At 38.3% G+C, this 72,089-nt stretch overlaps 3 protein-coding genes across 4 annotated transcripts; 1 reads left to right on the top strand and 2 right to left on the bottom strand.

Annotated features, from left to right (window-relative positions):
• The first annotated feature begins 3,565 nt into the window (after positions 1 to 3,565).
• Positions 3,566 to 11,587, top strand: mafk (MAF bZIP transcription factor K). 2 transcript variants are annotated; one of them, XM_085404383.1, is made up of 3 exons: positions 3,566 to 3,785; positions 9,662 to 9,738; positions 9,818 to 11,587. In XM_085404383.1, exons 2-3 carry the CDS (start codon positions 9,694 to 9,696, stop codon positions 10,253 to 10,255), a joined length of 483 nt encoding a protein of 160 aa, XP_085260509.1. In that variant the 5' UTR covers positions 3,566 to 3,785; positions 9,662 to 9,693; the 3' UTR covers positions 10,256 to 11,587. The 2 variants fall into 2 exon arrangements, with proteins under 2 accessions (XP_085260509.1, XP_085260508.1); XM_085404382.1 differs by having other exon boundaries at positions 3,567 to 3,780.
• A 2,485-nt stretch (positions 11,588 to 14,072) lies between these two features.
• Positions 14,073 to 33,426, bottom strand: tmem184a (transmembrane protein 184a). Its single transcript, XM_085404381.1, has 9 exons — positions 32,983 to 33,426; positions 32,574 to 32,780; positions 24,612 to 24,777; positions 23,620 to 23,710; positions 21,966 to 22,041; positions 18,926 to 19,017; positions 17,533 to 17,702; positions 17,245 to 17,442; positions 14,073 to 15,780 (listed from the first exon to the last, which is right to left on the bottom strand). The coding sequence occupies exons 2-9, from the start codon at positions 32,778 to 32,780 to the stop codon at positions 15,551 to 15,553; spliced, it is 1,230 nt and encodes a 409-aa protein (XP_085260507.1). The 5' UTR covers positions 32,983 to 33,426; the 3' UTR covers positions 14,073 to 15,550.
• A 3,204-nt stretch (positions 33,427 to 36,630) lies between these two features.
• psmg3 (proteasome (prosome, macropain) assembly chaperone 3) lies at positions 36,631 to 39,212 on the bottom strand. Its single transcript, XM_085404384.1, has 3 exons — positions 39,047 to 39,212; positions 37,961 to 38,183; positions 36,631 to 37,339 (listed from the first exon to the last, which is right to left on the bottom strand). Exons 2-3 carry the CDS (start codon positions 38,171 to 38,173, stop codon positions 37,187 to 37,189), a joined length of 366 nt encoding a protein of 121 aa, XP_085260510.1. The 5' UTR covers positions 38,174 to 38,183; positions 39,047 to 39,212; the 3' UTR covers positions 36,631 to 37,186.
• Between the last annotated feature and the right edge of the window lie 32,877 nt (positions 39,213 to 72,089).

Below are 72,089 nucleotides of genomic sequence, written 5' to 3' on the forward strand. Positions count from 1 at the left end.
TGCAGAATTTATAGTTCAATAAATGATCGCCCAGTCCCCCAAGAGAAGGGAGGCGACCCCAGACCTTCCCATTTCTGTCAGTTCTTCTTCTACTAAGCTCCCGGTATGACAAACATGTCTACTGTTACTTTAACCAAAAAGCTCTGCCTCTGATTTGTCTAGACAGAACAAATTATTCTAGAACTCCCAGCCTCAGCCTGTTGGCAAAATGTATTTTACTCTTAAATTTTTTGCTTCGAACATCAAAGTATTTTCCCTGCCACATCTTCAATACAGGGAACCATCTCTTTCTGATTGTCTAAACCTTTGCCTTGACAGTAACACTTGCATGAGCTACCAGCAGCTCCTCTAGTTAAAACTAGGGGTTTTGTCACTCTTGGGTTGGATTTGCTTTGGCAGCCGGTTCAGTAAAAACTGGCAGCCATCTAAAATCTACAGTTTTTACTGAGAGTGGAATCGTGGCTGCAAAAAATAATTTAAAAAAAATCTCTTGCTATATTCTTCTGGAGGTCTTAGAGAAAACTTAAGATTGTGGCATGATGATTTCAAAGAGAAGCAGCAAACTCTAGATCGGTTTAATTAAGACAGGCTCCACTTGTCACTTTGCAAGCGGAGGCTTATTTTATGCTAACAGTGACTAAACTTTTCTGAATATAAAGAATTAACAGTGTTCATTTTAAATGTGTTAATCTTCACTTCTTTTTTTTTTTTTCAAATTTACAGCTATCAGTAGCTTTAGGGGAAAAAAATGAGAGCATCAAAGTGTTACACTTTATAATGCCCATATTTAGTCCCGCCCATAGTCAGCAGCAGTGAACTGTTCATTCCTTAAGCATTGCTCAGCTGTGACAGGACTAAAAAAGAGAAATAACTCTGTCCTTCTCTCTGCTCTCTTGCTGTCTGCAAATCCCCAAACTCACTTTTTTGCCATTTAAAGCGTAAAAGAGAATCTTGGTATTAGACTTTAAACAGTCCACCAGTGTTTGCTCCAGCTAGTACTGCCATCACTACCACTGTAACCTCACCATGTTCATTTCCATGCTGCTCTAAGCTGCCAGCTGGTTACGTAAAGTGTTTTCATATGAAACACATTTTGGTGAAGTCAGTGGAATGTTCAGTAAATGCTCCAAATTAAATCTTGTGTCACATGTGAAGTCTACAAATGTACAAAAAAAAAAGCTGTTTTTTAGCTTTCGAAATTACGTACAGCTCAGACTGTGCCAGAGCTGGCTGTCTAATATGTCAGGTATTTTCAGCAAATGCCTGGACATTGTGGAAGGATCTAGTTGGGAGGAAAACAGGATTATTATAATTTTTAATGCAGTGTGAGTTAATTGGCTGTGAGTTTAAAGTATCCTATAAATATCTTAAAACCATTCTTCTGCTAACAAATCATTTGGAGTATTTGGAAGAAAAGGAATGATCCCCTTACAACAGTGGGCCTCTTTGTACCAGATCAGATTTCTTAGGAGTTCAGAAGTCTGAGTCAGAAAGAACCCAGATTAGTGAGTCAATGTTACTTCCTGTAATTCAAAACTGCCCGCAAGAACCCAGACCCCACAGCACGTCGATCTGACAAAAACCCCGGCAAGTCTGCCGCACATGGTTTTGCTGTTTTTGTTTTGTTTCACACGTCGGGTGTATTTCAGGTCATCCGCATACACTGCTGCCAGATGGACAGTAACAGAGGGTTATGCCATTGACTGAGCAGCTGGATGTCTGACTGGTGCAGAATATTCGCGGTGGTCCTGCAGAGACTCTCCAGTTTGATCTCTTTCTTTTCTCTGTCTGCACATTCTCTAGAAAACAAGCAATGCACCACACTTTTGTATTTACATTTTCTGCATTGTATCCCATCATCTTATTTCACTTAATATGTGATCCTGATTTACTCAAGCTCATCTTTAATACAGTCCAATAACAGTTATTCTAATAACTCATTTGTGTCTCATCTCATCTATAATCTGTGATGTGATGCAAGTAACCTGTACACAAAGAAGGTTACTCATTTGGTTTATTTGCTTTTTACTCGAAGCAGGTTCCAGCATAGATGAAAGTACGGAGCCAACCATCCTTAGTAAACAATTGATTCCATATGTGATTCGGGGGAAAAGGTTGAACTGTTGAGTCATTTGCCATAAATGATGACATTCATTTTAAATCTATCCCAGTCTGCTTGTCTGGCATAAAGCCAGAGTACCAAAAAAAAAAAAATGTTCTAAGGAATTAGTCAGTTTTTCTGTAAGCAAGCTTTTGTGAATCGTATAAAGGACTACTCCTCTCTGACTCAGAATTGTCAGTGTCCAATGTTTTTGTCAAGTGCTTTGGAAAAACTGTAAATGTTAAACCATCCACCCACCAGAGAGAAGTCTGCACAGAAAGATCTCAGCGCACTGAATCGCCCAGCCAGAAGCCAACTCAGCATTTCTTCTTTATTTACTAATAAACTACAACTCATTCTTTATCTAAAGGTCACGCTTTTGTCATGGATCGGACATTGTGTCTGTGTGCCGCTCTGTTTCCTCATTCGCCTCACCACTTGCTAAAGATAGCACCATTAAACATCATGGAACAAAAAATGATTCAATAATGAAGCTGCTTTTGGCCTAAAATGGTCAAAGAAAAAAAAAAGCTTCCCTGACGTCCTGACAGCATGTCCATGCTCAGATTTTGAAGAGATGTATGGTAAATGCACAATAACAGCTCAAGAGAGTATTTAACTGTTTGATATTCGTCATAGGTAGCCATAAACCAATAAATAACCACAAATGGCTGAGTATGCACTTTAATAAAACCAACCAAAATCGACATATTTGGATGGCTTTGGATCCAGATGTTCACTTCCCCATGGTTTTACTGCATTGTACAGCAAAAAAAAAAAAGAAAAAAAGAAAAGAAAAGTTTTCAGCAATTTCAGCTGCCCAGCTCAAAGTGTTTTCTAGTGTCAGCACACTGCATCTGACTATAACAGGCACCATAGTTCAAGTCAAAGCTGAGATCTTCTAATACCATATAGCTGCAGAGGAAAAGCCATACAAGTAGAGGCCATAAAAGGCTACTGACTTAACATATTTACATTCAGTACTTAATTACCCAGAATAACCTGTGACGCTATTGGCAGTAGTGCAGTCAAAATAAGAGAAATCCTGGGACTGCTGAGCTACTACACCACATACTTTCCTCAGGAATGGAATGCTGCTGCTGCTCCTCAAGTCTGAGGGAGGAGGTCGCTGTTTTCCCTCACTCAAAGGTATTTTTTGAATACCTTGTAGTGGAGAGCTGACTCAAAAATATAGGAGTAGGAGGAGAAGAAGGAGGAGGGGGTGGTGAACATACTTAGAGAGCAACAGGTTTATGACTTCCTTTAGAAATCTGAAGTTTTTCTTGGCTAATGCTGGCAACGTGAGCTGACTTTGTGCAGATTAGTTTTGTAAAGTAAGCAAAAGCAGTCGCCAGCAGTATCTGTCTTCTATTTATGGCCTCCCCCAGGCCTCCCCCCCCTCCCCACCCCACCTCCCCAGACTGACGTCAGCACAAAGTTATTTTCATGAATGGAGGGGGCGGTCACGAGGAATCGGTGACGTGAGTGCTTGCGGAAGCAGAGCGTGGAATGTTGGTACATTGTTGTTGTTTTGTAGTTAATTTAGTACGAGGATACGCCGCTGCCCGTCTGTGCTGGACGCTTTTTACCAAGTTTGTCAACTTGCTTCACCGGTTGTCGAGGAAACATACTTTGACAGTTTTACACACTCCGGTCCACAGATATCTGAGTCCACAGAGGTGAGGTTGTATTTTTTTTAATTATTTATTTTTTTCGGGAAGATGTTTTGACATTCCTTTCTAAATTACTCGAGTTCTCACGGTGACATAGTGGCGCACGCAAACAGGCTTGTGTTGTGCATCCTCTTCGTAGGATAAGTTTTGATCCCAGTTATGAAAGCTCATGTTGATTTCGTAGATTTGTTTCTTTCGGGCGGACACGTGTTGTGCTGGAGATACATAATACAGTGCTTCAAAAGTGGCGCAGACCTCCGAGCAGTCGCATATAGGAAGTTAGAAATTGTATGAAAATATGTAAAAGGGGGAAACAAACGTGTGTTTTGTCGCTTTCCTGCGATTTGAAATAGTTCTTTGAAAATAACAGCGGTGATTATGACACTGACTGAATGCGGTCCCTTTAAAAAAAATTATAGCTAATAATTTTTATAAACTGTATAACGAGCGAGGAGACGTTTTCGACCAGCATTGTGGGAGGGAAGAAAAATAAGACGATAAAAATCACACTATTTCTTCGCACTTCTCATTAAAAGTAAAGCTAAAGTTACAGAATGTGTTACAAAATATGTTTATATACTATTACTAAGCATGCCTGAACCTCTAAGGTTTTAGATTATAACTTTTTCTAGAACGAAAAAAACCCAAACCCCAAAATTGCATTCCCCCCCCCCCACATGTGTGTTTATTTATAGCATTTCTGTGACTTAAATGAGATTTTCGGAAAATGGAAGTGAAATAAACTTTCTCACTTTCCTATTGAAACAAATCCATGTACAACATTTTTCACATCCTCCTTAATTTTCGCGCTCTTCCCCAGCTCATGGCAGCGAGGTTGATAGCGGGTGCTATAATGCAGAATACCAGCCTGCTTTTGACATTGGAATCGACACGTGGTCTGCATTTTTAGACATGTGGGACAAAGGGCACGATGTGGAGTGGAGGTAGACCACCGGGGTTGACTAGCCTACAAGAAACAGCAGAAGGAACCCATATTTCCACAAACGATGAATCACTTTAGAGACTTTATCTCATCGCTGTGTTTAGCTATAATTCCTGCTCTGCATAACTCTTAATGAATTGGGTAAAGATAAGAAAACCTTGAATTACAATGACTAATTGAATTTTTGACCATGGCTCTAAAATAGCTCATAATGATCTTCTTTGCAGTCTTGTATGTCCACCTTTCAGTTTGCCCTTTGCCATTTACTTAAAAACTTGTGATTAATATATGGAAAATATTTGTCTGAGTAACTTGTTCCGCTTAGATGGTCACAGGTTGATGTCTTGAGGGGGGGCTTTATGATTCACTGTTGTTTCTGGTGGGTGCACACTGACTTTCAGTCTGAAGCAGTAGGAGCAGGGTGTGCTCCTGTCATGAGGTTAACATGTGGTTCAATCACCAAAGTGATGATATCTTTTTTGGATGGAGAAGTTACAGCAGCTGACTCATCATACCAGTATGGGACAGTGGGAGGGGGGGGGGGGGGGAGAGAGAGAGAGAAATTCCCCTGAAGATGCAGCATATGGTCAATTTGTCTTCCCTTTGTTTCTCATTTTGCCGGACAGTGGTGATGGATGAAAGCAGTGCAGAATGCGAGACCGTTTTTGTGGTGGAGTATTGTGAAAGTGAAATGTTTGTGGTTAGCAATGCTATGACTCACACAGAACACGTTGGCTGTGATGTGTTTTGCTCCTCTTACTGGAAAAAAGATGTCAAGTTTTGATTACTGACTGTGGAAGCCAGTGATTTTTATTTGCAGCCGAACATGCCAACCAGAGTGGACACAGGCAATAAGAGGTGACTGTTTGAACAGGTCTGCCTTGCATCTGTCAAACGTGACTCCCTGGCAGTTATATAGCATTTGAGATTGTTCCCTCTGCCACTGGCAGCGACTTGTATCAAGTCATTTCTGTCAGAAAGACTGGCTCTCAAACCACTGCTTTCACCTCATTATGGTCAGAGGTGTGGCAAGTGTCAGAGGTACTCCTGTAATTATATTGCCGGATTGTGTTGCTGGGAATTCTCTGTTGATTCCTGATGGAGCTGGATGCAACTCTTGATTCTGTTGTGATTCAAACTCAAATCAAATAATTCGAAACGTTTGCTCAACCTATCTGTCCTGAAAGAACATTATCGAAATCTTTAGGACTATTATTAGCAGTGACTGAATATTAATATGTCTTCTTTTATTCACTAATTATTAGTTATAATTAAAAAAAGGACCGATGTGTCCACTTTTCATTCTTTACATCGTTCTGAAAACCAGTGTCGATGACTGGGAGAATATCTTCTCACAGATATTCGGTGAGATCTCCTCCCTTTCCGCAAGAAAGTTCCGCTGGTCATGCCAACCCTTTCTGAGGTTCTCTGTACTTTTCCTTCCTCTCCCTGAAACAACGGGATTTTCCAGGAAATGTCAGATCAGGAGGGTGTGATTCCCTGCTGCTGGTTGTCGCTTTTACCAGTAAACAGCATGACTCACTGCTCAGCTATGCTCTCCATTTCCTTCACATAATATCCCACCAAATGTGCTGCGCTGGAGAAAGAGCAGAGTGCTGCGTGCCTCAGTCTGTGAAGAAATCTCTCCACCCCCCTCCCCTTAGAAAAGTGCAAGAAATGCAAGCGCTTTCTCATGAAGACTAAAGTTGAATGTCAAGGGCAGCATTAAGTCTGCTTTGCGCTGAACCCCCTCCCCAACCTGCACAAAAAGAGAAGAAAAACAAAGAATCCAGACAAGCCAGCTCTGCATTTATTAGTGAAGTGTGAGCGCATAAGTCTTTGATACGCTGTTTATTTTAGGGGAAGGCTGGGCCCCACAGTTACCTGCTGTAACTGAACAGCAGCCATGAACTTGACCCGATCCCTGACTTCAAAAACAGTAAGCTATACTTTAACCACGAGGTATCAGTGAAGGAAAGGTACATACATTTATTTAACTGGCTTGGTCTCAGATGTGGAGCAAGGTTATAATGGATTTCTTGTCCCACAATTGTTTGCCTAGAGATGATTCTTTTTAAAATCACTGTTTTCTTGCTTCTGCTCTGGTTTACTTGCTTTTGAACTAGTTAAAAATATTCATAACATGCATCTGTACATCTTCAAAGAACACAGCAGGCAACATTGTGCTTTTTGCTCAAATCCCCCAGCAAACAAGCAGAGCCGTGAAATGTTTGTGCTTATAGTGGATAGACAGTGGAGCATTTACTCCAGTGAGTACTTATTTGGTTATCAGTCGTCAGAGGGGTGTCGTTAGGAATAAAACAGTATTGCTTGTTGTATATCAAAATGAGGGAAAGTGAATTTTTTAAAAAAATGAAGCACTTTGTTTACAATTTGTCCCTCAAAGGAACACAACAATAAGAAAGAAAGACTCCTGACTTCCACACGTAAGCATGCGCAGGCTGTTTTCCATTTATTTGGCCAAGTGACAGATGTGCGATACTTCAAAATTCCAGACATTTTGTGAAATTTGCAGCCATTGTTTTACAAGTGGGTTTGTCTCCACTCCACCCCCGTAGCTGAGCGCATTGCAGGATATATTCAGACTGCATGTTCCCTCTTCAGCGAAGGTTCGCCTGTGTGCATGTGAGGGTTTGCACATGTGTGTTCGCTCAGGAATGTGGTTTTGTTCTTTACCCGCCAACTGTGGCTTTTCTTTGAGGTAGCCTATTTTCCCAGACTCCTTTCCTTACTGTTATGAAGAAAAAAAAAAAGCCTAACGTAAGTTGTTTTCTTGACTATAGTGAGAGGACGTGTTTTGTCTGTCTTCTCTGTGTGGTTGCTGGGGTTTGTTTTGTTCTCTGAGGAAACTTTGGTGTCTTAATCAAGAAAGCCGTGTCCCTGTGCAAGTTGCAAAAACATAAGCACATGCCTTAAGAATTTCAGGCAAACAATCTGGCATACTGGTTCAGACTGGGGACCTCTTGTATAAAGATCAGAGAGGCCCCAGTCCGCTTTTCCATGATTTTTTCAAGGAACATACCCAGGGACCCCCCTCTGACGCAATACCACTTAAATTAGACCGTTTAGGGCCAGCTTGCTTTTGAGGAATGTTTTATTTTAGTTCATCATCTTTATTTGATGCCTCTAAAATCTCAGTTATGTAATTCTTTGCAGCATGTTTTGCAGATAAATAAAGGACATCAGCGAGCACACCAGATGTTCCTTAAATCTCTAAACCGAAGTTTGTGTGGATTCTGTTTGTAGCTGTTCGCTCATTACACACATTTGCCATGTGTTTATTTTCCAAGTTAGGATTCTGACTTGATTTTCTATTTCAGGACAATGACTTAGTAATGTTTAAAAAACAAGAAGAAGAAAAAAGCATTTGTTTTTCTAAGTTTTCACTGCACTACTGGTCTGAGTTAGAATCCCCTAGAGGCCCTGTATTAACAGAAATATATATATCACACAATGAACAGTCACACCCACAGTATTTTCTTCCACGAATGCTTCAGCTAATAGGTCTGAAGAGAATATTTCCCCTCTTACTGAGGGTATCACTTATCGCATTGCTCCCTTTAAATTGTTTAGTTGGCAGAAATTTGTGTCAGCACTGCGGGCTAAATATATCCACGGGCGTTAAATAAGGGCATAGGGCAGCTCAGGAAAGCCCAATGTAAGAGGATCCAACCACAGAGAGACGGCACTAAATCGATAGACTACATTGTCTCCCAGCAAAAATACATCAGTGACTATAAAGGAAACTATTTCTCTGTGACACTCTATCTTTAGGAATTTTCCACATGCTGCCCTGTAAAGTTCAGCAGAACTATAAATGTTATACTGATGTGATGATTTGCTTTGATGAGGAGGCAGAATCCTGTAGACTGCTGCTCTGTAAATCCAGAGAGGTCAGATCAGAAGATAAATGATGGATTTAAGAGGAGAATTGAGGATTTTTGTACACAGGTTGCCTTGAAGTTAGCAGCACAAGTTAGTGCTGTTCTTTTTTTTTCTTTTGGTCTGTACTATGTATGGGCTGTGTTGCGGTTATGAAGGAGACTTGTTTACCCTTTTGGTGACCATGTGACTCACACTCCCACGCCCATTTGCAGGGCGTTTCCATGGTATCTGTTGAGCATGGAACAGTGCACTCGTAGTCAAGCTGGTCTGTAGGTCTTGAAATGGAGCCTTTGGGGGATGTGTGCCTCTCACAGGATCGCAGCTCAGCGCTCTTGCTTTTTTTGGCCATGGCAGCAGTCTGGAAAGCATGTGGCTCACTGTAATGAGTACAGAGAGGCTTTTCTAAATACTGCCCTGGCAAAATCACTGAGGCAGAGAGCTTAAATGCAAAGTTCTGTGACGAGCAGGAGAGAGGTTGCCTGTTTCTAATTTTGCCTGGTCTAGTGAACTACATTGTCACGGCCCTCTTTTTAATATGTAAAGACAGACAAGCAACAGTGCTGACAATTAATAGAATCATGCTGCCATCTGCTGGTATTTATGTCACTAACAAACAAACATGAGCACTGACATATGATGTAACCCTGGGATGTGACGTCTGTGCAGTAAACTTCTCGAGTATCACCACTGGGGGTGTCATTTCTGCTTATCTGTCATATCTGAAATGTCAAATAACATTAAGTAAAAACTATCAGTATCTCATTTTTAAAATATAGTGCTTGAACTAAAATGCACTGTTTAAAATTCCTGTATGTTAACGCACTCTGCAGCAGAAGTAACCCGAGTAGTATAAACTAATGATATGTGCAAAGTAACACATGCTGTCCAGTCATTCTAGTAGAATAACTTCACTACCTCAATTGCTTCTAAATTGCCAACATAAGTAGCTGAGTAAATCTGCTTAATTGTAATTACTTTCGTCCATCAATAATATGTTCTGTTTCACTTACTTGAGGTCGTATGTTTTTTACTTTTCAGTGTCTTCTGTGAGATTCTGGTCATTTGTCTTCATGCAGGGAATGACGACTACTTTTAAGACGAGCAAAGCTTTAAAGGTAAGCATGAGAAGTTTGAAAAATGTTTTAGCGATTCACGCCTGCACACAGTTCTTCATGCACTGCTCGTGTCTTGCAGGTCAAGAAGGAGGTGGGTGAGAATGCCCCTGTGCTCAGCGATGATGAGTTGGTTGCCATGTCTGTGCGGGAGCTCAATCAGCACCTGCGTGGGCTCACCAAGGAGGATGTTGTGCGATTGAAGCAGCGACGGCGGACCCTGAAAAACCGCGGCTATGCCGCGAGCTGCCGCATCAAACGTGTTACCCAAAAGGAGGAGCTGGAGAGACAAAAGACCGAGCTGCAGCAGGAGGTGGACAAGCTGGCCCGTGAGAATGCCAGCATGAGATTGGAGTTGGATGCACTGCGAGCCAAGTATGAGGCTTTGCAGTGTTTCGCACGGACTGTGACCAGAGGGCCTCTCTCACCAGGCAAAGTTGCACCTACCAGCGTCATCACCATCGTCAAATCTACCAGCCAAAACAACTCCAGCCCATCCGCTTTCTCAACACCTTCCTAGTGTTGACAGGACTGGGCTCTCCTTTGCCTGCCTGGTCCTTCCTATTTCTGACCTGGTCTAAACCTACTCATCCCACACTGAGACGAGGCTCGGTAGTTAGACTGAGGGGTGGCCGGGGTGGCAAGCTCTATGTGATGTTATGCTGCATTCACAATTCTGTCTCCCTCTTTTTGTCTCTTTTACACAATCTACATTGTCTGTGCACTGTGCAAACCCCCTTCCTGACAACCAGCACCGGCAGGTTATCGGGCCTCTGTGACCCTACCTCCATGACTAATAGCAGAGATTTGCTTTTACTCAAATTTCAAGTATTTGACACGCCTTAATGTGGCAGCACATGGTCTGGGACACCTCTCATACTTTATGATGTAAAGAATAAAATACAAGAGGTTTAAAGTAACGCATATGAGACAGTATGGATACTTTTAAAGTCTTTGCCAAATCACATTTTCTTTGTATAAATATTAATGAGCCTGTGTCTGTTGCCTTGAACAGTTCTACATGTGATCTATGCAATATCTCACATGTATTTTAACACAGAGGTGATATCTTTCCACTGTGAGGTCAAATGGACACTTCTTCAAGGCCACAGTTATCAGATGCCTTTGAAAGCTAGCCAAACGCGGCACCGGAAACCTATATGCTTAGCACTTTTAGGAGGTGCTAAGCAGTAAAGTCACTTGACTAAGTGTTTGAGTAACATGAAAACTTATGTAGAAATGGTTCTGAGGGATCTTTGCATTATACTGTTGACAACTGACCAATGTTTAGCTAAAAAGCTATACTAGTCTTTTAACCATGATACCTATATAAGTAACTTATTTAGAAAGCAATACCAGTACAGTTCAGAGAAGTTTGAATGATGCAGCTAAAAGTGATCTAATCTGGCAGTTTTGAAGAAACACCTTAAATTAATATTTGGAAAGAGTTAAAATCACCCATTACGATAGAATTTGTCTTTGTCGGACTGGACTGTGTTTCCTTGTACAATATTCTGAAAAGTGCCATTTGTGCCTTCATTCCTCCTACTGGCAACTGAGAAAAGACATGTCTGAGTACCGTCAGATTTCAGAAGGGGTTCCGATCTCTCTTGTCAACTACATTCTAGTTGACAGATAGCTGAAAAGTACTGTTATGTTATGTTGTCAAAGACAGTGTAGGCAGTTGGAGCTGTTGCATGTGATTGCATTTGTGTGTGGCCCCTTGACTCAGAAGTTTCTTGATATATATTGTAGAAAATTTTTTAAATTCTGTTTAAATGGTAAACTTGGTCAGACTAAATTGCAAAACTGGAAAGTGATTAAGGAACATGCGTTTGACAATGGTGTCTTTCATCAAATAGCACTTAGAGAAGACTGTTAAGATACAGTGAGCAGAAAAAAAAAATCACAGGGCCACTTGTTTAAAGAAGGAAGTTACGCTTGCATTTCTGCAGTTACTGGAGCTTAACTAGGTGAAAACACAATGTGGTCGGACCACTTACAGGAAAGTTGTGCCGAATGTAACTAATGATAGTGAACTACTACTATCTGCTGAGGCACTTACTGAGTGGTGTTTAATCTCTTTTCTTTGTATGCAACTCTTGGTAGGTAATCCATATTGGATATAATAATAAGAGCAGACCTTTTAAGTATGATGCAATTCAAGTTGCTTACTGTATATTACAGACTAGAGACGGCAAAGCTCCCACCGCTTCTGTTGTCCCTTAGATTGAGAACTCCGTCCAAATAGAAATCATTCCTAATACTGGGTCACAAGAAGTGCTGCTGCCGGTGTTGGTATTTCCGAAACAGTAACCAGCTACTTTTCTTTTGACACGCTCTTCTACAAGAGAACTCCTGACGCCCGTCTCTAGAAACTGTGGTGTCAAGATAACTAAATGCAGTAAAGGCCTTGCTCTCATTGTACATTTTGTAATACCGTATTTAAATATGAAATTCACTTGAAATCGAGCTGTTCTTACCGAGAATCCATTCCCAATTTGGAGTGAAGTCAATAGATTGTTCATGTCAGGATTTTCTCTTGGCTAAGAGGACATGACTGTTCTTCCCCTGTTCCATAGCTGCAAAGAACAGTATGGGGAACTTTACTGCTGTACAACCTGCTGTGATTTATAAGCAGGGGCATTGCTGTGTTCTTACTCTCATTTTGTATTTTTCATTTGGTTTGTGTCAATACAGCCCATGTTCTTTTTTTCCTGATACTTAGTTTTATAAGCATATACATTATATAAATATACATTATATAGTACATATTTTTCTATATTTATGTCTTTTACTATGCTGGGAGTGGTGTGATTATGTAATCGGTCTTTGAAGTCTAATTATATGAATGCTGAACTTTTCTCTTAAAAAGAAAAAAAAAGGAAAAAAAATAGTATTCAAATTTACAACGAGAGAACTGTTTTCGTAACTTAAGTTTTGTGAGTATTTATGGCCCAAGAATAGTTCTTCTCAGCATATTCACATGTATCTAATGCACGACAGTAACTAGGGTTACATGCAGGCTGCAGATGACCTTCTGTAGAAGCTATCATATTTTGTCATGTCAAATTTGATCATTTCGAGTGTAACACGAAACACTGCCTAATATCAAAAGTGCCTAATTTCAACCAAGTGTTTAGTTTGCAAAATAGGCTTTTGGGCAGCGTTAACTGAGGAATTATTAAGAATATTGCAAATAGAATATGAGGAAAATTTGCTCTTAAAACAGATCAACCTGCATGCAAACCTAGTCCGCCCCTGCAGCCACTAAACCTGGTATACTTTTCTAAATATGTCAAGCCAGAAATTTCAGTGACTGCAATGCTTTTGTAACTGCTTAACAAAAAACAAAACAAAAAGAACCCCAAAGCTCTTTTACGACTGTTCACCCAGGCCTCTTACAGATAAGGAATGTGTCAAGCCTTGGACAAATGAGTACATATTACCTGTTTACATAACTTATTTCTTGAGCACATTCACCTAAAAGGCTTTGTGGCTAAAAGCATTTTCTGCATAGCATTACAGTGACCTCTTGTGGTTTAGTTTCCAAGCAAAACTAAGCTACATCAGGGTTTCTTTAATTTTAGCACTTATTACTGTATTTGAGTCTGAGGTGAATACTTTTTTATGAGCACACCTAAATAATAATTACCTGAAAAAAAAAAAAACAGTTTCAAATTTTAAAGTATATATTTATGTACAGTGCCTAAATAAGGACAAACCTTCCTCTGGGTGAATTAAGTTCTACATTTCAGTATGACCTAGCAGAGAGTTTATTCATGCTCTTTTCTTAAGCTACCCAAAAAAGTCTAGTAGACACACAAGTTTAAAGAAGGTTAAAGATGTAGATACATTAATGTAGACATGTTTATAGGGGAAAATAAAAAAAACCCTCCTGCCATGGGTGAATACAAACCTTGGTTTGATCAGCTTTCTTTCTACATCGAAGTAAACCGCAGTTAATACCAAGGAGCAGTAATAGAACAGATCTTTTTTTAAATCTTTCATACAATAATTATAGCAAATGCATGTACAGAAATGTGCATGCTTGTATATCTTGAGTAAGTGTTCGAGGTGATCAGCCGTCTTTGATTAAATAAGCTTCAACACACAAGCTTTGCCAGTCCTACAAGCTATAGTATTTAACTTTAGCCATGTAGAAAGTCAGTTTTAATATTGTAAGAGTGGAGCATGTGTACAGATTAGGTGTGGCTAAAATTATGGATGAAATACATTGAATGTTAGTTTAACAGCAGCAACTTCTGCGTTTGTGAGTTTGAGATAAATGTCTCGAGGCTTAGAGTGACTGTCAAATAGCAGTAAAAAGGCAGCATAAATTGAGTATGTACCATTCATGACTTGTCATTACTCTGCTCATATATTTTATATTTATTTCAATGATTTGTGTAATTTTATTAAAAAGAAAAAACACCTAAATTATTTTTTACATTCATTTACATGTTTTCTTAATGAACTACCCTCATGTACAAATAAAATCTATGTTGTTTCTGCTCTTATTTAATGTGTGGTAAATTTATTCCTATAAATAAGGGTCACTGAGTCTTTTTTCTCATTAAAACAAAAAACATGTGAGTTAGAGAAGGAAACCTCTTATTTTATTTGGCTGATTAAGAAACAAGAATAAAACAATTTTGAATGTTTTTATACCCAAATGTAAATTAATTTCTGCTTTCCCAGAAAGACAGGCATTATTGGCACAAGAGGGTATAAAAATTCACAAGCATTTGTTAGCCTCTGTTTTAAAACAACTCTCATGTTTGCTGAAGGGGGAAAAAAAAGAAATGAGCAAAAGTCTTTTTCTCCTAGCACAGGTTTTGGTTTTATCTAGGCCTGAGATACACACAATAAATATTATTAGGATCTTTAAAATTATACTCCAAACAGAACATATCATATCGAACTAATCAAATTCTGTACAGATTTCACAATCCCTGGAACATGGAATCATAATGTAAATAGTGATGTCCACATGTCAGCCTAAAAAAACAAAATAAAGCGCCACTAAAAGTACAACGCTGCAGGAACTGTGAAAAACGAATCTAGTAAACTGCTGTCTAGTTGCACTGAGTTTCACTCTTTAGCACACTGAGGAAATTAATGAGAATAATGTAACTCCCACACTGTAGGAGGCAGGTTTATCCAGTTTATCCCTGCTACGGTAGACACAAAGCATTGTGAAGTGCCTGCTCCAAAACTAATGTGTCTTTGAACAAATCCTTCCATTTGTCAGGAAACCGTGCTGAGGAATGCTCAGCAAATACTTCAAACAAGCAGATGCGGGAAACGGTCCATGAAGTGCCACTCCCAGCCATCGCTGGCTTCCCTGCTTCCCACCTGGAGTCACACATTAATCATCTCCTCTTTGAAGCTGACACGAATCAGAGGGAGCACACTTCAGACGGCCAGAGCGCGAGCAGTGACATAATGACAGAATCAGCATCGGTGACACAGCTGAAAATCCAGCAGCTTGATTTAAATAAAACACAGCGCTCCAGTCTTCTCTGATAGAGTGAAGGCGACATGTCGTTTTCATGCAATTATTACTGCTGATATGAACTCAGATCAGATATCTGGCTATTAAGCTATTCATTTTAATACGTAATCCATCATGTGGTCAAATTAGCATTGAAACAGGACAGAAGTAGGAAGCTCATCTGAAATACTGGGAAACTCAAAATTAAACACCTGGGTTCAATCCAGCTTTATGCACTATAAGATAAAGCTGTTCCTCCAGGGGGTCAGCAACAGGGGTGGGAAGGGCACAAACACCTGGATCTTGCTGGAAAAATGCCTAGTACTCATCATCAGATGTAATCAGCATGATTTTGTCAGACTTGCGGGAGCTCTTGTTGCCTGTGGCCACTTTTCCATTTGTGGTGGGCAGGGTCACCTCCTGTGTGGATTGCTGGGTGTACTGCTGATAGGCTGGAGAGAAGTTGTGGATGGCATCCTGCACCATGTCTCCCGGGTTTATCGTTTCCTTCAGACCACTGGAAATGCTCTGCATTGGTGGGAGAATTTCTGTAGAAAAGCAGGAACGAGGACAGGGGCACATTAACGATCAGACAAAATGAGACTGCAATATAATTGCTTTAAAAATTTCACAAAAGTGATCAATTTGGCCATCTGAATGCAAATAAATGTGAAGGAAGTGAACATTTATTTTTTTTTAAATAACGGCATAATACTTTATTAAATCACTGAAAATTTAAAAAGGAGTAGAGTTTTCATGTACTGACAATAATGTCTATCAAAACGTCCCAATTGCAATGCTAGCAATTGGTCACAAAAAGTAATTTCATGTCTTAAAAAACAACAACAAACTAATAAACCCTTAATAATGAATTCCAGTTATTGGTGGGATCCAGTTTTAATAATTTGTTAGTACTTCTAAATGTTCAAAACATCCAAAAATCCACTAATCTGTGCAATCAACATTGTGTGATCATTGTATTGATTTCATTGTAGAGACAAAATGGTTTTTGATCTGGTTAAGTGACCAAAAATAGGGCTTGTCGCCATCAAGTGACTAAATATTTAATTTGTACTGTCTGTTTATTGTAAGACAACAATAAAAAATAAAAAAGGGGGTGGGGGGCTGGTAAAAAAAAACAGATTTTGGTTTCAGGGTCACTGGCTCAGGCTTACGAAGGTGTGCAACGAGAAGCGTAAGGTGTGGTAGTTAGGCATGGCTGACCAAGGTTTGGAGAAACTGTAAACCAGGGGGTGTGGCAACTTCTGAAATAACATATATCAACACCCGAGGAAATATGAATGTTATTGTCCCAAAGTTCAGCTGTATTCTTGAACGGGGTGACTTAAAACTAATCTAATAATGAGGTACTCTATAGAGAAACACTGTTCTATCCAAGTGGACCACATTTCAATTCTGAATTCAAAGAAGTTTAAATGAAACTATGCCTTTTCATCAGCATTTCTAGAAATTGTGTATAGTACGGATTTTAAGGAATGTAGGATTTCCTATATCAGGAAACATTGCAAAATGGCAGAAGACACATCTTTTAGCTTCTATTTGCAATTTTCTTGCAAGCAGCATCGCTCACTTCATCCTTTTTAAAGTACAGTGCCTTTCCCCTCATTTTCCTCTGGTTTGCTCAAAGGCAAATTTTCTCTAACTTATTAGTCAAATTATATGCTCAGCAACTCCAACAGTCACATAGTTCATGTTTGCACTAGATTTAACTCAAGTGCAAATGTGTAAATCTATAGCTACACATTTCAGTTTCTATATCGCTTAAATCAGAGGTATTGTGACTCCTCCAAGTTGCTGGTCTAAAGAGGTACAGGGCAATTCAATTACTTTTACTTCCCAGGCTTTCAGGCCAGTGTCACTCCTTATTCTCTAGGGAAGAAGGGCAATTAGCCTGGGAAGACGTCAACAGATTTTCAAGGCGAGGACAAGAGGTAACAATCAATTGTTTGTTGTTTGTTTCCTCTGTTCTCTGTAAAAACGACATCCCTCACCTGGCACTTCATTTTTTTTCTCCTGGTAGACAGTGCAGGTGAAGGCGTATCTGAGGGCAATGGCAGCAAAGAACATCTCAATGCAGATGATAAAGTTCTGCCAGCCCGCCGCCACAGTACCGGCGCCAACCTCGTGTCCGTCGATGAAAAGTGCATTGGGAATGACGCCACAGCGCTCCAGGATGGCGAGGACCATTCCTTCAAAAAGACAACATTTTTAAATCAATTTATATAATTCTATAGGCTGGCAAAGAAAAGAAAAAAAGGGGACACGCACACTGAGCTTACCTTGCCAGAAGGATAAGAAGATGACGGATTTAATTGTGAGAAACTTGAGCACCGGTTCGTACGGTCTGAGCAGGTCACTTGTTGCGAAGAAGAAAAGGAATAGAGCGTAGAGGGCCAGGCTGACTGAAATATTGTAGATGATTGTGATATACAGGTATCCTCCATTCACACTGCATGAAAAGAAAGTTGGAAGAACGGCATAGTAAATTTGCAAACATATATAGGATTTCTTTTGATAGTGTCTACTTATTTGGGTTTTGACTTCTTCAGCTCTTCAAGCTGACTGAGAAGAAGTGGCTTAAATTTGAGGACATTTCAGCCATATCGCATCTTTTTGTCCTCTTCTTTGAACAAGAGGTTAAGACTTTTATATATACACAGCCTTCTTATTTTTAGGATGCATCCAGTAAACAGACATTTTTGATTGTCAGCCTGCCTTTTTACCCTTTTTGCATTCTAGAGAGCCTCTCTGAGGATTCAGCTGTGACTACACTAATTACTCCCATGCAGTATACCGTGCACGGTTGGCTGAAAGCGTATAAGTAAACAATCTGTGAATCATTATAGCCTTACTGCAGAGCCTAAAGAAAGATGTGAAGAAAGACACTTATTTCTGACTGCCATTTTTCCTGTTGAAGTATATGAAGAAATAATAACTTTAAACTTCTAAAAAGTGGGCGATGATATAAAGCTGATTGGATACTTCTATAAAAAGCCCTCATTGAACTCTGTGCTTCGTTGTGAAACAAGTGTTGTCACAGCTGAATCTTCAGAGAGAGACGGTGAATCAAGAGGCACAGAAGAGCACCTGAAAATAAGTCGGGCAGAATTTACGGCCTGCAGATTTTATAGCTTTTGATTATATGCTAAAGCTAATTTTATTGAATATATCACACTCTCCTTGTTCTGTTAAAAACCTTATTGGCACATGTGAAGCACTAAAGTATGCTGTAATTAAATCTTTCTGTCTGCAATTTATCCCCAGCTTTTGACAGACAAAGTAAAAATGTGAAATGAAGCAATGCTTCTCCTCCAAGCATAACAGAAAAAGAATGAAGGGCTTTCATTTCAAAACACTACATTTCAGGGAAAGTTGCAAAAAGCAATAACTTCACATTATCAACAATGCCAATGAAGCTGTGAGTGTGGCTACACATGTGACACAACTGGGACAAACGCAGCAGGGCACATGTGAAGTTTCTATCCATCAGTTTCAGCTTAAAATAAATACTTTTAATTCAACTATTTTCATCATGCCAGCTGTGAAGAGGTGATATAATTATCTCTATTTGCAAATTGTTCCCATGCACATAAACAGCAAACAAGCCTTCTGGCTATCATGAGGAAGCATATGATACATGGAGAAGGAAATGCAAAGAGAGGTGGTGCTCACTTAAAATCTCCATCGTGATATTTGCCAAAGGCCTGCAGGATGATGGTGATGACTGCCATGATGGGTTTGACAACACAGAACTGGAGAGTCGCCTGAAGAAGAAATTGTAATTCAGAATGAGACATCAAGAAACTATGAAGGAGGATGTGAGAATCTGTTTGCACATCTGACAGACAAAAACAGTCTGTTATATCCCCAATCCCTTTAATGTCGTCACCAGCCATTTTCCCACCTCACAAGGTATGATTTTTTTACATTATATGTCGTATACACCAATTCAGTTATTGTTTGTATTTAGTACAGCTAATAAATGTATGAGCTTACACAATTGAAGAAAAAAAGAAAGGAAAAAAACAAACAAAACACAATTCCATCTCCTGACATGGTAATAAACAGGTTAAAAGACAAATAACCGTTTTATGGTTTTATGAGGGGTTATGCACTGAACCATTTTTTGGCTATGAGAAACAACTTCCTGGGATCTCTTCTGGTTGCTGGGCAATTGCTCAAAGGTAAGAAACTGTCCTGCAGCATCGTCCCATAAAACAACAAATTGTTTTTAAACATCAGTTTCTGTGCAGAGTTATCATATCCAGTCTTTGAACTACGCTAACTGCTCTTAAATCAAGCTGACAGATGCTCTCAGCAACAAAACAAGCAGGCATATTTCATACAACAAATCATTGCTGTAATTATTAAAAGACTTAAAACACCTTATCATTGTAAAATATTATTTATTTAACCTACAGGATACATGTTTTAATGCTGATCTGGATGGAAGGTGGATGAAACAACAAAGTAGGCAGCGAATTGAGACCTGCATGCATGCATGCATCCCAAGAGTGACAGGTGCTCTCTGTGTTGTGTATTGAAGCCAGAACTAACCAATTTGAAAGAGGTTGCTCTAAACTCCCATCACTGCTGCTACACTTGAAAGCAACAGACCAGGTCTTTTCAACTTGAGGGATTTCCAGTGACGATGGTCAGCTTGGCAAAACGGCATCGATAATCGTTTAGAACACCGATTTACTTTGAAGCTCAAGTACCAGCAGTTTTCACTTACCGTACGCCTATTCAAGTGCAAGCTTGTCACCCCGAATATCCCCAAAGCAAGTAATTTGCATGATACTTCCTGCCATGCTTAAAATTGAAAACAAAATACACGGCCATAGTTTGCAGTGGATTAACAGTCAACCATGGTTTCTGGTTCAAATTAATTCAGTCCAAGCAATCCACAGTCTTCATACACTTAAATACTAATCTCAGATACATGTGAGAGTGCACTGCATGATACATATGTAAGAGGACACTGTAATTCTGCATGTTTTTTCATCTTGACTAACAACTAGTCAGTGAGTCTCTTTGCTGTTTGGTGTTAACCATGTAGATTTCACACTACACACTAGAAGTGCGATAAGAAACAATCAAAACAGTGAAGCTGAGGACACAAAAATATTGTGAAGCTCTTCAAAGCCCTGGAAAGCTGAAGATGTATGTTATTCCTCTGCCAAGGAGCTGAGATGGAGGTATGTTTTCAGAGCTTTTCGTTTGTCTGTCAGCAGGATTACACAAAAAACTACTAAACTGAGTTTCATGAAACTTGGTTGAGAAGAGGACAGTGGGCAAAAGAAGAATCTTTCATTTTACAAACAGATCCAGACATTTCAAATTCTAAAACAAGGCATAAGCTTTGGTGAAGGATTCGCTCACAGAGGGCGACTTCATGTCAGCCTAATTCAACTTGTGATTACAAATTTGCACATTTGATAGAATATTAAGTACAGCAACCTATTAAAATGATCAAACTACAACACTTTGCGGTCATACCATGTTTTACTGCACCTTATTTGTTTATTTGGAAGCAAAACAGCCACAATTCACATCCACGGGATTTCACTTGTGCTCAGTTTCAAGAAAAATGATTCCCCAAAGCATCCGACAATGAGATAAATGACTTAAAACTGAAATGTCATCGAACAGTTTAGGATGTAAGAGCAGCTTATCCTCTAACCTTATCTTCAAGAAACACCATGACTCCAGGCTGCTTTTTCATATCACTATTTCATTTGTTAAGCCCCCTTATAATCACAAACTGACGCGTTCTCAAAATGTGCGAAGAATTTTAATGCTCGTTACACCTGTGAATGTAGATCGAGGCCTATCAGATGTCACGTTCTTCCAGTTTAAGTACTTTCTTGTAAAGAAACTCACAGAGAACAGTGTTTTCTTATTCTGAACCACAGCTTTGTGTGATCGATATGAAGTGCTTCAGTGATTTAGTTCAAATATATTAATATGTATGGCAGCCACTTAAGCTTGTTTGGAGCAACTGTCAATGACTTTGCTTTGGTTTACATAAGCAAAACAGAATTTAATCAGTTGTAAGGTGCTAGATTTATAGAAAGCTTAGTATTAAGCCCTTTCTCTAGGCCTACGTTTCACTGATACACAACAAATTACAAAAAAAATACTGGAGTATCTGGATCTATCTTCTTCTTGTCTTGTCTTAATTACCCCCTCGTAGAGAATTATCTTGTTTATAGCTTTACCTCAAAGAAATTGCAAGATTTTCCTTTTAAAACATTTCATGGAGGACTTCTGCCAGGGCACAATGAGTGTTTATCACTTGCTTCTTATTAAAAAATGTTCATTTTATGCATTTTCTTTTGAAGACAGTTCTAATATCCATCAGTGTTAGACTGGAAGCTTGTGCAGCATCCCAAGACACTGGGATGAAGCACTGCGCTGACAGCTCATATCATCGCTCTGTGTTTATTATCAAACTGCTTTCACCTGGCCTCGATTGCTTTTGTTTTCCTTTTTGTAACCAATGGATGTTATCCTCTGAAAAAACACAGAGCCAATTATAACAGCTGTCATTTTTAAGCAGTCTGAAGACTTGAAGTGAATAATAACTCGCAGTGAAGGGTTTTCGTTTTCTTTTTTTTGGATGTATTCTTGTATTCACTTCGTGCGAGTTTATTTCAGAGGCCCGAAGGAGAGTGTTTAGAGCAGAGATAAAAGCATGATTGAAGCTTACCTGTTTGCAGAATCTCAAAAAGCCAATGGAGTAGCTCATTCCAACGAGGCAGCAGGTACCATACAGACAACTTGATCTGTCAAGTCAACAGAACATGAGTTTTTAAGTTGTGTCAATACTGAAATGTCTGATAACAAAATCAAGCAAAGTACACAAAAGATATTTTTCAAACAAAAACTTAAGACATCAATTTGTTCAAGCTTTTGTGGAGATTTTACATTTTATCTGGCTATATTTTAGATTACTGTGAACTGAGTATATTTGGGCTTTGGATCATTGGTTTGACAGAAAAACACATTAGAAGGTATCACCTGGCTCATGAGGATCTATACATATCTATATCTACCTATATAGGTATATATCTTTTTTATTTTTAATATTTTTATTTTTAATTTTTCAACTGTTTAACTCAAATATCTAAATCAACCAATGGCGTTGCAGCAATCCAATGCATTTAGGCATGTAGACAAGCACAGGATAACCTGTTTAAATTCATCTTCTCTTCTCCATTCAATCATTAGAATGTAAAGAGTAGTGCTTTAAGAGAATTTGAGCTTGGCATGGTTGTTGGTAACAGCAGCTGGACTGAATATTTCAAAAATCGCCCATCTCCTGAGATTTTCCTGCATCTCTACGATTTACAGAGACTGGTCCAAAAACGAAAATATCCAATAAATGTCAATTCTCTGGGTGAAAATGTCTTGTTGATGCCAGGTGAAATGGCCCAACTGCCTGAAGTTGAAAAAGGCAACAACAACTCAAACAGCCACTTGTTAAAACCAAGATATGCATAAGGCTATCTCTGAACGCACAGCACATGTAACCTTGAGGAAGATGGGCTACTGCTGGAAAAGAACACACCGGGTGCCACTGCTGTCAGAGGAGAGCATGAAACAAAGATGCAATTTCACCAGAATTGGAAGATGAGAACTGGTCTGATGAATCTTAGTTCCTACCTTTCGGACGGTAGGGGTGTTGTCGAAAACAACATGAAAGCACCGATTCAACCTGCTTGTATCAATGTTTCAAACTGGTGGTGGTGGTGTAATGGTATTGGGGATTTTTTCCTCGGCAGACTTTGGGCCCATTGGAACCAAACTAAAGATCGTTTAAATGTCATACCTTATCTGAGTATTGTTGCTGACAATGTTTTCCTTTTATAGCATGGTCAGCAACCATTTATAGCTTTATATGCAGTGTGTCCATATTCTGATGGCTGCTTCTGATAATGTCACAAAGCTCAAATCAGAGTTTCCATTGAATTCCTAAAGGGTGAATGATCCTTAAGAAATACCATCATTTAACAGAGATCAGATTAGAGTCTGAACACACTCGAGAAACTGGCCCAGACTAGCTGCCCTATGGCTGAGTCAGCCATAAACACAGCTTATGAAGACTGGGTAAAAGCAGAGAGATAAAGAGAAGCCTCACCTATGAACAACACAGCAGTTTATTGGTAGCACTTTCACTGTGCTGTTCAAACAAAATGCTAATTCAAGAGTAGAAAACGCACTTTGGACCTTTTGGGATCATAAAAAACAACTATAGTTGGTTCCAGTTGAACTAATGTATTTATTACTCCTAGGTCAACGTAATCATTAACACTAAAAAGCTTTCCATCATGTACATGTAACATAGAACTGAGTGCACTCACTGTATAGGCTTCCCTCGGATCTCTGACATGATTGCACTCTCTCCTCTCAAATACTCAAAGGACAGGCTCAGGAAATTGTAAATGACAAAAGCTGTAACAAAAAAGGAAGAGTTATTTGTCTTTTTACCAAATTTCAAACACATTTCACTGAATAATTTAAACTGTAGGATAATTTTCCATCACCTTTAAGTTTAACTTCACCAAAAAGGTCAAATCATTTTAGAGGAAAAAACTTTCACATGATAAAAAATAATTAGTCCTACATTTTATAACAATAAATGTTTTAGTCCTTACATTAAGAAGCTTCTAAGGGTTCTGTGTCTCGGAAATCCCTTCCTAATCCTTTGTTGCTATTTAAAGAGGGATTAATGAAGCTAATGCAGATGGTGTCCAGTCAAGAGAAGGTTCATTATGTTTTAGCCGTAGCCGCTGGTGGTATTCCAGTCTTCCTGCTTCCTGATGCATCGCACTATCAATCAGCCACAAAATTGGCCTGCAAACTGGAAACTAATCGCTTGAATAATGCATTTCCTATTTTTCTTCTTTCTCCATTTTGCATATGATTCACCTTTGCCACCAGTGAAGTGCTTTAGTCTCAAAACTTCAATTCATAATTATAGGTACACTGTAGAAAGCGGCTACTCTACCTAACTGCCACCTAGAGAACAGGGTTTAAATTAGATTTGCATATTGAAAGTTGCTGCAGGATTTTCAATATCAAACCAAAATAAATTACCTTTCCTGAAAGACAGAAACACTGCAAACCAGGGAACAAAACAAATTCACCAAAAAAAATTCAACTCACCCTAAAAATGTAACACCTGAAATAATGAGGTCTACGCACATGAGAACAACGACTGCTGTGAAAAACTAGTCTGGCTACTTCCTTGTGTTTCTACTCCTGGCAGCCATATAAAACAAAGGCATGGAAGTAACAATGACTGCCCATGAAGAACACCATCACCCACAGTACTGGTTCTTGTGATACTTACCTTCATAGCAGTCTCGGACAGAATCAAAGTAGACATAGTACTGGTTGTTGCTGATGAAAAGAAGGCTGAGCCAAGAATCAAAGGCATAAACTGGCACAATAAACAGGATGCGGATGATGTAGCGCTGCTCATTTGGGACGGTGTAGGATCTAAGGTGTGTATAGATCTGCAATAAAAACATAGTTAAAGCATAGGAGAACAATTAGGAAACAAATAGCCCTTTTATTGCCAAGCATTAATACAGAACCACAAAAAAGGGTTATGAATACAATAACTTCTATAACTATAGAAGTGATGTCTGCCTACATGTGAAAATTGGTTCAGACCTGCCTTTATTGTTCAACGAAAAACTGGTTATAAGGAGTATTACAACCTCAACTTGAAAATAATTGTTTTTTTTTTTAATTCATTATTTATGAAGTGTCAAAATGACTTGTTACCTGGCCAAAGAAAACACATATTTACATTCATATGAATCAAATACAAAGTAGAAAACCATCTATCTTTCTATGTAAATCAAGAACAGAATATGCAGTTTGACATTTATTCCTTTTCACCTTTTGAATTGACTGATAAATTCTTTAACAATTTGTTAACTCTAAATTTAACTTTAAGTTAAAAATATATCAATTGTAATGAAGATGCTGGCCAAAAAGAGCTTTTGTATATACTGAATCCATCATTTAAATACTAATAGAACACTAGAAAGTGTGCAGACAACTACGCTAATGACATCCACATAAGGAGTGAGGAGTTGGCAAACCTAGAGTACAAAATAGAGACGAACAAACCACTTGCTACTCACAAACATCTGTTGATATTTATTAGAATAGTCACTAGACTTAGCATAAACATGAAAAGGGTTAAGGATTTACAACAGGGTTGTTATTAAGTGGAGATGATTTATTGGTATGATTTAGATCATTCAAAACACCAAGTTTTATATGTTAAATGTCAGTATGTTATTAGCTTAAAATCAATATGTTTATGTATATCAGTAGCAGAGATGAAGATCATATCACATTTTATGACCAGGTATTTCAAGAGTCAATTCAGCCTCCATAAGGCTTAGATTTTTTTAATCACTGCATACTGATAATAAACTTAATAAAACTGTAACTCACCATTGTTTAATGTCTTTGGACTTTGAAGTTTTTACTTTATGGTTACTTATCAAGCTTTTCAGCTTATCAGACATCTGTAGTGGAGAATGGTAACATAGGGGTGATAACTAATTCATTTTTTTTCTGTAATATACTTACATATCTATATTATTGCTAATATATATTGTAATATATGTATATCATGGCTAAAGCACTTCTGGATGGATGCAAACTGCATTTTGTTGCCCTGTACCTGTGACATGTGCAATGACAATAAAGTTGAATTCTATTCTATTCTAATTCTATTTTTCTACAGAGAAGAAACAATATAAACCACAAGAGTGTAAACACTAAAATGCCAGGCTCCCAGGAGCAACCATGTCACCATTTTCTTTTTAATCTGGATGGTATTCCTCGCCACATTGTATCTTGCCCTGACTGTTCTGTCTGCCACAATGAAATACTAGAAGCATGTTGTGTAAAATAAAGAGAAATTACCCAACACCCATTTTAATGACCTCCCCAAACAAAGTTACTGACCACACCTTACATTGTACAGCTCTTAACACTATGATCGGTAACTGGACTTGGTTTCAATTGAATTATATTTAAAATGGGATGTAGTGTATCTGGCAACACACACATATCACATGGCAGACAACTCAGCTGTAGTTTTTAGACTTTATATAAAAATCATCACCTGACAGGATAGTTTTACAATCATGTAAAACAGTCATGTTCAAAGCACCTACTTAAAATGAAGTATGGATAATAAAGTTAAGAAAGTGACTGGGTTTTACTATGTGTTTATGTTATGAAAAAATGTTAAGTGTAATTGTTCCTTTTGATGCTCTAAAGGTGACGTAATGCAATGCCACCACGGAAGTACTGTCTAGTACCATCAAGATTAAGAAATCCACAGCAAAATGCTGCAACATAAAGCAGTTGGGAAATATGGTGGTGGTTATATCCCAACTGTTTGTATCACTGAAATTTAAATTGATACAGTCTTGTCAAACTTATAATCATAGGAGCAATTGAACACAACAAAACCCAATGTTTATACTTATATCAGATTAAAACGAGTCTGTTTTGTATAAGAAAAACTTGTTCACAGGTTCTGTGGTAATATAATGATAACGCCTTTAATAAGCAGCTAAACAATGGCTGTTAGTACTAATATATAGTAGTGAGAAAAAGTCCCCCCCCTCCCTTTCTGATTTTTTATTTTTTTGCTTGTTATCACATTTAAATGTTTTAGATCATCAAACAAATTTAAATATTAGACAAAGATTAAAAAAGGTAAACACAAAATACACTTTCTAAATCAAGGCGTTTATTATTAAGGTGGAAAAAAAAATCCAACCCTATATGGCCATAGAAAAAGGGATTGCCCTCTGAACCTAATAACTGGTTTGACCACCCTCAGCAGCAACAACTGTTTGATGAGTCTTTGACAACACTGCAGAGGAATTCTGGTATGACGTTCCTTTTCTGAAATGCCGCGTTACTTTCCGCCAGATGTAATAGGATAAACCTTCCAAAAGATGTAAACCTTTGTCAGTGAACAGAATATTTTCCCAAAATCTCTGGGATCATCCATTTGTTTTTTGGCAGATGTGAGATGAGCCTGCGCATTCTTTTTGTTCAGCAGTGGTTATATCCTTGGAGTTCTCCAATGGATGCCATTTTTGCCCATTCTCTTATTTGTTGTTGAATCATGAACTCTGACCTTAACTGAGACATGTGAAGCCTGCGGTTCTTTCATGCTGTTCTGGGTTATTCTGTGACCTCCTGGATGAGCTGTCAATGTGCTCTTGGAGCAATTTTAGTAGGCTGGTCATTTCTGGGAAGGTTCATCACTGTTCCAAGTTTTCTCCATTTGTGGATAATGGCTCTCACCATGGTTCACTGGAGTTCCAAAGCCGTAGAAATTGCTTTGTAACCCTTTACAGACTGATAGATGTCAGTGACTTTGTTTCTCAGGTTTTTCTTTAGATCACAGCATGATGTGTTGCTTTTGAGATCTTTTAGCCTGCTCAACTTTGCCAGAAAGGTTTTATTCAATGATTTCTTGTTTTTACAGTCTTCCAGTAATCAGGCCTGAGTGTGTTTAGTGAAAATGAACTCAGTTTTCCATAAAATGTGGTTAATCACAGTAAATTCACAATTTAACATAAGCGCAATGACATATTTCACACAGGACCAGGTAGGTTTGGATAACTTTTCTCCCTTAATCAGTGAAATCATCATTTAAACACTGCATTGTGTATTTATTCAGGCCATCTTTGTGTAAAATAAAATTTGTTTAATGATCTGAAACATTTAAGTGTGACACATATGCAAAACACTAGGAAATCAGGAAGGGGCAAACACTTTATCACGCAACTGTAACTTCAGTAACTGCGATGTAAAGGTTCTTGATTTTCAATTAACATATTTTTTTTCAATATCTTGTAACTAGAAAAAGTCTATCTAAAGCCATTTTAATTTACAAGCGCTTGTAGTGCCATTTTCAAAGTTACTTTTTACCTAGACAACAGTAAAAACACAAAATGCCCAACTAACCTTACAATTACTGTAATTAATTACCAACAATTTGAAGCAAAAAGGGTTCTCTTGCTTAAATGTATTATTTAAACATCCAAAAAGTGTCTAAAGACGTATAATAACACCCAAATTAGCATATTGGAGTGAGGAGCTTGCAAAGTTGGAGTCTAATCAATGAAACAAAATTGTAGGTGTGCATTGGAGCTAAAGAAGGAAAAAAAAAAGCCACAAGCAAAGCAAACCATTTGCTACACAGCATCCATTGATATTTCTTGGTCAAAACAGTTACTAAACTTATGAGCATCAACTATATTTACATAAAAAAACAAGAGTTAAAATTTACTAATGAGCCCAGTTAGAGAGGTTGTCACTAGGTGGAGACCATTTAGTACTGCGGGTACTCTACCTAGAAGTGAGTTCTGGGCTACAAAACCACAAGTACGTGGTTTTTAGCGGCTATTGAAAATCATGTCACATTTTATGACCAGCTAATTCCATAGGGCTCCCATACTTCTTGTCAGAAGTCATGTATACTGATAACAAACTTAATAAAACTGTAACTCACTTTTTGAAAATGTCTTAAAAAAGGAAGTTAGTGATGTGTAAGTGTCAACTTTAAGCTTATCAGACACTCTTATACCGATAATAACTAATGTTCCTTTTGTTTCTATAGAACAGACAAGACATATCACAAAGAGTGAACACAGACATATCAAACTCCTGAGTGCAACCATGTCATCTTTTTCTTTTTAATCTGTATGGTGTTATTTCTTGCGGCACTTTATCTTGTCGCGACTCTTCTGACTGCCACAATGGAATACAAAAGGACAGAGGCATGTTGTCTAGAATAAAGAAAGATAATCCACCCTCCCACACCCTCCCAGAACATTCCTGCTACTAGATTACTAACCACACCTTACATTGAGGAGCTCCAACTTAAGTATATGTTCGCTATCTGGACTTTGTTTTAACAAACTGGTAAAAAGTCTTAACTTATTATTTTTACACACATGTGCATACACATACATACACACACAGTTGCCTCTATAAACATGGTTGACGACACGTAAACTAACACATGCACCATATGGCAGACAATTCAGCTATCATTCTTATCAGTGACCTTTAGCTTTTAGACAAAGCTTTACATAAACACGGAACAATTATTACACCAGTGAGTCACATTTATTGATTACTACTGTTAATATGGTTAAGAAAGGGATTGGCATTTTCCAGTCTGCTCTTAAATAAATAAAATGGAAATAAAACACATATCTGTTAGATAAGTAGTGGAAAGTCTGAGGAAGGTTCTTCCTTTCAGAGCTCTTGGGTAATGCAACGCTAATACGTAACCACAGTGGCTAAGACTGTCAAGATTAACAAATCGACAGTAAAACTGTTGGGAAATATGGAAGAGTTATATCTGTAGTAGTGTCTCTTCAGCTAAAAAATAAAATTTCACTGAAAAATTAGTCAAATTATCTCCTCAGTATTGCTATACTATTGCTGAAAATGGATGCAGTCAAGCACAAAGACCTCTTAAAGTAGAGTGATTATTAAAGAATAAAGAGAGACGACATTTTCTGGTAATAACTCAAGATTCATTCTTCATAAAATGACAATTTGAAGAAGAAAAAAGGACTAGCAGTTTAAATTTCCTCAGTAAACGCAGACACTTATGACTCATCAGTCAGCTACCTCTATATGAGAGGTAATCCAATTAATCCCACCAAGCTCAAGTCAATTTAGCCTAAAAATAAAAACATCATTATTTCAACTCTGACCATACCGCCTCCAATATTTGTATGATTATTTTTGTGGTTATTTCTGGATTGGCTGTAGCTCATTAGGTGGAGTGGAAGGGTGATGGTTTGTTCCCCCAACTCCCCCAGTCTGCATGCCAAATATCCTTGGGCAAGGCACTAACCACAAGTTGTTCTCTGATGCATCCATCGGAATATGAATATACAGTATGTGAATGTTAGCTAGAAAGCACTTAAAGGATAGAAAGTGCTTCTGTGAATGGTTGAATGTTGTATAAAGTGCTTTGAGTGCTCTGGGAGAGTAGAAAGGCACTATATAAGAATTAATCCATTTAGTCCATTATTTTTGATCTTTTTAAATTGTTAACTGAATAGCTTCAATTTAAAAGATTACTAAAGACTTTAAAACAAACATTGTTGAACATTAGAAAAGCTGTGATGAGATTTTTTTTAATATAATTTTGGGGTATCTTATCAAGACAAATTGACAAATCCAGTCACTCAAAAAAATAACTGCCACATTAACTGATACAGAAAATAATTACAACTTCACCTTAGACAAGCACACAACTAGTCTGTGGATCACAGAACTTTCTCTACATTAAATGAACTCTAACCTTGTGTAGAGCATAAAAAAGAAATCCTTCAGATATATCATTTTCAGTCATTTTTGTCACAAATTTATGCAAAGCCAAAAAGATGAGTGCTTTGACTGGTGACGGCACTGGTGTTTGTGACAACCCTTCAGTGTACGTGGTAATGGGTGTGTTTAAAAGCATTTTGCAGCGCTGTAGGAAATTGAGAAAATTATTACCAATTTAATTTTTTTTTTTTTCACATGAATGCAAAAAAATGGCATGAATGGATCTAAAAATCTCACTTATAGCACTTTACTCAGCACATCCCCATTTCAGCCTACACATTAAAGGCTGATTACTGTGAAAACGGTGGCCATCATTTCACATATAGTGAAGCAGACTGTAGAATGATGCCCTAAATTTGCTTTATAAAACAGAAATATATATCCTTTCTGACTCCGCAGGCAAATCGTAGTTGTGTGATGAAAAATGGCTTCAGCCCACAGTATGGATAAGGGAAAAATGAATACACAAATAAACTAGAACAGGACTGAATCTAAAGTATACATGGTAGCTAAAGGAGAATGCCTCCTGGAACACATAATACAGTCATAAAACATGACATAAATTCAGTCTGATGTTCTTAATCCCAAATGCTTCACGTTTCAAAGGGACCAATAAGCCCACCATACACACACAAACTTCACAGATTGCTACTCCAAAATGCACTGGAAACATTATAGCAGAGGATCTAAGGTCATCGTCGATATGTGTTTAGTATTCAGAATGTGAGTTTAAGAGTCTATAGCAATCATCTGGAGCGGAGTCAGATGAAACACCACTAGCATTGCAACACTCCTCCTGCAGACCGTTTTATTCCCTCCTGTGCTACACAAAGGATGTCGGTTACAAGCCAGCATCCTCCCTGTGGAACACTTGTTGTTTATTTGTTCAATTAAGATGTCTTGCTGGCAAGTGTTTGGCCAAACATGTACTATATTAAAAAGATAGAAAACCAATTGGCTCGATACTGTGTCACAAATCCCTAAACACAGATTGCTTTTGGATCACTGATTGCAACATTTTAATGCTCTCTATGTCGCAAACTTATTTATCTAAATAAATAACGTGTCTTTCATTCATCACACTACATAATATAAATATGACACTGTATACATTTAGTCCAATGATTCTGGATGGGTGCATAATCAGTATTTAGGCTATAAGATCAGTGAACATGAGCACAAAATCCTCTTCCTTTATAATGTGGAATATGTTATTTAAAAAAAAATCAGTTGGTTTCCCTGCTGATGGTGCATAGCACTCTTTAGCATTCACTATGAGTGAAAAAAAAAACATAATGATCAGCTATCATCTCAGCACAGCGGGCACATCAACCACACATGCGGAAACACTTCTTTGCAGCAGTGATAAAATGGTTTCTGGGTAAAGGTAGTCTGTTGTGAGCCACTCATTCATCGTGGCCATGTTCTTACCCATACAGAGAGGGCTCACTGTGCATTCATTGTCCTGTAATAAGCTTGGGTATTTTTGTCAGTTTTAATCTAGTAGTCAACAACAACTAAAAAGTAAAACAACGCTCACACTCACAACAAGTGAGGAAGTCCAACCAAGTTAGGGACTAAATTACTTGCTTGCATGGGAATAAAGTAATACCTTTAAATTAGATAAGAAAGTGCCAGGGTGAGAACCAAAACAAATAAACAGTAAAAGCAGGGACAGTGAAGTCAGTGCACTAATAAGCCTTTAGGAATAGAATAATTTGTTTCTGTCCTCTGGACAGGGAAGTGCAGCACATCTGTTTCTGTTACACTAAAATGGTGAGCTGAACTCTTTATGCATTTGCATCTTTGAGCGTGTGATGCTTTGTAATGCAGTGATTTTAGTTCTTTTCACGTATTTACAGTGATTTACATGAAAGCCTTTTGTGAAATGGTGCATACTCACCTGGTGACAAGTTATTAGCAAGGCAGACCAGACGAATATCCCTGAAAGGACCTGGGCAGCCACTGTGTTTAAAAACATCCCATTCTGTATGATTGCTCCGTTGCCTGATACAATAATGGTCATGTTGGACATGCCTGATTTTGAAGCATCCAGGGCAGACGAATTATTTTCGGTTAATGAAGCCATGTCTTCCGAAGAAAGGTTCATCTGAAACAGAAAGAAAACACGCCAAGTCGGTTTAGTTTTTTTTACAGTGAGCACACGGCCCCTCTGTGTTTGACTGAGTGACTGTATGCTGCCCATTAGGCACAAGACAAAAAAGGCAATAGTGTTTGCTAAACGGACACAAGAAGTGCCATTTTTAAAGAAAAGAGATGAATGTGGTTCAAATGATCTTATCGACTCGTACCTTCTTTACAGTCAACAAAGAGATCTCCTTGTCCCGGAGAGGGCGGAAGTAGCTTTATCGCGTTTAGAAGTCACTGTCCACGAGCCAAAATTACACGACGAGCTTTAAGGGTGAAATATATTTTCAGAACAGCTAAACGTGACAATTTAGGCCCATTTACTAACCGCTCGTTGACTTCATCCGCGACGCAGTCAACAAACTAGACTTCCTTGTTTGAGGCAGGTGTCTCGCAGAGGTCGAAGTCCACACAGTCGGAGAGCATAAAAAATGCTTCTATAGAGTATACAAATGTTGCGATAGAACCCGAATTTACTGCGAGATGCCACGAAATAACAAATAAAATTATAAACAGCAGAGATTTGAACGTATCCTCGAGTGGCGACTCTGGGAAGCGGCACAAATCAACAGGTTTACAGGTGGAAGGTTCACGTGACCTGGACTTGACGCCTGTCGTCATCACGTTACTTCAGTGACAGAAAGTGCGGCACATTTCCGCTCACAGGTGCGCTTACACCTGAGGCTAGAGGCAGAGGTTCGCATAGAGTTCAGTGGTTACGTCAAAGGCACATCAGGATCACCCATCATCATCATCTGTGACACAGCCAAGGATATGCACCCAGACCCCAAGAATTATTGGTGAACTGGATGATTGCACCGACTGTAGCAGCATTTGCCGGCCTCCTCTCATATTATATACATCATGTATAACAAGACCACTGACTGTTGCTGCAAGATCACATAGACGGTGGCAGGACTTTCTTTAAAGGAGCCTGGACCAACAAACTCAGTGACACCTTGGTGCTGGTTTTGTATAATTAGACAAACATCATCTTATTCTTTACGTTGTCATATTATTGTAAAGTTTTTGTTATTGACTTTCCGTTTCTATGGGCTCTGCCTTCTGCCCTGTTTATGGGGAAAAATCTAAGATAAGATTCAAAGATGAGATGTATTCTCTGATGGATTTAGATGAATGCTCAAGTGCACTTAAGCTCTACTAGCCTCTCATCAATGAGCAGCGCCCCTATGCAAAGTTACATGAAACAACAGGAAATTGGATAAACGCAGTGCTTTATTATGTTCTATTTCTAGTTCTACATTATTCATGTCTTTAGATGTTTTATTTAATGATGATGCTTTGACAAAAGTTGATAAATTTATAGTTACTTCTTGTCTTCTCTTCAAGGCAGACCCTATAGGAGGAATTTGAGGAAGGTTACTTGGCTATGAAGATAATAAAATATGTAAAATATGACCTGGCCTCATTAAGGGAACATCGGGTTATATGACAAAAAGTGCTATTCAGTACCTGTTCATACTATTTTTATGAACTCACAACTTGTGACTGAATATTTAAAAAATGTTGTCTTTGTCTTTTCCTAATAAGTTTTCCTTGACGTTAGTATAAAGAATCATGAGGGCAATAAAAGCTGTGAAAGAAAATAACGCCCAGTGCTCCAAAAATGCTTGTGCTTTATTTTACTTGATAATGTGACAGCGGACATTGTTGATGTGACTCATTTAAACTATGTTGGCTGGAATAAAAGTGAATAACAGTGAAAAATATCATTAATTAAAAAAATAAAACCAAAAAAAACGTAACAGGAAAGAATTCAGTTGCTGCTTTGTTTTCAATCTTATACTAACTTTAGTTAATTTATGAATATATTTTGAAACTGCAACAAGTTGTTTAACCCACAGGCAAACTATGACCACAGCACTTTAGTAAAATCGGGTGGTAATGATGTTGTTGCCCTGTGAGAAGCACTTTGTAACGTTGATTTAGAAAACTGTCTTGCTATACAAAGATAATTAGCTATAATAAAATGATCAAAGTGAAGAGGGCTGTAGTGTATCTCAATTTGCATTATGGCGTTGCTGAGAAAATGCTAATAATACTTACCCTTAACAAGTGCAAGAGTTAAAATTGATCATCTCTTTAAATGGAAAGCAACCATTTTTATTTAAGTTCATTTCTTTTCTAAATTCCAGCCTTGGTAATCAAGTGATATTATATCACCTTTATTTATTTCAGACAAGATAAGTCCCTATTATTATAAAAGGGAAAAAAATAACAAAAGTACTTTTGTTATATTTATACTGACTGCAGACCTATGAAACAGAACAGTGAGATTACATGGGTTGGGTTTTCTCAGATGGGCTTTTTGTGGTCAGTTTTTATGTCGACAATGCAGTTTCAGTATTTCAGTTTATTTAAATCATATTTTTTGAGGCAAGTTCTTATTGAACGTGAATGAAAACAAAAACATTAGAAAGGCACAAATTGTTTGATTTAGGAGAAACACAAGGAATTCATCACGTTTTAATTTAATACACCATTGAAATGTCTGCTTAATCTTTTGTAAACATGAGAAAGATATTCTTTTGTAAAGCAAGAGCCTGGAATATGCTCAACTCAGAAAACAGGTAGTTAAAAGTTTTCTTCCATGAAGAAGGTTAAAAATATAAGATGGCATTCCTTTTAGTTTCATTTGATGCACTTACAAATTCACACACTCAGGCACTACTGCTGTGCGAACTGGTTATGTAATGCTAGTCTGTGAGGGTTTTAGTTTCATGTCTTAGGATGAAATTTGGATTAAGATACTAACATTGAAAATTGGACATAAATATGCAAATTGCTTTAATAAATAAGGTGCATTTATATTTTTGCTACATTGATTTCAACAGAACATGTAAACATTACATTCTTGAAATGTATATTCTGAGTTATAGATTATATACATTTATGTTTTAGGATAATTCAGTATTTTTGTAATTTTCTCTCTCTATGCCACCACAGTTTTGTCCCATTCCCATTTCAATCAAACAATCAAGATATGATAGAAGTAGCAGGATGAATTGTGAAACGTATAGAGTTATACTCTGCTCAGATCCAGCCAAATGCTGCAAAACTGATCAGACAGTGCTTCACAGTACAAATGGATAATGACCCAAAGAATACTGCAAAAGCAAACTAAGAGTTTTTCAAGGCAAAGTCATGGGATATTCAGCGTGCAAGCCAGTCACCTGATCTCAACCCCATGGAGCATGCTGTTGCACTACTGAAGACAAAACTGAATGCAAAAAGGCAGTAACTGAATGTAACTAAAAGTCTGGAAGAGCATCTCAAGGTGAGAAACATTTGGTAATGTCCGTGGGTTCAATACTTCAGTCAGTCACTAACTGCATTTTAAGCCTCTGAAAGTGGGAGAGGCACTTTTATCCAAGGCCTAACTCCTAAATAGTTGCAAATCAAAAAGACAGAAAACCAATTGCAAATCATTTCGTAAAACCACTTGAATTAAAGTTGACAGTCTGCACTTCAATCACAATTTCACTGCTTGACTTAAAATGCCCTGTGGGAGTGAAGCGAAAAAAAATGTGTCAGTTTCCAAATATTTATGGACTTGACTATACAACTTCACAAATGTAACAAAAATGTAGTATTTGTATATTACTGTCAGAAAATAAAATAATTTTTAGATGGCTATAATAAAATAATCTTTTAAGAAAGCTGGTCATTTTTCTCTGAAATTAAATGAATATTTCAGGGGTTTGGTCTATAGGTCCAGGATAAGACATCTAAAGGCTTTTCTTACTCCCATCTTACATTTAAACCAAAAAAATTGACCAAGCAAAACAAAATTGAGCATATTAATTACATTTAATGCATATAAAAGTTAGCTATTGTTCTAATATCAAAGCTCAAGTAGTGAGATGTTATAGAAACAAATGAATAACAAAATGTACTTGACAAAACCAAGGCTCTTATCTTAACCAAGCTCATATGCATCTTTAAATACAAATGAATCATATGTTCTATAAAAGGCTTTTTTTCACAAAAGTACAAAGTTCTGAGGATGATGACAAAAATAATCCAGAGTGTTAATAATGAAAAAAATATACAGCGATGACATCATTTTGCAAACCATCACTTAGCACACTTTGAGCTTTTGAAAGGAAAACAACATGCAGAAAATCTTTCTTTTTAACAAACAGTTAATTATGCGTTTCATAAATTATGTTTTGTGGAAGACAATCTGCTCTGCACATTTATGTCTTGGAGACATAATTGTTTTAATCAGATTAATTTTTGGAGGAGTTTCATTTTAAAAAAGATGCAGAGATAAAACGTGACAGTGTATCCAGACGAGCTGTATTTTACGCCGCCTACAGGCTTCATGTCCGTTTTAATTACTTCCTACCAGACTTGACAACTTTTGATCATCTCTTTAATTTGTTTTATTGCATCTATGGAGGAATCCTTCAGTGCCAGTCCCAGCAAGACAGGCCGGTTGCCAGATTCCTGCGACACGAACATTGCCAGGTTTTTGGCACAGACATGTGTCAGAGGCTGGAAAGAGAAAAATCAGGCATTAGATTATCACCAAAGCATTATTTGTTCAGTTCGCTTAAATCACACACATTATGACTACAGCTAATTCATTTGTTGAGGTTCCCCTGCAGGGAAATCATACAACACACTTTAATTTTCTGTGTCATGACTGTAAACTTCAAAACGCACAGAAAGCCTGTGTAATGACCTCTATGTACTTTCTCACTCGATCTAAAACAGTTGTTCACTTTACAAGAAACAAGCATTGCAAGTATCACCATTTAAAATGGTTAGAGGAGCAAAAATAACAAAAAAAGTATTCATAAGCAAGTAAACTTTGTATTAATCCAATAAGACACTGATACTACTTCTCCTGCAATGTATGACTGTGAGAAAATGACATGCTCATGCAGAGATGAAATAGGTTTTCTTGAGTAAATCTTAACAGACCACTGAGCTTCAGGCCTGCACACATCTAATTTCGCCACAATCCGCCTGAGCAGTCCAGACTCAATCTCATTTGCCCTTTAACGGCATGAAATGAGATACCCTGTGTTGCAACAAGTCTGCCTGATGTCCCGTGAACAAGTTTGCATCACACTGACACGATATTTGTGTGAACAATTTCAGCCAGTGTACCTCATCTTTGCCCAGCAGTACTTTTGTAGAGAACGTTGGGGTGCTTAGATCATTAGATCTGGAGTCGGGTGTGACAGAGATCAATGTCCCAATTTTGCCATACTGAGTGAGAACTACAAATATGTAATTACTGAACTCTGTACAGACGACTTCTGTTGGAATTCCATTGACTTCTCTCTGAGCTTGTTTCGATCTGATGACAGACTCAGACATTTTGTTAACCCTGCACAGAAAAAAAAAAGACAAAAATATGTACATGGAGTTTACAATGCAAGAGTATTTGCAGATTTTTAAAATTTTTAAACACAATATTTTAAATATTAATTATCTGCCACATGTTGTGGACAGGTTTAGTTTCCCACAGCAAAATATACATCTGGAACTTTATACACCATGCAACTATGCTTACAATGACTATCACAATTTCTGTAGACCTAAGATAAATTCTTCAAATTGCATTTTCTATTACACCTAGAGTTTATTATCTCATATGAAAATTAAACCGGCCCTTTCGCTAAAAAATCATACCACTATTCAAGTATAATAATAGGTACACATTAATGCTGCTAATCATGTCATAAAATAATCTACCAAAATGTTTCACTCATGTATTTATTTGGTGTGAACTGTGGAGTTCTTCTAGGTTTGTGCAAGTGCAAATCCCTCTCCAGTCAGCTTCAGGTATTCTTGATTACTAAAGGGCTTGCTATGTGTTGCATCCTCCCTGTTGTTTTTGTGTGCATGCTCGTTTTTAAACTGCACATCTGGTGGTTTCAAACCAGAGCTACAGGCGCAATATTATCTCATTTATTAGTAAATGACATTTTCAAACTAATAAGCTATCAGACTTTTCAGATACAATGCTGCACTAAGTACAGTTAGAAAAAGCTTGCTTTGAAGAATTATGCCCTTACTAAAAAAAACCGCATTCAATCACTTGGATCACAAATTGACTATATGTGTTATTTTCCTACCCTGTCGTCATCAACTCCCCACAAGGGATGCTGCATGCTCAGAGGCTAACGTTAGCTACACAGCTAGTCTGAGCTTAGACAGTGTATTAACCGATGGAATAAAAATACATACGTTTTGCCCCGTCTGTGAACAAATTCCTCGCCCTGTGTCTTCAGCTGCCCACAGTTAAAACTTTACTTTTCACAGAATCGCCTCACTTTAACTCAACTTCAGCCGTGCTCTGTCATTCAGCCTCCACCGTGAAAACAAACCGAAACGAACGTGCCTCGTTGTGTTGAGCGCGAGTACTCTGCGTGATGACGTTTTGACGTCACGCTCATTCCACCTCAGGACAAAGCGAGCAAGGAAGAAACGCTCGCGGTCAGGTTGAATGCAAAATAGATTTGTATATAAGCAACGTTATTATAGTTAACTAAAATTAAACTAAAAACCAAAAAAACATGTGAAAAAATTATTTTGGTTAACTAAAAAAATATTTCGGTTTTTGATAAGAAAAAAAGATACAAGTAAAAACTAACTAAAAATTCAAAAACTAACTAAAATAAAATTAAAAATTAAAAATCTTGCCTTCGACACATGCCCTCCATACAATAATATTCAAAAACACTAAAACTAACATTGACACTAATAAAAACTAAAATAAAAACTAAGCATTTTTTAAAAATAAAAGCTTAACTGAAATAAGAAAATCCGCTTGGCAAACCAAAACAAAATAAAAATACATACTAATTAGAAAACGGAAAACTATAATAACTGCATATAAGTCAGCATAAAGTGCAAAGAACCTTGATTCAAATTCATTTTATGTGTGGTTCAAACTATTTGTTGTTGTGAAATAAGTAGCTAATTTTTAGAGAGCAAACATATGACAATTACAAGCATCAGGAATAGGCTATATTAAAAGCTTCGTGAAGTTGCACCTGCTGTGACTATGTCTAACATCATGATAAAGTTTTTTTTAATACAGACTTTTTCTATAAAAATATTAATAAGTATACTTTTTCCATAGTTATTGGTTTTCCAAGTGTACAGCTGTTATGGTCAATATGATTCATTTTGAAAGTCCTGCAAAAATATATGTTTAAGCAAAATGGGTAGCTGCAGCAAAGTAAATATACATCTCACAATGAAAGTTGTTATCAGCCCTCTTGTTTCTGGTTTGGTTTAGGAGAACAGTCTCCTTTTAGAAAGATTTGCAGGTTACCTTTTCATGCCCTTGGCATTGCTCTCACAAAACAGTTCCTTAGAAAATCCTCACAAACATGTTGTGGACAAGGGAAGTTTAGTTTCCCACAGACTTGAGGAATTAAAACACTTAATGCGTAAAGAGATCTTTGAGTTTTATTTTTCTCATACATTAAATATTCAAAGTTCTGGCATTGTTCACTTTGCATTATTATACTGAGAATGATTTAGCCAACTTTCATAAAGTATTATCAAAAGGGAATTTGTTTGAGCTTAAATTAAATCGGATCCCCTGGCCTGGTACATTTCAATCAATATTAGCCAACAGAAAGAGCTTTTCCAAAGCAAGCAATCACAGAAGCAGGATGTTTTTAATTAACTGTCAATGGAGCTTTAAAGAAGCAGATAAAGTTACGCCTTTTATTTTTCAGTTTATTTAATTATTTACTTTTGCTGTGGGTTTCGTTAAAATGTGATTTCACAGGAGATGAAAACAACAGATAGGGATGGACATTACAGTGTAATAAGTGGTATTTGCACTTCATCATTTTCTTTGTGCCTGACAGACAGTAATAAAAAAAATAGCTAACACACATGAGATGAAAACCACCTGCAAATGTATTGCCTCGACATTTAACGTATTCTAGTATTTGTGTGTAGGCCATGCAAGTACTGTTAAGTCGGCCCTTTACATTTAGACTACAGATTGGCCAACCAAGGCAGTCAGATTTGCTAATACAGCTAAAGGAGATACAGGCAGATGAGAAATTTTCACTGTTGGCAAAAATGCTTGCATGACTTTTTTTTTTCAAGTGGATGTGAGGCTTGACTGAAGTTTGTGAGTGCTGCATCAGGCTGATTCGAAAGGAGCCATCCCTATGAACATGACACATTCACAATGTCAAATAGAACAGGCTCAGCAGAATTGCTATGCACTCTGAGTAGGCAGCATTAGCTATGAAATTGGTTGGACCGCTCCCTATACTCCCTGACTGACCATCTGTGTCCTTGACTGATGATTCTGATCTAAACAAAATTGTAATGCAAATATCAATATATAGTATTTCTACATTAATGTATAGAATAAGCTGATCCTTTCTTTTGAATTTGGGTGAGTTAAAAATCACTGTTTTATTTCCACAACATGAATAGAAGGCTTAGAGTTTTACACTTTGTGAGCCTTCAAGTGCACGAGTAGCAAATGGGCACAAGGTTTGGGAAAATTGTGAACATTCCTGTTGGAATAAATAAACATGTCCTTGTTGAAAATTGATAGAGCTACTTTCATAGCTGATTCAAAAGGATAAAGCTGCTTACAAACACAGCTTTCAGCTTTTTGATATCCAGGGAGTACACTATTTTATTTTTACAGATAAATAAAAGATGACAGATGATAAGAAAATAAGACAATTCACGTTAAAGAAATAAAAGGAAGAAAGAAACAGAAATACTAGGATAAGGCATGTTGTATGTACCAGTCATGGTGGGCAGTCTTAACATTTGACTTATGCGATCTTTTAATTTTTGTGTTGTAAGCACATTCTGGGCATCATAAGAAGAAGCAGGTTTTTCATTCTCAACTTGAAAATGGAGACCATATTTTTTTCTTCAAAGTTCTTCAAAGTTGAAGTCATTTTTTCAAAATGTGCATGAGCTGTTAGCAACTTAAGCTTTATGGTAATGTGAATCCTGTGCAAGACTTTAAAATGAATTTGTTGAATATTTGTGTTGCACAAAATGGAAAAACTATTATTTATATAGATTGCCCATTGATGTCTAATTATTCACTATTTAGGTCTGATGCCCATTTATTTGAAGAGAGCACACTTTTCCTAATAAAGGACGCAGAGCTTAAAACTATGGATATCAGTTTTGTACTTTGGAGTTTCTTTCAGCTGTATATAAATCGTGTAAAGCTACACTTTCAAGTTGTTCTTACATTCAAGATCAACACACAAAACAGAGATCTGTGCTAGCTACATGGCCCCTTCACTGAAGGTTCTCATAAAAGTTTTTTCATCCTTTAATTTTGTCTGTCTTTGTCTTCATCTGAGTTACATCAGTAATATTTCTTCAATCTTTAATCAGTTTGAATATGTCCTCAGGGTCCTTGTTATTTTAATTGCCAACAATTATGACATGAAAGGACAGGCATGTGTTGCCTAGCTGTTTCAAAAATCTTGCCTGCTGTGTTTTTTTTCCACATCACGGATTTTGACTTCAGATCTCTACATGTAAGAGTCCAAAGAAGCAAAGAAAAAACAGTGGTTTCAACAGGTTTTTGGGATATGGTTTAATGACAGCAAATGTCACTAAGACTTTGAAATGAGTGCGTGTCCGTGTATTATTAAATAGCAAATTACTAAAGGCATTGCTGTAAATAATGAGTTTTAGAGACAATAACGTCTATAGTGGTTTTTCCTGGGATTCAAGGGCTCTTGCTGTTTCCAGGTAAATTGAGAAACCATATAGTCATGTGCACCTGTAGCTCAGGTGGAAGAGCAGGTTGTCTACTAATCACAAGGTCGGTAGTTCAATCCCTCTCTTCTCCAGTTTTCCATAATCCGTGGGCAAGGTAATTACCCCTTTTATAATAAGATTCATGTAAAGACAGCAACATGTGTTTTTGTAATCAATGCTTTGTATTCTTCTCTTCATCTATTTTTATATTTGCTGCTTTTGCCCATGATGTCACTAAAAGTAGCCTTGCACCTGCACTGAATGAATATGCTCTGGAGCGATGCTTTGGAGGTCCTTGAAAGCAAAGCTTTTTGATTTCGAATCACATAAGTGAGGACATTTTATTTTAGTTTCTAGCTGTGTAAATAGATTTGCTCTCAAAAGGAAAAGGGAAGTCTGACCATGGTACATTTCTGGAAGAGTTACTGATACTTAAGTGTTCTCAGTTTTATAAACACATCCCATCCTTCTGTCTGTATGAGTAGTCAAGCGTTTACTCTGTATCACACACAGACGGTCTGTGTCAAAATGTCAACCCATGTAAAAAATATCTTATTTTGCTGAACGAAGCCACGGCTGTTCCATCACTTCATTTTGATGTTCTGTTTCATTAGATTTGTCTCATCAAATGTCTTCTGAATACACTGAATGCATATAAAGCCGAATATGTTTCTTTTTACACCCTTTTTTGAATAATAAATCAAATCAAATCACTTTTTATTGTCACATCACATGTGCAGGCACACTGGCACAGCACATGCGAGTGAAATTCTTGTGTGCGAGCCCCACAAGCAACAGAGATGTGCAAACACAACAACACAAACGAGCAAAATACAAGAATGGCCAACCTGAAACTAATAAATATATGTACAATATATAATAGTGTATGCATTTCTGGATGTGTATACTAAATATTTTCCTACGTGTGTGTGTGTGTGTGTGTGTGTGTGTGTGTGTGTGTGTGTGTGTGTATACACATTTTTACAAATTAAATAGTAAAAAAATAAAATAAAATAATAATAATAATAATAATAAAATATATAAAATATACAGAGTTGAATATGTGCAAAACAAGTGGCATTTATATACAGTGTGGAGTGCATAATGTTGAAGTTCCAGTAGTGAAGCTGAGGTGTCTATGACGTGTTCAGCAGTCTGATGGCCTGATGGAAAAAGCTGTCTCTCAGTCTGCTGGTACGGGACCGGATGCTGCAGAACCTCCTTCCTGATGGAAGCAGTCTGAACAGTTTATGGCTGGGGTGACTGGAGTCCTTGATGATCCTCCCCGCTTTCCTCAGGCACCGCTTCCTGTAGATGTCTTGGAGGGAGGGAAGCTCACCTCCAATTATCCGTTCAGAGCACCGCACTACTCGCTGGAGAGCTTTGCAGTTGTAGGCGGTGCTGTTGCCATACCACTACCTTAATATTTAGTCATCAGTACTGACAAACATTTTCCTCAAATCTAAAAAGATGAGCAGCAAAGAGCCAAGCCTTCACACCTTAGTGTGAGTTACAAACACACCCATCCTGTATGTATAAACTTCTACATAAAACCACTCATAAACAACACATACCCTAACAAAAAAACACAAGTCGTGAACCTCAAACAGGCCTTTAAAGGTTTATTCCAAAGTGAAAACCAGCCTGAACCTCACTCACAAACTCTATAAGTTAAACTCAGTAGGCTAGCCATAAAAGTATACATGCGCGCACACACACACACACACACACACACACACACACACACACACACACACACACACACACACACACACACACACACACACACACACAATTATTACCCTGGTGGCCACTAGAGTGCTGTGCTGTATTACAGATAGAACTCAAAAGAGTCTTTATCATGACATTTTTAAGTTGCACTACTGCTTTCTGGGACTGACCACTGGGGCTACTATCTGCGAAGTGTTTCTGAAACAGAGACAACAACAAGCCACAGTGAGCAGAAATCATATGTGCTGGCAAAATGTCAGACAGCCTGTGATTTACCTCTTCTGTCTTAGAACTACCCAATTACTATAATTTTTTAAATGATTTCATTAGAGTTTATTTAATAAGATGATGGAAAGATGCCAGTGTGAAATTGGTAGTTTGAAAGCTTTGTAAAAGCAGCAGAGGATGACTATAATCTAGGGGGGGATAGGAGCTGTACATTAATAATTAACGATTACATCACAGGCCAGAGTTTCTGGATTTGAAAGATCACTCTCAAATCAAAGCCAAAAAGAAAGAAAATCTCTGCCTGCAAGCTTATGATTGCCCAGGGTCCCATCCACTTTCCATTTATATTTAACTTCTCAATAACAGCGGCCAATACACCAAGCAACTGTTCAGACATTTATATATTAAAGCAAAAGAATCACTTGACAAATCCATTTTTGGGGGCTACTGATTTATTTCTCACTTCCTAATCGAAGGCATCATTTATGGAAGTTATGTATAGCAGTTTGTACAGTTTGTTCTATGAAAGAAATTAGATTCAAATATTTTTCAAAGGAAAAGAAATGGGAGTTTAATTCATTATAAACATTAAACCTTGTCACAGTGAGCTTCTTACTGTGTTCCAGAATTGCACACATGCAGCTATGAGTGAAATGTCTCAGGTTTCATGCTGTTCCCCACTCCTGAAATCATATCATGCACAGTTAAGACACAAGAAATTTGCTTGAAAATGATTTAGGAACTAGAAAAAGATTTCCAGGAAATGCTGCATACGGACTGATTCAAGCATCTTTGAAGTGCTAGTGTTCATGTGAAGTACACAAAATTTTGGTTGAAGTACTTCAGAAATTTGAAGCAAATGCTATAATCTCTCCTTCGCCACCTCCTTGTGATTGGCAGAGAGCAGTAAAGGAGACAGAGGGCAGATACTGTGTCTATACAGATTCAAATCAATAGTTAGCATATAAAAGCCTTCCCCAAGACTGATGTAGAGCTGCCATTAATGCTTTGGAGGTAATACAAACTCAGCATGGTGAGGAAATTGTTTAATCAAACTGTGGTCTGAGTACGGTATCTGTCTAATAACATGACATTCAGATAAAAATTTCTAACTCACATAATATTTGTGTTCATAGGTTACAAATTAGACCTGTTAAAGGAACAGGTATATTACTTAGCTATCAATGGTATTATTTTAGTTTTAATGCTCTAAATTGATTTTTAATTTGCAGATAATCATAATGTATCAGTATTTAAAAGTTATAATGAGTATAACAGATGTTTTTTGTCTTTTGATAACTGTTTATATGATTTATATATATATAAGAAATTATGTATGCATAAAAAGACAAACTAAATAGATTGCAAAGAACAATGTCAATGGAACCTGCAAATAGTTTTCTTGCCATTATGTGTGTAATATTACCCATACCACATCACATACTAAAAAATAATTGACTGTTAATGTAACAATAAAATAATTACACCAGGAAAATGGCCCTAAAAAGCTCATTCAACCATATTGCCATAAAACTACTGCTAATATTTAATATTTAAAAACAACATAACATGAAAGATGTAAAACAAGGCATGCTGTATCTTACTTTCACAGTTAGTTTGTTTTAATTTCAAATTTAGAATTTATGAAATAGCTTTGTGCCAGAAATGTTTATTTTAATAATTAATAAAAAAAAAATTGCTTTGTAAACGAATTGTCTTTTTTCTGTTTCAAAAAGTGTTTGTGTGAACTACTTCATGAAATATCCATAATGAAAAGAAGGGTAGAATAAATCAGACCAGAGTGAAGGTGGGAACTTTGTGCAATATTAATATTTCCATCATGTTGAAAGTGAAACATCATCAGGAGAGGTGGAGGAAGATCTCAGCCTGGGTGTTTATTGTCTTATGTAGTCTGGAAGATGAGTGGATGGTGGGGTGGGTGCAGTTTTCTCTGTGGTGGGGTTGGGTGGACTGTCCCGGGCTCTGTGGGGCCGGGCGGCGCTGCTGCACTGGGCCCGGTCTGGATGGGCCTGGGCCCCCTTTCCCTGGCGGGTCGCGGAGTATGGGGGTGCCTACTGGGGTCAGCGGGGGAGCTGGCCCCAGGGAGGGGTCACTTGCCCCTCCCTTCCTTCCCTCCCCATCTCCAGCTGCCTCCCTCTTCCCGCTCCACCACAACCACCCACACATGCAGGGCCTTGGAGTAGGGGTATGTCACCAGGGTGCAGAGGAGGCTACCCCCCCCTCTGTCCCCTTCTGGCTGCCTCTGCCTCAATTTTATCCCACAACTTAGACATTCACATTACTCACACTCTCATTACACATACATATAGGATCTTGGGGGTGGGCACGATACACGGAGTCCAAAGTACCATCAGGGTGTACACCCCACCCCTGGCATCGTTGCCCACCTCTCAATTTTAAATACACGTAGACATTGAGGGCTAGCAGGAGGGACCATGCGCTTACCTGCTGCTCTCTGGCAGGTAGCTCCAAGCCCTCCTGGGTTTTAAATGCACCTTAGAACACACATGCATCAACATTACAATGAGCGGGTGGAGGGAGGTTCGGAGTCTTCTCTCACCCCCGTTCTCTGCGACCTGCTGGAGCAGGGGGGCTAGGACTAGGAGGAGGAGTTGGCCGTCCGACTGCGGTCTGGAGTGTGGAGCCTTCCTGCTGCTGCGGAGTCGGGGCGGTCTGCCTCCCCCCACCGCAGGGAAAAGGGAAACACCACCTGGGTCTGGGTGCAGTTCCCCCCTCCAGGGGCGGGGGCACCTAGACCCGGTTTGTAGAGTACGCTTGGGGAGTGTGATCGTGTGTACAGCGTCTCTTTATGTCTGTCTCCACGTTGGTTGAGTGTGGAGTAAGTGCATATGAGAGCATGAGGGTGGGAATGGATGTTTGTATCTGTGTGTGCCTGTATGTCTGTGTCTATATGTCAGGTTGGGTGTCAGGCGCCACCTCTCTGGGGACATCTCAGGCCCTCCAAGGTTTGGAGGCCTATCTCCCCCTACCACCACTTCCCCTGCCAGTGGCGGACCCCCTCAGACATCGGTGCGTTGGTGGTTCTTTGTGTCCGGGGATGGGCGTCCAGGTACACACCGGCTCACTCCTTGGCGGCCGCTTATTGGGGCCTGGAGCCTGGGGCTCGCTCGGGCCACTTCGGAGGTGGGGTGCCCCCGGCCTCTCGGCCTGGGGCTCGGTCACTCAGGTGCAGCTGGCTGCCGGCGGAGCTCACGGGCGCGTCACTGCAACTCCCCCTGGCTTCTGCTCCGCGGCTGCTGAGTGAGCCCTCATCTGGGACTCTCCTCAGCTCTTTCCGGGACAGTGGCGCAGCTGCCCCTCTGTTGGTCTTCCTTGGTCTCTTGTGTTCTGCGGGCCTCTGGATGTCTGGAGTTTTGATCTCCTCCACACCTGCTTCACGCCCTGGAGGACGGGGCTGTGGCCCCCCCACACCCTCTAGCAGATTATTACATGAAGGAACCTTTTAAAAAAAACAAAAAACAAGCGCGTCCATGCTCACAGGTGTACACACGGGTGATCACACCCAATGGCGTGTCCAGCGGGGTGGCCTGGGGGGGCACAGGCCACCCCCCCAACCAGACTGGCCACCCCAGGTGCCACCCCAAAGGCAAAACAATAAAATTCAATCAAATATCAAATGTCCGATTATGTTTTCACGGTGACGCTCAGATATCCGAGTGTAAGTGAATGCAGCATCGGCTTCTGCGCTATGTGCATCACGTTAGCAAAGGTAGGAGAGCCAAGCACGAAAGACGTCACTGCAGGAAACAATTTTTCGGTGAAAGAAAATGAGGACAGAATAAATGTCCCGGTAAGTAATATTAAGTTTGTTGAGTTTAGTAAACTTCAGCGAAATTAGAATACCAAGGAAAAAATAACACTTAAAGAATTATTGCAGCCGTGGAATATTTCAGACAGTATGCTACTGAGGGCAGCTAACATAAGAGTTATGAGTTATAAGATGTAATCTAAGTCGTAACATTGCTGTATGGAGCTGCAGATTTGGTTGCAGGTTAACATAGCTGGACTGGCCATCGGGCTTATTTGACTTATTTTTTATTTATTTTTGTAAGGGCATGAACAATGAGAGGTGGTGGATTGGCCAGATGCAGGTCGATGTGTAGAAATAACTCCGTTGTTTGGTGGTGGCTATGGCGGGGCTTCCACAGAGGCAGCAGGTGGATGAGGGAAGGGGAGGCAGGAGGAGAGCCCCGAGGCAGCCGCCAGTCCGAGTGTCAGGTGAACTGAACTTCAGGTAAGAAGTTATGACCTGCAGTCTATCTGGGTCAGATATGAACTAAGTTTAGGTGGAGTTTATTTTCGTTGTGCTGACTTTTTACTGTCAGTTGCAATAACTCATACTGCGTTCTAGCCAGCTTGGAGTTTTTATACAGCTGTTCGGTTGCTATGATGTTACTGATAGTGAACTTTATTTTATTCATAAGGTTAGTTAGTAGAGTTGCCAACGGCTCCTTAAAAAAATGGAATGGTCCCTCAATCAGAGAAAATATTACACGTTTCGTATTGAGCTGAGAAGAGACGCAGTTTGTCCCGAACTTCAGCTAGAATGGAAAAAGACACAAAGCTGGATTTATTCTGTCTTTACGCTGCACAGCTGCCTCTTCTCTCATCCTCCCTCTCCTGTTGCTACTTCAATCATGAAACTGATCGATGATCAGCTGATCGGCTTTTCTCTCTTGTTTGTTTATCGCCCACTTTGCGCCAGAAAGACGAAACCAGCAGATGTCGCGCTAAACAACAGCAGCACGTTTAAGCTTGATCGGCTGTTGTTAGAATTTATTTAATATTAATTTCTAGTATCAGCTGATGTTTGCTGGAGCCACAGCTGTAAAGCTGCTGGTCATGATGTCGGTTTGGATATCTGGTGAGAGGGAAACGTGAAGACCACCCACCAGGATCCTTTTTTATGTAGCTGACAGCTGGTAACTGTGCAGGGGCGGGTCTAGCAAAGTTTTGCCAGGGGGCCAGGTAGGGCATTAACAGGGAAAGGGGGCACAAAGAAATACTTTTCTTTCCTATTCTCATTTAAAATATCTAGCTTTTATTAAATAATTATCTAAATCTTACAACCAAAGTTTTTATCTGACGTAAAATGTATAGAAATCATACATATACCAAAAAGACTGTACATCACTGTCACAACAGGGTTTGTTTTCATTCAAAGGCTTTATGGCTTTAATACCTGGTGGGTCGGTCTGTAGTCAAAATGCCCGATTTTCTGTCCCAGTCCAGCCCTGCAGGTTATACTGGCAGTGTCACCATGCCAGCTGAATGTATTTCATCATCAGCCAGTGTTGTTCTTTATCAATATTACCAAAGTTTACCATAAGGCAGCATAGAAAGTATTTACTTGCTTTCAGGTTTTATTCAAATATTAGTCTTTTCAGTTGTTTCTCCACTTTTTTCCTGTTTCAAAATCAAACACCAGTTTGTGAGAAGATTATCTTCTTTTTTTAACAGGCAGAGAAAGTTTTGCATTGGAATGGCTAATTTGTCAATTGTTTGCTACAAATGTTCGTATTTTAATATTCAAAAATGTTTTTGCCCAAAACATATGTGCAGTATATGTCAGTAAAAATACTATGCAAATATTGCTGTCCTTGAATGCTGAGTAAACACTGACAAAGCACTGATTGTATCTCTTGTACTTTATCAACGCAGTATCTAAAAACTTTGCACCGTAGTGGTTAAAATCTCATTCTAATAAGAGTTAAAAGTGCATTTGGTTATTAGGTTTATAGGATTATTGAATTATGGTTAAGGGTTGGTAGAATTTTTTTTTAAAACATTATCTGCCAATTAAATCTGCCACCCTTCTCCAAATCTGTGCCCCTACCTGGCCCCCCCAACAAAAATTTTCTAGACACGCCACTGATCACACCCACAAACTACACCCTTTTTGGCTCCTACCTCAAAGCACACTGTGTTCTGTTGATCTTATGTGCTGCACAATAATGTTTAACATTTAGTATTTACTGTCATATTCCCATATATCATTGTGATGTTGTTTATTCTATTACTCTTGTTCTCTTCTGCTTGCTTTCTTTTTTCTTTCTCAGCAGGTGATCCAGGTGATTGATATATGCATTTTTTTTTCTCTGCCCGTTCTGTTGGTTTTTGTCTTTTGCCCTTCTCCCCTGTCCCTCTTCTCAGCTGTTTCTCTTTCCCTCTTTCTTTCTCCCCTTCTTTCCCCCAGTCAAGTCTGTCCCGTATTCAGTAAGTGAAAATAAAATAAACAAAAGGTGAATCAAATGGACCATTACGGCAAGGCTGGGATGGTCAGTTTGGTAAAGTAAATCCGTTGGGCATCTTTCTTTGCCTTTAGACAACAATTCTGATGGCAAAAGAGCCAAACGGGACAGGCCAAAAAAAAAAAAAAAAAAAATAGTGAAACATCATCCTTTGGTTGAAAGTCACAAGGGGTTACATAACCGGTAACTGTTCAGCACCATCAGATTCCTCAGTATTCAGCAGTGCATGTATGCTATACTTGTCCTTGTTAGATTACTCTTACAAACACACTCTCAAGTCTTCTGCATTTTTTTGCAAATGCATCTTTTTGGAAAGACCCTTCACCTTTTGAGCAAGAAAATTTGAATAATTAGCAGCAAAGAAGGCTTACTTTTAACAAATTGCTCTCATCTCAGGGGTGCTTAACATATTAAGTGCTTCACATTTTCTTTGTTCTCACACATTAAGGCGCTGCATTACGGTCTTCAGTCTTGTATTTGTGAACATTAATCATCACTAATGACCTTCATTAGTACTTAACTTATTCTATCTAAGTCCATGCATGTTTGCTGTGCCAGCTGAGAGCAGACTTGGCCAATTATGTATATATAATAGTTCATACAAGATGGAATTAATGTCACTGAAGTTGGGGATATTGATGGATTTCAGCAAGACCTTCTAAATAGTTGAGCATATTTGGCTGATGAATTCATTAACGGTAATCAGTTTCAACTGGCTCTTGCCACGTGCATTGAAATGAAACAAAAAAGCCGCGTGCCCTTTAGAGTTGTTTAAATTTTCACGCAAATATATCACCTGATTAATTCAAATAACTTTGTTAATTTGTGCCTCTGATTATCTGCCTTGTCTGTGATATAGCACCTCATTAGAACAGAATAGCCAGAAGGCATTCATAGCACCCCAGCTAAAAAATTTAATATTCTAAACAATTAATATTGATATACAGAGGTATAATGTAAGACAACATAATTAAATGTAGAGTTATTAAATAAATACTGAAACACACTTCTCAAAAGATGAGGATGAGAAGAAGAATACAAGGTGATAATTTAATACTTCACCTGAAGTACTAAAGTGCACTTTACTTTTTCTGAAGGACGATGGAAAAACTGCAGAGGAGAAAGTATAAAAAGTATATCCTGTGTTATTTATTTATTTCAAAATTAATTCATTCATTTTAAACCAATGTTAATGAGGAAGAGTTATTTTTTCCTCAACGCCTCAGGACCTGGACTCAGTGGCATCTATTAGTTTGCTACACTGTTGCTTTTGTGGTCCATGGAGTAATACCCCCACACCTTCAAACTCCACTGAAGCCAAGAAACTCAAGGCCACCTAGAAAAGCACTAGGCACACACACACACACACATACGCATGCACACTATTGTGTACATCTTCCAACTCACATCTGCAGTTGAAACAAGCTGCTTACAAGAAGGTCATTCAGATTCTCCAAGTTCCCATCAAAGAAGTCAGAAGTCATGTGTAGAAAAAATGTGCCTGCATTAGAATATAGTGGATAAAATCATTTTCACAAACGAATCTTCCACAAATAGTTGTGTAAGTGGTACTTTTGAATAAACAGAATAAACAGTGAAAATTAGTCGAGCTGAGTAAATACCTAAGCGTGAGCCCTTCCAAATTTGAATTAGTTAATGTACCTACATATTTTCACAACTGTGACTTTGTTCTTGTTAAAGCTATCATTAATTAATTGAAACAATATTGTATTGCTGTTATTATAGCGTGCCCTCTTTTTAGAAACCAATACCCAGAAGGAAGGAAACATGCCTGAAACTCATCATGATTTGCAGATTTGAACATGTTTGAATGATGGAGGAGTGAATAGAACTTTTTTATAACCTTAGTGTCATTTTATATTCATAGTGCAGCCTCATATTTAATCTGCTTCCATTTTTGCTGTCCTCGATTTGGTTGAGACTGTTCTTATTAGTCTCCATTTTCTAAGCATAGGCTCAAAATACCCAAAGGCTATGTTGGCTATGTATTGTTGTTATTTCTTGTTCTTTTCTGCAAATATTCTTTTAGAACCTCGACAATTATAGCAGTAGTGCTTTGATTTGTGTACACCTAAACAGCAGGCAAATCCAAAGCAGCTCATTTAATTCGGAGCAATACGAAGGCGACTACATATTTAATGACTTCGTCCTTAATTGAACATGCTGTGACATTTCCACTAAAGAGGTAGGAGCTTTAAAATGTGCTGAGGAGTAAAACTCTGAAAGGATAATTTGCTGTGATTAATTTACGCATCTTCTTACAAACAAAGAGAAAGCAGACGTTAATGATTTGCATTATATGAGACAGTGTTACCTGTAAGATCTCCCACATCCAAGTGTTGGATATGGTGTTTCATGATGGATCAAAACATACAAGATGTGCATATTTTACAGAGCTGAGCGTTGTCAACCATGCAGTGTTAAGAGGCGATTCGCATCCTAATAATACTTGATGTACACATACATCTTCTGCCCAGAGGTGCAGATACAATAAGAGGAGCCTCAAAACAATGAATGAATAAAACAAGACTTGTGGCGACTGTGAGAAAGGGTGCTTTTAATTTTCCTCTCCAGATCAGTCTCTGAGCAGCACTGAATTTTTCAGTAGTCTATCAGTATTGGTGCCTAAGAGGAAGCCTGTCAAACAGAGCTCTGTTGTCTGTCGCTGTTTCTTGTGTATGATGGCAGAGCAACTGAGAAAGGTTTTGTCAGCAGACAAAGAAACCTTTTAATCACAGAAGGGGCCTCAAAAGACAGCCAGGGCAGCATGTTCTAATTGTGTGGCTCTTCATCTAATATTCCTAAAGGTGGAAAACACTGTGAACAGATTTTAGGCTGAGCCAGGGAAGTTAAATCTATAATCTACAGTCTCAAGTAGCATTCTTCATCTCAGGGCAGATCTTGTTTTGGGAGTTGGTTTCAAGTTGTTTTTGACTTGTGTGTTTCACTGCTGCTGTGTGTCATTTCTTATGAGTTCTTTCCTTTGTGATGAGAATAAGAATTGGGTCTGGAGTAGCTTGCTGGAACACAGTTAAAAAACAATATTAAAATTAAAAATATTGAAAAAAAAAATATTGAAAAAAATATATTTGGAGTCTTCACTAAAAGGCATCTGTGTTTAAAAATTGAAAGCCCCCAGCCTTTTACTAACCTAACATTTGTGATTTCAATAGCAATAATTTGGCTGGTATTCAGTTTGTTGATGAATAACTGAGACCACTGGGTATTGTTTTTCATTCAGACATAATGGGCACAATATGTTACAGTGACATGGCAATGTCTTTGTAGACAGACCATCTTAAATTCATTCATCAATCTGGGTCCTTGTGTTTGATGACTGGTTGGCATTTGGTGAAGACTGAGTGCAGGAATGGTGTCTGGTCTGTGATTCTGCTTTGGCATTATTTAGAACAGCAGAAGGCTCAAAGAGACATTGCACACACGCAAGAAAAGGTCACAGAGAAAAATGGAAAACAGCAGCAAATTGCCTCTCCAGCCCATTACTGGTCTTTCTTACCACAATATGTTACCCAGTTTGGCATGCTGGAGGGCCAATGTGAACTATTGGCTCTGACTTAGGACAAGAACAAGTTAATCTGGTCTGGGTGCTTCCCTCTAGTCAACACAATCTATTTTCTTGTTTATTTGACTTACTCAGGTGAAAAAGGAAAAGAAAAAAAAGGAAATGACCCTTTTTCGAATATTTGCAGTGTTTAACTTTTGATTATATACTTACCTAAAACCAAGGTGTGAATATATTGATAATGACACTTTGAAGTGTGACATTTAATAATATGAGAAGACTCTAGTGAGCTGAATTTACTCCAGAAAGCCCAAGGCTGTTTTTTCTTCCAGATAAGTTGTTCATTTTTTCCTGTTTGTTTATTTTCGCTCCGAAATAAATGAAAAAGTGTTATAAATGATTCACAAGAAATTGCAGTCGCTAAAGCTAATGTTCTTTTTCATTCATTCCTGAGGTTTGTGACTAACAGTTGTACATCTGGTCTCTGAATGAGGATGTCATATCGTCATGACAGATTGGATAAACCCACAGAGTTCATGAATGACTGTGGCACTGCAAATGATTTGAATTTCACATTCCCGAACTCTCATATTTATCAGAATGAAAAAAGCACTGTAATCAACGACATTTGCATTTATGCAAAATATGTTTACTGTAGGGCACCATTTTTGCTTCAACTGACCTGTTCATTGTTTCATTCTTACATAATATTGCTATTCTGTCTCAAAATTGCTCATTTGCATCTGTCCAGCCTGCACAAAGAGATGTAATCCTGACATGTTCTTGGGGTCTGGTTTCCCCATTATAAGTGAAATTGGGATATACTCATTTTTGTCAGTTTCCTTGCAAAATTAAATTACTGGCAGCAACTATTTTGTTCACAGTGAGCCTGTTGTAATCTGTAACAATAGTTTCTTTCTTTGAAACTGTTAGGATCCTGTGTTTTGTAGAACATTGGCTTAGCAGTATAAAATGCAGCTTATGTGTATGTTCAATGAGGAGGATCTAAAATCACTCATTTGCTTGCTTTCCTGTCCTTCTCTACTGCTTGTCCGTTCTTTGCATCACTACCACTTTCCCACACTGTCTATCTCAGTACTCACATGATTACTCTAGTCCCTTTCAGACTTTCCTGTTCTCCCTTTCAGACTACCATTCATGCAAACCACTTCCTCCTCATCTTCACTTCACCTGGATCACAGACTCAAGCCTACAAGCTTCAGTCTTGATCTTCACCACCAGCATCTAGACTACTGGACATTCTGTAGTGCTGAAAACAATTTATTACTTTAAAATGTATCAAAGTGACAAACCCAATTCTGTAAAAGTTGGGAAACTGTGTAAAAAACTGTGATTACAAATTTCTATGATTACGAACAATTTCAGAATGTTACTCCAAAGTTCACCATGCCATCCACAAATACAGCTTAAAGCTCTATCATGCAAATAATTCAACTAAATTCAGCTTTATTTATATCACAAAAACAGCTGATTCAAGGCTGTTTATATTGGAAGGTAAAGACCCTACAATGATACAGAGAAAAAAGACAAAACCCCCAAAATCAGATGACACTCTATGACCAAGCACTCTGGTGACAGTGGGAAGGAAAAACTAACTTTTAAAGAAACTTCCAGCAAAGCCAGACTTTGTGACTGTGACTGGCCATCTGCTGTGACCACTTGGGGTAAGGGAGAAAGGCGGGACAAAGGCATGCTGTGGAAGAGAGCCAGATATTTATAATAACTAATGATTAAATGCAGTGTGGTGTATAAACACAGTGATTGAAAAAGGTGAAGGAATAAGAAATGCATCATCTGAGCAGCCTAGACCTATTGTAGCATAACTAAAGAAGGATTCAAGATCACCTGAATCAACCTGAATTATATTCTTTGTTTTTAACATAATATTAAAAATATAAAACTTGTTTGTCTCCCGAATTCTAATTTAAAATATTTGGTGCATCATGACACAAAAATATGGCAGAGATGATCAGGACAGTTCAGTAGCTAAAATCCTACATCAGACAAGAACGGGACACTACTCCTCTCATAAAAGTTCAGCAACTGGTCTCCTCAGTTCCCATACGTTTACTGGCTGCTGTTAAACAAAACGGGAATACTGATCAACTATTCTCCCTGTCCCAGCTTTTCTAAGATCTGTTGCTGCTATCAAATCTAGAATGGTACATCTCCTCAGTTTAAACATTTGATATTGTTCTATTGTGAATCATTTTTAACATTAAAATGTTAACATCTTATATGGTATCCCAACGTTTCTGGATTATATTTTGATTGGAATATTACTTTAAGACACATTTGCCCAGGGGCTGGACCAGAAAGCTTAGTATTAGCTATTCAGGGACTACATTATATTCGATTAAATAAAAAGTGTGTGGGTTGCCTGATACTGTACATGTTGTTGGGTTGGGAGAGCTAAGTGATTTTTCACTCCCTTTGTAGAAAATTGCATAAAAGGCTGCTACATCATATTCAGCTTTTTAAACTCACACCTGTTGCTGTTATTTGGGTCTACCAAGTTCAAACAACCTCTTTAAAATGTACCATTAAGAAGCATGGCCACGTCCTTGCAAGTACACATGTTAGGTTTTGTCAGTGTCCATTACATTCTCTAAAGCTCTATTCAAGTAATTTCTTCAATTTTAAAAGAAGAAAAAGAATACATGTAACCACAGAAAATTCTGTTAAGGGCTGTTAGGTTTGAGGCACAGATGCTGGGATGATTTAGAACAAGTTTTACTCACTGCTATTACTGTCTAGAATAGGTGTTCTGAAACTTATAGTGACAGAAAAACTAACATTTTAAATGTTTAATGGCCTGATAAATTAGTTAACTAACTATCTTTACTGCTTAAGAAAATATATTCCAGTGAGTTCCCAGTCACACAGACTTAGAGACCTGTCAGCGACCCCTTGACAACCTCCAGTCCATGGAGAATAATCAGTGCTTCCTGATCAGCTGGTGAATGGTTGATGGAGCTTCCTGGCAGTGATAGTACTCTGTTTGGTGAAATTGGTCACAAAGTAACATGTAACATGTAACATGTTGCAATTAAATCTTCCTTGGAATTTCTTTGGTTGCTTACAGATGATCACATTTGCCTCTTGTTTGCATGGAAAATGCTGACTTGTCTGAAAGCACTTCGAAGGCAAACCTTTTCAAATTTACTACTGCTCAGCCAGTTGTTGTGAGTGTTTGAAGACAAGTTGGTTTCAGTGCAAACTACAGCTGTTCGTGGCTTTCTGCTACTGACCAAAGCAGGAGGTTTTTGGTGCAGCACCCTCTTTGTGACCAGTTTCACCCAGGGACAGCCAGCAACTGCCACTCACCAACTGGTTGGGAAACACATAATCTTCCTTAGTGGCTGGGGAATGCCAGGGATGTTACTGCCTGATATCTAGGGCTGACTGACTAAAGCTTTGTAACTTACAATTATTGAAATAGTGCACACTTACATGTTATGAATTGAACTGCCTTTATTCTTTAGTAAACACTAACAGATGTGTTATCTGGAAAATCAAGCTTTCCAACAGCTTGATGTTAAGTTACCTATATTGCTAAACTAAATCAGCAACATGTCCTGAACCATTTAGAGTGAGTACACCGCTTATCATGACTTAAAACTGCATCTGAGAATCAATGCTGACACGTGTCTGTGAGTGTGGGGGGTGAGGCGGTAGTAGCTGATGAGGTTAGGGAGGTGTGTGGGTCTCTGTGGTATTTGCTTCAGTTTACAATCTGTTTGGAAAAGACTCACAGCACAGGCTCAAATGTTCAAGGCTGTGTTTTTTCGAGTGTATCCAGTGTCCAGGGCTCGTCAGGCATACAGCAAAAATCTGCCAGTTTAATGTGCTCACTGAACAGGAACATTGTGTTTGACTGCGGCTGTTCTTATCTGCCCCTTGGTAGTATCCTACTCACATTCTAATTTACTTTTCACTGAAAGGCATTTTTGTTATTAAATTATTCAAATGAAGACTGCCACAGTATATGAAATAAACTTAAAGAGAATGGGCTTAGATTCCACTTTAGGCAATAATGGCTGCTTGCCATTTTCCAAAAAGAGAATCATTTAAACCAATAACCCTCAAACCATGTAGGAGGGGAAAAGCAATAAAGCCTACTCTGTCATGTGGATACCACACAACAAGAAGTGGTAAATCAAAACCCTCTATGAAGAGCATTTCCTTCTAAGTATCAATGCCAGTTATATTAAGTAGAAGGTATAATTCTTTGCTAATTTAATGCAATTCATGTTGCTTTAGATCATTTTTGTATATCGTCTTTGTTAAAAATATATAAAAAGGTAGAAATGTAGGTGGAATCAAAAGGGTGACCTACAGGGTTTAAGTTTATCATATGAAACTAATTCACTATTTCATTAATCTGACCATAACAAATAACACATGGGAAACAAAGTACACTAGCCCCACTTTTTCAGGAGTGTGTTCACTGAAGTGAAGAGCATAGCAGCATTTTTCAGAGCTTTGTAGAAGGTTTCAAGCTGAATTTCCACAAGTAATCTTTCAAGAATTTATTAGCTTAAGCTTTGATGCCACAAGGAGATATTTTGAGTGGAGTCTTACTTCCACTAGTGGTGGATTAACCATGTGTTGACAATAAATGTGATATTTATTTCATATCATAAACGACTGTGTGAATATTCTTTTTGCATGATTTAGTACACTAGATCATTGCACTTTGTTTTCTGATTTGGTTAGAGGAAGAAGTTAGAGGGTAATCTCCCTGTTAGCATTTATGATATATTATGGTATTATATTTCAATAAACATCATTATTGTGAAGTTTTTTGGCCATGATAATTGTTTTCTGAAAATCCGATATCTTGGCATCCCTAACTTGGATGTTGTCAGGTATATCATTTGCAGAGACTGATCCATTTAGTTTCAAGCCATATTAAATTGACTAGAAATGTCTGATGTTTGGATGGGACAGCTATGTTAATTTCACTCCTTTGTGGAAAATGACATGAAAGACCATCACATCATATTCACCTCATTACATTTGTACCTGTTGCTTGCCATTTAGTGCTTCTGAAGTCCAATAGTGTAGAGAGCCAAAAACATAAAAGAACAACAACAAAGCTGAAATCTGACAGGTCATTGCAACATCTGTGGTACGGCACACACACACAAAAGGAAAAGACTGGCAAGAGTGATGATTGTGAAAAAGTAAACTTTTTTGAAAGTAGTTTAAATTACAGGAAAACTGCACTAGGAGGAAATTTCATTTAGTCTAAACTAAGCCATGCTATTTTGTAAGACAGTGATCAAAATACACTACATAAACACCACATACCATTAAAAAATATCACATGAAGTACAAAGCAAAAGAAAATGAACTCTTCCTTCAAGACATGCCAGCCTAGGTAAGGCTATTGCACCAAGCAGCCTTATTTAAAAATGTCTTACACCTACTAATCTATATGTGGTTCAAATATCTTTATGCAGGTAAGGGAATACCAAAGCTGATTCAGTTCATCTGGATGTTGTGTTTTCAGTGGTAGAAACCACTCATACGAGTGGCTTCTTCACTCTGTACAGTCTAGCCGAGACTGAAGAAGTCACATGGATAAATGATGAAATATTTCTCCCTCTGAAAAAACTACATCCAAATGAACAGAACAAACTTTCTGGCATATATATGTAAGTCATTACTCCCCAACGAGACCGTTTATACATTGCTGCACCTCCTTGTGGATGGTGAAGGACATGCAATTTCTTAACTAGATGTAAATAAATAAATATATAAGTAAATATGTCACTTATTTTTCACAATGCACTATATCTCTTTTATTTTTCAAAAAGTCTTTGATAGTATCTGATTGATGTTCAATGGTTACCTAGGTTCAGTCAATCCTGAGCACACGGTACACCTCACCTGCCAACACAGCAGCACAAGAAAATCTTTGAAAAGGTGAATTTTAGATATCTCAATATCAGATGATCTGATACCCTTGCTTAGTCTATAAATATGGTGTCAGTGATAGATGGTCAAGATATTTTATAAATCAGGCTTTCATAACAGCCAGTGCCGAACTGCTGTCATACTGTTGTATGCCTGCTATCAGATCATCTCTGGCTTTGCTGGTAAGTAACAGTGTAGGTGGGTGTTATTCTAAAGAGCGGGTCCTTGCAGGTATTTTCTTTGCTTGCTGGCTTTACCAGTAAATAGCGGTCTCTGTTTTATCATCATTGTTTATTGTGTAATTCTGCCGGACACTGTTGGTGTGTGTAGCTTGTTCTCCGTACGTATTTGATTATTATTTTTTTCATTGACAGATGTTATGTGGTTAGGTTATCATTAGGACAGATATCACATAGGAAGGCATGCATGACTAATGCACATTTTACAGCATATAACATTTATACATATTTTATTCATGTGCATATTGAGAGTGCTACCCAGAACTCTAACACATGCTGTGCTCCCCAACACTGTTTCTATTATTTACATCCAAAGCCAATACATAATGCAAATGTGGGCATATTTTTTATGTAATGCAGTCAGAAACAAGGTTCTGGAGTAAAACTGGGGTAGTGGATGGGTGTATGAGGTTGGAGTTCTCAGTCTTTTGATGTCTTCTAACATTTGATAGCAATGAACTGTTTCGCCATTTAACAAAAATGAAGAATAATTAATAATACAAAAAGATGCACCTGAATGCATTGTGAGGCAGGGTATTACACCACAGGAAGGTTTACACACTCTTCCCCCCCAAAAGAGACAAAAAATAAAAAATGCTGTTCTGCGTTACCATTAAACCAAATATTACCTATTAAAAATCCTCTGAATACCTCCAACAAAATGGCTTTGGAATCACCAAAGGCAAATGGCAATAATTTCTGTAACTCATTGTTCACACACCTTTCCTGGAGTGTGAACACCTCCGAGCTGCTGAAAAAGGCCCAACAGAGACTGTACTTCCTGAGAATTCTCAGGAGGAATAACATCACACAGAGACTGCTGGTGTCCTTCTACAGAGCCACCATTGAGAGTGTTCTAACTTACTGCATATGCATCTGGTACACTAGCTGCACAGGGGCTCAGAGGAAAGCACTCCAAGGGATCATTAACACCGCCCAAAAGATCACTGGCTGCCCTCTCCCCACACTGGAAGTTCTACACAACGCCCACTGTTTTAAAAAGGCCCAAAACATCATAAAAGACACCTCACATCCTGGCCACTCCCTGCTCGAACTGTTGCCCTCAGGCAGACGGTACAGGGCAATCAGAGCAAGGACTAATAGACTCAAACACAGCTGTTATCCAACTGCAATAACACATCTGAATACTACAAAAAAATGTCCATCACGCCACTCTTGTGTTAATCTATGCACGGTCTGAAGCATGTGTGTGGGAATGTATGTGAATGTTTTACTGTTATATCTTATTAGTATTTTAAGTATTCTATCTATTTTATTTATTGAATTTTATTGTTTTATTTATATTTTGATATTGCTAGGGATGATGCAATGATCGGGGACCATTCTTAATTTCGTTGTTCTCATGACAATGACAATAAAGTTTCTGATTCTGATTTTACAACACTTCATCCCCAGAAAGCTGTAGAAAAATGTTAACTTTGCTCCTGCTGAAAGTGACTTCAGGCCCTGAAGCACTTTGGCAATTAATTAGAGATTTCTAATGATGGAACCATAGTTATGAATAATCTTGTCCCAAACCGCCAGAGTTAGCATAACCTTAAGGGAGCTCTACATGCAGGCTTATTGTAAGTATCATTACTATTCGTTTAATTCTTCCAACCATTATATATCACCCTTTGCTATCTACCATCTGATAAAATCTGTTTGCATTGCTCTGATCACAGCTCAAGTCAGACATTAAATAAACCAACAGTTTGTTTATTATTACCCATTCCCTTTTTCGCATTGAGAGTTTAGTAATTTTATAGCATCTCTGAGTGTTTTTTTTTTCCTATTAACATCACAGGAAGGATTACTGTTGTGGATTAGAAGCACTGAGTCATGTGTGGGTAGAACAGGTAAGCAGAAGCGAAGTGTTGCTATGGTGTTGGATTTGAAAGTACTCTTTATGTTTCAAGATATCAGACTTGCGTGGGCAAAGTCTGTGCAGTTGTCATCCAGCCGACCTCCAAGCTCAAGTCACATTTCTCTGTGCAGCATTTGATCTCAAATACAATGATAGATGGATAAATCAGAACTGTGTTTGCAGCAATAAAACTGTGAAAATGAGTCAAAAGCTTGTTTAAAGATACAGCAACATGGAAAAACATCAAATTATTAATACTTCTGCAAGATATTTTGAAAGAAAAATAGTAACTATAAAAAGTTGCATATGAAGAGTGGAGCTGAAACACAAAGAGGAAAATGGCAAAACTAAAAGAGCCACATGTTAGCATTTGAAGAGAAACCAGCAGGTTTCTGCCTTCCAGCAGAAGGAACCTGTTTTAGAAACCTACATTGCCTCTCATTAAATGTTCATAATATAACTATGTCATCCAGTGCAATCATTAACTTTTCAATAGCCAATAGCCAAAACTCATTAAATTTTACTTCAGCTCTACATCTACTCTACATTGGCAGTAAAACAACACACAAAAAATATAATTTCCGTGCTAACAGAATGATTTGTTCTGTAAACAGTTGAGAAAATTTCCCCCAAAATCACATATTTTCCTAAATATTTGCTTTACATAAATTCAAAACTGTAACTATTAAACACTAACTTTCTAAAGCAAAATGCCAACTGAATGAGATTAAGAGTTAAAAGAATACAGTATAAAAAATATAACATCAACTGTCCACAATATGCTGAACATGTCATCCTTTTGTGTAGTTTTCAAATTCTGAAAGCATATCATTGCAGATAAAAATATCTTATCATATCCTGCAGACACTATCACCTGTGAAGAGAACAGCACAACCCCCATAGTTAAGCTCTGGCATGCAAAAGCAAAGCTCCAGTAGACAAACACACATTCCAAAAAAAAAAAAAAAAAAAACCCACCACACAATGACTTCTACTTCCCTTGTTTTCTTCCTCAGACAGGCATCCCAGTGGGCTGAACATACTGGCTGATATACTGTACAGCATGTGTACAAAAAAGTCCCATCAGTGCAAAAAGTGATCCAGCTCAGTCACAAATTGTTTGCCCTCTCTGCCTCAACATTCTGTGTGCCAGCAAATAACATTTTTAAGAGGCAGTACCTGACAATGAACCCCCCCTCAGGTATCTGGAAACTGTTGTCTTCCCACCAAATTCAACAATGCAGAGTCAAAATCTCTTTCAGTACAAGTGAAAAAAATATTCATGTGAGTAGCAAACAGTAAACAGGTTATTTAATGATTTATCCAAATAAATGGTAATATGTTTAATAACCAAGTATGGAAAAAAGACTGGAATCATTTTTTCTTTCTAATTCATTAATGCAGGCTTTTCATTGCAATCAATGTTGGAATGACTCTTAATGTAATTAGTGTAGGCTGCATAAATTGGACTCAAGTCAGAATCAAGTCTTTGCTTCACTTTTGGTCAGGTTGGTTAAAAAAATAAATATGAACAATTATGTCTGCAAATATGAAAGTGGTTACATGGCATCATAATACTTTAGTTTCCATCCAACTCTAATTGATTTGCTGCTGCCAACATATGTGATTAGACTTGTTCTTCATTCTTCTCTTCCCTGCATTCTGCAGCTTTTCTTTAAAGTGTGATAGTATCTTGACAGGGTTTTGCCTATCTTTTAGCTCCATTCAGAGTCACCGCTTCACATACTTGTGTGAAACATCAATTGTCCAGGGTCCTGTTGCTGTAAAATTTCCTCTAAAACCCAATTAGAATCTGACACCTCTCTTTGAATATAGCTTTATTATATCACCAAGTGACCTCCTTTTATTCACAAAAGTACAATTTTGCTGTTATGCTTAGATATTCTGGCATTCTGATTATGTTAACTTAAATTCAACATAAAGGATGGGCATAGCTTCCACATCTGAAGGCAGAAAGTCCTTAAATCTAAATTATTCCTAATGACCATTTTCCTTGACAAAATGACCGCACTGCATGTGATTCATGTTCTTACCTTATAAAGTCCTATTTAATACAACACGATGTTCATTCTATAAATTATAGACCCTGACAGAGTAAAATTGAAGCTCAACTAAGATATGCCCCAGAGCTTAGCTACTCTACAAGTCCATACTTATTGGTTTTTCAGTTAGATCTACCACTAACTCCTGACATGTGTTAAAAAAAAATAGATGGTTATGGCCAAAATAGTTAAACGGGCCTTCAAAAACCAGTGTGTGATGTTGTGGTTGTAACCATCGACTGTTACCAGTTTTCATTAGCAGAGGCATCAGAAACGAACAACAGTACTATGAAAAGCTATGAACTCCTGGTAAACCAGCTGCGCACATCACTGGGGCCCTGTGGTGTTATTTTAAGCATGAAAGCATCCTAATAAACTCTTAAGCACTCACAATGATTAGCTATTGCATAACTGTGCCAGGGTTAAAGCCCAGTTTTAATGTAGTTTGGGTATTACTAGGCTTTGGTCTTGGGCTGTATTCCAAAAGGACAATTTAGGAGAATTACTGGAGGCACTTCAAGATGTCAAGATACCCATTCCATCAATGAAACTTTGTGCTGCTGAAGAAAAATACATCTCTCACATGTGGCCTTTGCCAATTTGCCACATGCATACTTTAAATTAACTAACATACAACAGTACAGCTGACTGACTGCCAGACCACTGCATGCTTTATTCTGTTTTTCTTTCTGATTAGAAAAAGAACTGTCCACTGTGTGGGCTGATGCACAGAAATTCATAACAACATAATAGCAGCAGCCTTTTGATTTCATTTGAGCACATTTATAAAGAGAACATTTTTGTGTTAGGAAGAGGTGGGAAGAATTCATGGTATTCATATGGGTTACTACACTTACATATATACAGCATCTTTTGCACATATGCTGTTTAACATCACTGTCATCGCTAATATCTGCAATCGCATTAGAAAGCTAAAAAAAAGGAAAAAACAAATACCAATAAAGCACTGTGAGCCCTTATGCACTCCAGAGGATTTTTTTGTTTTGTTGTTTATTAAAAATGAATTAAAGTGATGTTCACTTTGGCAGGAAGCCTTGGATACACCAAGCAATTAAATGCATTATCACTTCTGAAATACTGATTTTTCAATGTTCTGGCAGGTACTCTCCATGCTTCCATTGAGAAAAAAATTATGTAAAGGAAAAACAAAGTGGCATGAATGCTCAAATGGAGACTTTGAACATGTTATTTATTTATTTATTGTTAATATTTATTTTGCTTATTACCAGCATTGTTCCACAGTACCAAAAGATATATGGAAAAATTTAATGAACACATAATCGCCGTCTCTTTGAGGAGTCTCGGACACTGACTGTGTAAGAAAAATGGATAAAAGTAACCAATGTGCAAGCTGTGCCAAGTAAAGTAGATCCATCCCTGCAAAAACAAACATAATATATTAAATATTACTATTTCAGATGCATAGTCTTTGCCAAAATAATATACTAAACTTCAAACATCTACAAAAATTAAAAAGATTAATCTTGGTGATAAACATAACTGCACGAAATTTTAAGTTTTTCCTTTCATATGATCAGATGGTTGGAACATAAGGCTGTTGGCTCTGTCTTATTCTTTATTTGTATCAGACTTTTGATGATATCCACCAAAGCCTCTAACTTTAATACAAAAAATAACAATTTAGTTATTTTAAAGTTAGGTTAGCTGGTGGCAGAGTATCCAACCAAAGGTCTTGTAAAGAGATGCAGCTGATATCCATTTTCTGGAGATATTTTGGCAACTGATAAAGAATTACTCATTTTTGAATCAGACCTTTTCAAGGGACCTTCAGCCTGCATGGTTCTTGTGAACTGACTGAGAAGAACTGACTCACAGCAGCTTAAATACTGTGAATCAGATATGCTACAATTCCTTACTATATTTTATCCTTTATGAATAAAATCCAAAGACCTCGCAAAAAGACGCATGCACTGCAATTCATTCATTGTATTTGAAAGTTCTTCTATATAATATCTTCTTTATTTAATCTCTATTTCTGTCTAAATTTACAATTTAAATTTACTCTGTGTATAGTAACTATGCTGGGAAATCACATATTCAAACACGCTGTAAGATAAGATAAGATAAGATAAGATAAGATAAGATAAGATAGAACTTTATTAATCCCTCGGGTGGGTTCCTCTGGGAAATTCGACTTCCAAAAAAAGCACAGCAACGACCAAAGTTACAGTTACAGAACTGTTATATATATATATACACACACACACACACACACACACACACACACACACACACACACACACACACACACACACACACACACACACACACACACACACATATATATAAATACAGAGACAAATATAAATAAAATATACAAAGGGGATAAATAGAATAAATAGGAATAAAAAATAAAAATACAAGTGAATTGCACATTTCAAGTATTGAGTCTATTGCACTGTTGACTATTTACAAAAAGTATTGCACAAGGTATTGTACAGTGAGGTGAAGAGGCACTACAGCTTAGTTGTTCCCCCCTCCTTTGTCCTCCTGTTTCCCCTCCCTCTCCCCTCCAGAGAGGAGTTAAACAGTCTGATGGCGTGTGGGACAAAGGAGTTTTTAAGTCTGTTAGTTCTTGTCTTGGGGAGAAGCAACCTGTCACTGAACAGACTCTTCTGGTTGTTTATGGCCGTGTGCAGAGGATGCCCAGCATTGTCCATAATGTCCATCAGTTTCTTTAATGTCCTTTTCTCTGCCACTGTCACCAGAGTGTCCAGCTTCATGCCGACCACAGAGCTAGCCCTCCTGATCAGTTTCTCCAGCCTGGATGAGTCCCTCTTTGCTGTGCTGCTCCCCCAGCACACCACAGCATAGAAAAGTACTCCAGCAACCACTGACTGGTAAAACATCCTCAGGAGCTTCCTGCAGATGTTAAAAGACCTCAGCCTCCTGAGGAAGTACAGTCGGCTTTGGGCTTTTTTATACAGGTGCTCTGTGTTGCATGACCAGTCCAGTTTATTGTCCATCCACAGCCCGAGGTACTTGTACTTGTTGACCACCTCCACCTCCTCCCCCTCTATCTGAACTGGCAGTGGACCTTCTCTGGACCTCCCGAAGTCCACAACCAGTTCCTTAGTCTTTGAGGTGTTGAGTTGCAGGTGGTTTGTGTGACTCCATGCGACAAAGTTCCTCACCAGACTTCTGTACTCCTCTTCCTGATCATCCCAGATACACCCCATGATGGCCGTGTCATCTGCAAACTTCTGAATATGGCATAATTCAGAGTTGTAGCAGAAGTCAGAGGTGTACAGGGTGAAGAGAAGAGGGGACAGCACAGTTCCCTGTGGTGCTCCTGTGCTGCTGACCACAGTGTCAGACGTGATGTCCTTCAGCCTGACGTACTGTGGTCTGTCGGTGAGGTAGTCGGAGATCCAAGCCACCAGGCAGGGGTCCACCTCCATCCTGTTCAGTTTTTCCTGAAGCATACAGGGCCGGATGGTATTAAAGGCACTGGAAAAGTCAAGAAACAGGATCCTGACCGTGCCTTTTCCCCCATCCAGGTGTGAGTGGGCTCTGTGTAGGAGGTACAGGATGGCATCCTCCACTCCGACACCCACCTTGTATGCAAACTGTAGTGGGTCCTGGGCATGTTGTACCTGTGGTCGGAGGAGGTTGAGGAAGAGCCGCTCTAGAGTCTTCATAAGATGTGACGTCAGTGCCACCGGTCGGAAGTCATTCAGCTCATTGGGCCGGTTCTTTTTGGGGACCGGGACGATGCAGGATGTCTTCCATAGGGCGGGCACTCTCCCCAGTCGCAGACTGAGGTTGAAGACTCGTTGTAGCGGCTCCCCAAGTTCAGCAGCACACGCCTTAAGCATCCTAGGACACACCTTGTCTGGGCCTGCTGCCTTTCTGGGGCGAAGCTTCCTCAGTTGCCTCCTGACCTGATCCACTGTGACACTGGGAGATGTTTGGGAGGAGGGGAGGGGGGGAGATGTCTTGCTGCTGAGAGAGGGATTGGAGGAGGGGGGTGTCATGGTGTCAGGAAGGGGGGGAAGCGAGGGAGGCAGGAGAGTGGGGAGAGGACTCTGTAGTGAAGGTGAGGGTGAGGGTGGGGGGGTTGTGGGCTGGTCAAACCTGTTGAAGAAGTTGTTGAGTTCGTTTGCCTTCTCCACAGTCCCCCCCACTGTGCTTTTCTTGGTGTTGTGGCCTGTGATGGTTTTCACACCATTCCAGACCTCCCTCATATTGTTCCTCTCCAACTTCTGCTCCACCTTCCTCCTGTAGGTGTCCTTTGCTTCCCTCAGGCAGCGTTTCACCTCCCGCTGTGCTGCTTTCATCTCCTCCTTCACTTTGCTCCTGAAAGCCTTCTTCTTCATGTTGAGGACAGCTTTGACTTCCTGTGTTACCCACGGTTTGTTATTAGGATAACACCGTACCGTCTTAGCAGGGGCGACTGTGTCCACACAAAAGTTGAGGTAGTCTGTAAGACAGTGTGTCGCCCCCTCTATGTCCTCACCATGTGGGCTCAGGAGCACATCCCAGTCTGTGGTGTCATAGCAGTCTCTCAGAGCATCCTCCTTTTCTGGGGTCCATCTCCGGATGGAGCGCGTTGTGACAGGCTGCCTTTGGACGAGGGGTGTGTATTGTGGCTGTAGGTAAACCAGGTTGTGGTCTGACTTCCCTAGTGGGGGGAGGGGGGTGGCTCTGTATGCATCTCTCACATTAGCATACAGTAGGTCAATTGTCCTGTTGCTCCTTGTGGGACAATTCACAAACTGGTGAAAAGCAGCCAGAGTAGAATCCAGTGTGGCATGGTTAAAGTCTCCAGATATAATAATGAAAGCCTCGGGGTTTTGTGTCTGAAGTCTTGCTGTGACTGTGTGTATTTTCTCACAGGCAGCTGTAAATGACAATGAAAAAAAATACGTCTTGTCAGACAAACTTTAATCAAGTCCTCAGGCCAGATACAAACAGAACCTGCATTCACTGATAAGTATTCTTATTGTTATTTATTGCAGAGCAAATAATGTCAGTTGAGTTGGCCTTGTTTATAGCTAAATACCATCAATCTGTCCATATATATACATCTTTTCTCAGCAACTTGTTCAAATTAGAGTCATGGGGGATTGGAGCCTATAGCTGTCACAGTGTAAAAGGTGGGGCAAACCCACAGAGCTAAAGCTACAAGTTTAAAAGTTGGTAAGCGGAGAAACCAGTGACCAAAAATACAAACACCATAGATATAATAGCATATACAAACAGCAATGACTATACCCTAATAACAGAAAAAATGACTGGACACCCCTAATACCACATCCTCTACAGGGAACGTTACAAAGTCAGTATAATAAGAGAGGCACCTCAATATCAACTATATTTAATTTTGTGTACATATAAACTGGGGTATTTATAATTAGAGCTATTTGTATATATTTTGCTTTATTGCAACATATTGTATTATTTAGTTTAGTTTAGTTATCTGCTGTTTTTACTGTCTTGTGATCACATAATTTTCTCTGGGATTAATAAATTATTCTGATTCTGATGATTCAGTACAAAAGTCACCATACCTAACCTCCATGCTAGGCTTCTGATTGTGTATTCGGTCCAAGAACAGGGTTATTACACAATTCATCAGGTTAGTTCTGTTGTTAAGTGTTAGATACAGTAGGAGTGCTGGATTTGCTTGCATTAGTATTTTCTTTGTTTTCCACTGGGAAAGCCCAGGCTGTCCTGCTGTACTCTCTGGATATTACGAACTTACCTGATGGACACTACCTGAGCATAAATATTCAAACTCGGTGCCACCATCTGTGCTGCCACATTAGAAATAGCATTATCATTTTACAAAACAAAAGCATTAATACCATACACTTGTAGAATTAGAATACTCCTTTTCAGCCTCAGAAACACTATGGCATTTTTAAGAGTGCACAATTATTCAAATTCTAGACATGTTTTAAAAGCGCAATTTGCATAATGCAAAAAAGGTAGGGCAGGGATTCACAGAGGTGCATTATTACCAGTGACACTGAGGGTAAACAGATGAAAGCACCACAAAATACAGATTTTAATCAAAATAAATGTTATATACTATTATATATAATGCTAACAAAAATACAACGATTTTCCTTTTCATTTTCTTTATGTTTTCATTTTAAACATTATTTAACTTTATATGAGTACTTATGCATGTGTTCACCACGGATTAGTTCTAATATGGTTATCCTAGCTTATTTCTTACAATTACCACTGAATAAAATCCTCTGTACAAAAAATTAAAAACAAAAACAAAAAACCCCCAACTGTTTTTAATTAAAGCCTGTTGCTTAGAAATGCTCAAGCCAGCCTCTAATCTCAAAGCAGCATGATGTTGAGTACAAGGGTAGATTATTTTCAGGTCAAAATTTAATTCTCTTCCCATCAAAATCAAAGACCTGAACAAAGGACGTCACTTCTTCATGTTGTCGAATTGGATTTTTCCCTCCTAAAATGTAAGGGAAAAATGTTGTCTGATGTCTTTACTGAGTAGAGCATGTCAATGAAGCTTTTTATGTGAGCTGCTGTCTAACTGCTTTACTCTGGTCTGCTTCATTTACTTAATAGTTTTCACCTTTTTAGTACAAGCTATTTTACTTTTTTACAGAAAGTAAAAAGTTTCTGCATCAGAAACTCCTGAAACCTGGAAGAAAACACCAAAATGCAGAAGAACAGCATGTGAGAGAGAATGTCTGCATTTAACAGTTGGTGAAATATTTAGTTTGGAAAATCCAACATTTAACTTTAGTTAAATATTTAGTTTAGAAAAACCTTAATTTGGGGTTTACTGAAATATTTAACTTAGGGAACACTCTGCGTGATTTCATTAAATATTCATTTTGGAAATGTAACATTTAGTTAAATATTTAGTTTGGGACCAACTTCTGTTACAGCAAAAGCATTTTTGCATGTTTTTAAATAGTGTCTTAAAACATGTTACAAAATATCACTGAGATGATATGATATGATATAAATATAATGTATTTATTCCACTTATTTTATCCATACAGTTCTTCAGCAGCCACAATATAAAGTTTAGGCTATTCAAAGATCATGACATACCACCTTTTCCTATGGATAACATGTCATATTAAACATATATCCCTCTTGGGAACAGCTAACATTTAAACTAACTGGAGCTGATGAAATCTTACTTGATGAAATGTAGTTGTCCACATTTCACTGAACCAGCAGATCAGAAAAAAACAAAAAACAAATAGGCTATATCTGTAGAGTGGTTGAATTATAATTCACAAATGCGTTTTATTAATTTTACTTAATTCAGGGTCCTAGGTGGGTTGGAATCTAGCCCACCGATTAACCTATCATACGTGTCTTTGGACAGTGTAAGGAAACCAGAGTCCCTGAAAAGAAACCACACATACACATAGAAAAGCCCCAGCTGACCAGCAGATTCAAACCCAGGCTCTTCTTGTTGTGGAGTGCAACCACTCCACCACTCAGCTACCCTTTAAATTAATCAAGTTGAAATTAAGAAGATAAAATTACAGACCTTACCTACACACATTATCTAAGAATATTACTTGAGTCTCAGTCTGGGAATACATCTAGTC

Source organism: Rhamphochromis longiceps, linkage group LG4 (assembly GCF_057381845.1).
Source record: "Rhamphochromis longiceps isolate RC_006_pf linkage group LG4, R_longiceps_female_GT1.1, whole genome shotgun sequence".
NCBI lineage: Eukaryota > Metazoa > Chordata > Actinopteri > Cichliformes > Cichlidae > Rhamphochromis > Rhamphochromis longiceps.

Bases quoted from the DNA above. Each gene is read 5' to 3' on its own strand.
- tmem184a (XM_085404381.1), bottom strand. From the start codon at position 32,780: ATGAACCTTTCTTCGGAAGACATGGCTTCATTAACCGAAAATAATTCG. The intron at 24,778-32,573 runs GTGAGTATGCAC...TTTTTATTGCAG, and splicing joins TGCTAATAACTTGTCACCAG to ATCTATACACACCTTAGATC. The intron at 17,443-17,532 runs GTAAGCTCAGTG...GTCTTTTTGAAG, and splicing joins CTTCTTATCCTTCTGGCAAG to GAATGGTCCTCGCCATCCTG.
- psmg3 (XM_085404384.1), bottom strand. From the start codon at position 38,173: ATGTCTGAGTCTGTCATCAGATCGAAACAAGCTCAGAGAGAAGTCAAT. The intron at 37,340-37,960 runs GTACACTGGCTG...TTCTCTTTCCAG, and splicing joins TACTGCTGGGCAAAGATGAG to CCTCTGACACATGTCTGTGC.
- mafk (XM_085404383.1), top strand. From the start codon at position 9,694: ATGCAGGGAATGACGACTACTTTTAAGACGAGCAAAGCTTTAAAG. The intron at 9,739-9,817 runs GTAAGCATGAGA...CGTGTCTTGCAG, and splicing joins AGACGAGCAAAGCTTTAAAG to GTCAAGAAGGAGGTGGGTGA.